General features: G+C 47.0%; 3 protein-coding genes and 1 pseudogene across 4 annotated transcripts in view; 1 reads left to right on the top strand and 3 right to left on the bottom strand.

Moving 5' to 3' along the window:
- The first annotated feature begins 23,681 nt into the window (after positions 1–23,681).
- On the top strand, positions 23,682–24,948 carry LOC119299486 (annotated as a pseudogene).
- A 553-nt stretch (positions 24,949–25,501) lies between these two features.
- Positions 25,502–29,096, bottom strand: LOC119301237 (chlorophyll a-b binding protein 7, chloroplastic-like). The gene is made up of 5 exons (XM_037578170.1): positions 28,768–29,096; positions 28,485–28,631; positions 26,966–27,098; positions 26,434–26,526; positions 25,502–26,082 (listed from the first exon to the last, which is right to left on the bottom strand). Exons 1-5 carry the CDS (start codon positions 29,028–29,030, stop codon positions 25,786–25,788), a joined length of 933 nt encoding a protein of 310 aa, XP_037434067.1. The 5' UTR covers positions 29,031–29,096; the 3' UTR covers positions 25,502–25,785.
- Positions 29,097–30,693: 1,597 nt separating this feature from the next.
- LOC119301236 lies at positions 30,694–32,607 on the bottom strand. The gene has a single exon (XM_037578169.1). It carries the CDS (start codon positions 32,479–32,481, stop codon positions 31,003–31,005), a length of 1,479 nt encoding a protein of 492 aa, XP_037434066.1. The 5' UTR covers positions 32,482–32,607; the 3' UTR covers positions 30,694–31,002.
- Positions 32,608–60,749: 28,142 nt separating this feature from the next.
- Positions 60,750–61,663, bottom strand: part of LOC119301235 — a 6,115-nt gene continuing 5,201 nt past the window's right edge. For both annotated transcript variants that reach the window (XR_005146985.1, XM_037578168.1), the window contains one exon: positions 60,750–61,208. The gene's annotated coding sequence lies outside the window, so the exon portion shown is untranslated. The remainder of the gene's footprint in view (positions 61,209–61,663) is intronic.

Genomic DNA, 61,663 nt, shown 5'->3' with positions numbered 1-61,663 from the left:
CTCGCCTAAGTCTGAAAAAATCCTGTCGAGTGGAGAGTAATCCTCCCACTCGGGGGCTTAGCTGCAGTCCAGTACTCGCCTAAGTTTTCTCACTTGGAGACTTAGCTGCAGTCCGGTGCTCGCCTAAGTTTGAAAAAATCCTGTCGAGTGGAGAGAAATCCTCCCACTCGGGGGCTTAGCTGCAGTCCAGTACTCGCCTAAGTCTTCTCACTCGGAGACTTAGCTACAGTCTGGCACTCGCCTAAGTTTGAAAAAATCCTACCGAGTGGAGAGCAATCCTCCCACTCGGGGGCTTAGCTGCAGTCCAGTACTCGCCTAAGTATGAAATACATCTCAACCCTCAAGGACGACGAGGTGCAGGTCGACTGCCACCTTCTCCTGGAGAGCTTCGCCACAAATACAATGTGCGCTCCATCCCGCTCTGCAGTAATGAGGTGCGGGTCGACTGCCACCTTCTCCTGGAGAGCTTTGCCACAAATACAATATGCGCTCCGTCCCGCTCTGCAGTAACGAGGTGCGGGTCGACTGCCACCTTCTCTTGAGGAGCTTCGCCACAAATACAATGCGCACTCCATCGCCAACCCGCAAGGACAACAAGGCATGGGTCGACTGCTTCCTTCCTCTTCGGAGCTGCGCTACAAATACAAAAGTTGTCTCGTATAAAGAACGGGTTCACTCGGCAGGGGATTCATGAAGATATTCAACAATAAACCAAGTTCAGATAAATCCTAAAGGTTCCGGACCACAGATCGAAGTGCTCGAACATTCAGCCCGAACGAGTTTAACGGTTACAAAAACCACTTGGCATTCCGAGGCAAATTCAAGGTGAGGCATAAAAGTTTGTTCACTCCGCGGGAGGAGGACTAGCAGGCTCGACGAACTCGTCTAAGTCGACGCCGTCGGCGATCCGAGTGGCTGCAGCGATGAAAGTCTCCATAAAAGATCAGAAGTCATGCTTCTGGGTATTGGCGACCTTGATTGCTGCCAGCTTATCTTGTCGCACCTCCTTGCAATGGACGCGAACCAAAGACAGAGCCACATCAGCACCACACCTGGCAGAAGACTTCTTCCACTCCTGCACTCGGCCAAGGATTTCGTTAAGTCGAGTCATCAGGGACTCAAGATCATTTTGGAGCATGGCCTATGGCCAAAGTGCCGGGTCGATCCGTGACATGGCGACCTTCAGTCGAGCCAAGTAGCCCACGACACCGTCGATGCGGGATTCCAGTCGGAGCAGATTCATGGAAGTTTCATCTTTCACGGGAGAATTGATTGGATCCAAACCTGGTTCGATCCGCCCAGTCTCCTCCTCGAAGTCCTGGCAAAACTCTGCATTCACGACCCAAGAATAAGTCAATTTTCATACGCTGAGTCGACAAAAAAAAATCAATCGGAACAAAATGTGCACCTTCAAGCTTGATGAACAACTTCTTGGCAAGGCTCCTCAGATAGCTCTCCAAATCGTCCCTCCTGCGAGCGATGCCTTCCATCTTCTCGCCCAGGTTGAGGTTCTCCTTCTTCCAGCGCGAGCACTCCTTGTTGGCTTCGTTCAGAGCAGATTTCAGCTTGGTATTCTCTTCTTCCAACTCGCCGACCGAAGCCAGTTTCTGTTCAGCCAGAGCGGTCCTGTCGTCAGCCTCCTTTCGAGCAGCAACCAAATCCTGATCCTTCTTCGCCAGAGCTTCTCTCAGTTTTTCTGCAAAGAAATGATGATTGATTCAGAAATAGCAGAAGGGTACTCAAGCCTAAGACAGACCAGTCGACAAACTCGTCTTACCAGTGGCACCGTCCTTGACCTTTTGCAGCTCTGTCTTGGCCAGCTCCAAGTCAAGGTTCAGTTGAATCTGCTGTTTTTCCAAGTCAGCAAAGCAAGCTCCAAGATCACAAGATTTCTGAAATCAAAGGGGAGAAGTTATTTTACAGCGAAAAACGACAAAGACAATAAGTACTAAGACTACGGTCGACTGCCCGTAGTCCACCATAGTCTCGGGGACTACACCCAGTGGGTGCACTTTGCGTGCCCCCACCGGTTCTGATCCCACTCGACCGGCCCGCCGGAGTCGAGTGCAGGGAGTAAAAAAAGGGGGAGAGAAAGTAGAACTCAGACCACAGTCGACTGCCAGCAGTCGACCGCAGTCTCGGGGACTACACCCAGTGGGTGCACTTGGCGTGCCCCCACCGGTTCTGATCCCACTCGACCAGATCGAGTGGAAGAGACAAACTACCAGTTCGGTTTACACTCGACAAAATGCAAAGACTACAGACGACTGCCAGCAGTCCACCGTAGTCTCGGGGACTACACCCAGTGGGTGCACTCAGCGTGCCCACACTAGTTCAAAAATTCAATCGACGCACCTAGTGGGTGTACAGATGCAAAGATTTTCGGAAAGAGTCTTTAGATAGCATACCCTAACAGAACAACCGGCGACCAACTAACCTGAAAGTTGCTCTGGAGAGCCGAGCTGGCATCATAGGCGGCTTGGCTGGCGTCCCGCACCGTCTTCATCTTCTCCATCATAATGCCCGACTGGTGTATGGCTTCCCTAGCAGCATTCACCTCGTCCTCTGGGACATGATGGGTCGCAAAAACTGAAGGCGGGTCGACAGGGGCCTGAGCAGTCGACGAGGAAGGCAAGGCACTCGACAATGGCACGACGAAGGTAACAGAACCCCGATTGGCATCGCCAGCGTCCTGAACGACTGGCTCCGCCCTCGGCGTTGATTGTGGCACCTCGCTCGCAGGAGCTTGCCTATTTTTCCTCATCAAAGGCCTCTCGGGCTCTTCATCATCATCATCAGGGAGGTCAATAATGTTAGGGGTTGTTCAAAGTTCAATCGACAAAATCACATCACCCAACGGTACACATTGCAGTTGAATCGACCAAAATAAAGATAGTATGGCAGAAATCATACCCAGATTAGAAGTGACCGCATCCTCCATCACCTCATCATCGTCCATGTAAGCTGAGGTCCCGGAAGTAGCAGCGCTGACAGTTCCAAAGTTCGTCCGGTTAAAACAAGAAAAACAAACAGCACAGAGCGTCGAGTAAATATGAAGGGGACACTCACGCGGAAGCGATGGGGATGCCAATCTTAATCTTCGGTAACGCCTTCCGAAGCTTCGGTTCTGCGACTTTGGGATGCTTTGATGCTTTTTCAGTCGGAGTTGGCGAAGAGGTCCGAGGACGCTTTGAAGACTGGCCAGCTTGAGCAATCGCCTTTTCACGGGCGCTCGATCATTCCTGGTCAAGTTTGGACCGCCTCTCCCTGCGAGGAGGCGACTCGACTTCTTCTTCGTCACTTGGATCGTCGCTTTCTTCGTCTCCTCTACCGTCAGACTCCCATTCGCCACTGTCGTCGCCGCTCGCTTCTCCTTCTGGGTCCTGCTCTTGCTCTCCGTTGGGCATTGAATACATTTCAATAATGGCCTGAAAGAAGGCAGGAAGGACAAAGTCAGTCGACTCAGTGTAGGCAGCTGCGCGAGTGAATTCAGATTACAAACAAAACTCAGAATTGGACCTTCTTTGGTACATGAGACTAGTCGAGTGGAGGAACTCTCTTGGCTCCCCTGGGGTTGTCCTTGTTTCCGGTCATGCCCGACAGCCACTTCTCCAGTGTGTCGTCATCAACCTCCTCCGGATGAATCCGAGTGGAGTCTTCAAGACCCGAATAAATCCACATCGGGTGGTCTCGGGCTTGAAGAGGCTGGATGCGCCGCTGAAGGAAGACCTCCAAGAGATCCATACCAGTGACCCCATCACGGATAAGCTGGACCACTCGCTCTACCAGCACCCTCACCTGCGCCTTCTCCTCCGGGAGCACCTTCAAAGGGGAGGGTTTGCTCACTCGGTCCATGGTGAAAGGAGGGAGGCCAGTCGACTGCCCTGGCGTCGACTGGTCTTTGCAGTAAAACTAGGTCGACTGCCATCCGCGAACTGAGTCGGGAAGAATCATGGCCGAAAAGGAGCTTTTCCCTCTCATCTGGACACCAAGACCCCCACACATCTGAATCACCCGAGTCCTCTCGTCACTCGGATTAGCTTTTTTCACCGTCTGAGAGCGACAAGTGAAAATGTGCTTGAAAAGGCCCCAGTGAGGCCGACAACCCAAGAAATTCTCACACAAAGAAACAAAAGCGGCGAGATAAACGATTGTGTTGGGAGTGAAGTGGTGGAGTTGTGCCCCAAAGAAGTTCAGAAATCCCCGAAAGAAAGGGTGAGGAGGCAAGGAAAATCCATGGTCGACGTGGGTGACAAGGAGAACGCGCTCACCCTCCCGAGGTTGCGGCTCGGATTCCTTCCCCGGGTGCCGCGCCGATTCATAGGGGATCAGCCCTCCTTCGGCTAGGTCGTCGAGGTCTTCTTGGGTGATCGTTGAGCGGATCCAGTCGCCCTGGATCCAGCCCTTCGGCAGGCCAGTTCGCTAGGAGGATCCGCCCCGACTGGTCGCCTTCCCCTTCGACTTGGCCGTCGCCTTCTTCGCCCGCTCTAGAGTCGTCATCTTCTCCTTCCCCATCGTCGCCGGCGAAACGCGTACGGAACGGTGGCGCTGGGGCGAGAGCGAGCGTGGCGAGGGAGCGTGAAGAGGAGAAGAGATAATGGGGACGCACTATTCAAAGAGACCCCGGTCCTACGCCTTATATGAGGCTGCTCCCGAGTGACTGAGTGGTAGGCCCGGGCAGCCCTGTCAAATCCCGTAACGACCGCGCGCGTGATACGTGGCGAAAAAGGTGGCGCGGGGATCGAGGCGGCTCCGCTCTATCCCATCCGATTACTGCGGCTTCCCCCGTCCCGCGCGCTTCCCAAAATTCGGATCCCACGAAATCTGCAGGCAGCAGAACAACTTGTTAGACCGAAGATCTCCTCCGCGCTGTCACTCGGAGCCTTTTAAGTAAATAAACTCACTCGACAAAAAGCTAAGAATGGATCAAGGTGACTGAAAAGGAAGTTGCTGTCATCACTCAGGATTCATTGATCCGAAACCAGATATGCTGATGGCATGAAAAATGAGTCGGGAAAATTCTCAACTCCTTCCCCACTCAAACCTCGATCCATTCGGGGGCTAATGACGAAGCTATGTACCTAGGGTAGGGTCATGGATCTGTCCAAACTGCCCTACCCAAGGACATCTCTAGAATAAATCACCTTTCAATCGACTTGGAGGTGTTCCACTCGATAGACTCGAAGACACTCGACCAAGAAGCGATCACTCGACCAAGACCAAACCACTCAACGGCCAGGAGACCTAAAGGCACTCCGCATGCTAACGGTCGGTTATTAAGTAGCCTTTATGGTCATCATAGCACTTTATTAGGGGCGTTACCAGTAACGCCCGACCTTAATGTATTTAAAACCCTGCATAACTGAGGGTCGGAGGGGTCCGGCGAACTCTATATAAGCCACCCCCCTCCTCAGTGTAAAGGGTTCACACCCCTGTAAACCATACACGCATAATCTAGTCGACCACCTCCGGGCTCCGAGACGTAGTGCTATTACTTCCTCCGAGAAGGGCCTGAACTCGTAAACCTCGTGTGCTTACAACTTCTCCATAGCTAAGATCTTGCCTCTCCATATTTACCCCCCTACATTACTATCAGACTTAGAACCACGACAGTCAGGCATTGAGTCTTACCCAATTTCACACCTTGTAACACAGGCAAGAACCCTTTCTTTGCTTGATCCATTTTGAACTTCTTCAAAACTTTGTCAAGGTATGTGCTTTGTGAAAGTCCAATTAAGCGTCTTGATCTATCTCTATAGATCTTGATGCCCAATATGTAAGCAGCTTCACCGAGGTCTTTCATTGGAAAACTCTTATTCAAGTATTCCTTTATGCTATCTAGAAATTCTATATCATTTCCAATCAACAATATGTCATCCACATATAATATTAGAAATGCTACAGAGCTCCCACTCACTTTCTTGTAAATACAGGCTTCTCCAAAAGTCTGTATAAAACCAAATGCTTTGATCACACTATCAAAGCATTTATTCCAACTCCGAGAGGCTTGCACCAGTCCATAAATGCATCGCTGGAGCTTGCACACTTTGTTAGCTCCCTTTGGATCGACAAAACTTTCTGGTTGCATCATATACAACTCTTCTTCCAGAAATCCATTCAGGAATGCAATTTTGACATCCATTTGCCAAATTTCATAATCATAAAATGTGGCAATTGCTAACATGATTCGGACAGACTTAAGCATCGCTACGGGTGAGAAGGTCTCATCGTAGTCAATCCCTTGAACTTGTCGAAAACCTTCTGCAACAAGTCGAGCTTTATAGACAGTAACATTACCGTCAACGTCAGTCTTCTTCTTGAAGATCCATTTATTCTCAATTGCTTGCCGATCAACGGGCAAGTCAACCAAAGTCCACACTTTGTTCTCATACATGGATCCCATCTCATATTTCATGGCTTCAAGCCATTTTGCGGAATCTGGGCTCACCATCGCTTCTTCATAGTTCGTAGGTTCGTCATGGTCTAGTAACATAACTTCCAGAATAGGATTACCATACCACTCTGGCGCGGATCTTACTCTGGTTGATCTACGAGGTTTAATAACAACTTGATCTAAAGTTTCATGATCATCATCATTAACTTCCTCACTAATTGGTGTAGGTGTTGCAGAAACCGGTTTCTGTGATGAACTACTTTCCAATAAGGGAGCAGGTACAATTACCTCATCAAGTTCTACTTTCCTCCCACTCACTTCTTTCGAGACAAACTCCTTCTCTAGAAAAACTCCGAATTTAGCAACAGAAGTCTTGCCTTCGGATCTGTGATAGAAGGTGTACCCAACAGTCTCCTTTGGGTATCCTATGAAGACACATTTCTCCGATTTGGGTTCGAGCTTATCAGGTTGAAGCTTTTTCACATAAGCATCGCAGCCCCAAACTTTTAAAAATGACAACTTTGGTTTCTTACCAAACCACAGTTCATAAGGCGTCGTCTCAACGGATTTCGATGGTGCCCTATTTAAGGTGAATGCAGCCGTCTCTAAAGCATAACCCCAAAACGATAGCGGTAAATCAGTAAGAGACATCATAGAGCGCACCATATCTAGTAAAGTACGATTACGACGTTCAGACACACCATTATGCTGTGGTGTTCCGGGTGGCGTGAGTTGCGAAACTATTCCGCATTGTTTAAAATGAAGACCAAACTCATAACTCAAATATTCTCCTCCACGATCAGATCATAGAAACTTTATTTTCTTGTTACGATGATTTTCAACTTCACTCTAAAATTATTTGAACTTTTCAAATGTTTCAGACTTATGTTTCATTAAGTAGATATACCCATATCTGCTTAAATCATCTATGAAGGTGAGAAAATAACGATATCCGCCACGAGCCTCAACATTCATCGGACCGCATACATCTGTATGTATGATCTCTAACAAATCTGTTGCTCTCTCCATAATTCTGAGAACGGCATTTTAGTCATCTTGCCCATGAGGCACGGTTCGCAAGTACCAAGTGATTCATAATCAAGTGGTTCCAAAAGTCCATCAGTATGGAGTTTCTTCATGCGCTTTACTCCGATATGACCTAAACGGCAGTGCCACAAATAAGTTGCACTATCATTATCAACTCTGCATCTTTTGGTTTCAATATTATGAATATGTGTATCACCACTATCGAGATTTAGCAAAAATAGACCACTCTTCAAGGGTGCATGACCATAAAAGATATTACTCATATAAATAGAACAACCATTATTCTCTGATTTAAATGAATAACCGTCTCGCATCAAACAAGATCCAGATATAATGTTCATGCTCAATGCTGGCACCAAATAACAATTATTTAGGTCTAATACTAATCCCGAAGGTAGATGTAGAGGTAGCGTGCCGACCGCGATCACATCGACTTTGGAACCATTTCCCACGCGCATCGTCACCTCGTCCTTAGCCAATCTTCGCTTAATTCGTAGCCCCTGTTTCGAGTTGCAAATATTAGCAACAGAATCAGTATCAAATACCCAGGTGCTACTGCGAGCATTAGTAAGATACACATCAATAACATGTATATCACATATACCTTTGTTCACCTTGCCATCCTTCTTATCCGCCAAATACTTGGGGCAGTTCCGCTTCCAGTGACCAGTCTGCTTATAGTAGAAGCACTCAGTCTCAGGCTTAGGTCCAGACTTGGGTTTCTTCTCTTAAGCAGCAACTTGCTTGCTGTTCTTCTTGAAGTTCCCCTTCTTCTTCCCTTTGCCCTTTTTTCTTGAAACTGGTGGTCTTATTGACCATCAACACTTGATGCTCCTTCTTGATTTCTACCTCCGCTGCCTTTAGCATTGCGAAGAGCTCGGGAATTGTCTTATCCATCCCTTGCATATTATAGTTCATCACGAAGCTCTGGTAGCTTGGTGGCAGTGATTGGAGAATTTTGTCAATGACGCTATCATCCGGAAGATTAACTCCCAGTTGAATCAAGTGATTGCAGTACCCAGACATCTTGAGTATATTCTCACTGACAGAACTATTCTCCTCCATCTTGCAGCTGTAGAACTTATTGGAGACTTCATATCTTTCAATCCGGGCATTCTTTTGAAATATTGAGCGTGAGGACATCTGGAAAATGAGAGTCCCACCTCTCCTCCCACCGGCGCCCTAGGTTCTCCGGCAATCTCCCTCTCCAGCTAGTAAATCTTGGTCCTTCTCCATGCATCATCTCCGGCGTCCTCTAATCTCTCTCCCTATACCCATTTTCCATGGGTCATCATGGGGGATCAACTCTGGATCTGGATTTTTCTAAAGGAATGGCTTTTGCGGAGGAAGTCTTTAGATCTTGTGGGAAATGCATTCATCCCGTGGATGACACAGGCCATTTTATTATGGTCGTGTCTTTTAGCAGGCACAATTTTCGTCTTAATGATGATTTAGTGGCGGCGGCTTTGGAATCTGCAATTGGAGGATCCGCAATTGATTTGTCGGTTCAGCTCATTAAAGACAAGGTATTCTCATTTATTGTCTCTTACAAACGTGTTGGCCTTCTTATTCTTCAATTGAGATCTTTTGCGTGCCCGCAATTCAAATGTTTCTTCCATCTTTGGGGCAATGGTGGCCCTAATTGGAAACGTGAGTTTCTTATTTGGAAGAAAGAATATGATGCTGAGTGGATCTTAATCAGTCCCTCTAAGAGGCGTGCTTCTCTCGGTTTGATCGCGATGCACAAACCACCTTCTAAGTCTGCTTTGCGTTCGGGTTCTGGATCTTCAAAGAATATTTCGTTTGCAACGTTTCAACAATACAATGTGTGCAAGGGGTATAGTTATCCCGCCTCGCCTGGTATGGTTGATGATGTCGTTCATGCTGGATATTCTGTTCTTCCTCGTGAACGAGTAATTTTGCCTCCGCCGCCGGCGACTGAACTCTGATGGACGGTGGCCGAGGCACCCATCACTTTTGGAACAGTTAACGTCCGAGAGATTTCTTCAGCAGGGTTTTCTGTGGGAGCACAAACCACTCTCGACGTCAATCTGCATGTGCATGGGGATGAGCTGGTTGGACCAGCTCCATTTCCGGCCCAAGATGCTTCCCCGGCCCAAGCCGTTTCAACAGACCTGGTGATTCCCATGGCCCAGGTTGTTTCCCCGGAGGTATCAAACCTGGATTTTTCTGATATATCTCCATCTGGTTTTGGCAACGAGGCGAATATTGATTTGCAACCAATAGACTTATTTGGAGATTCTGCTGATTTAAATGAATTTATTGATGACATGGTTTTTAATGTGTGGAAATGTCATAATTGCTTATCCATGGTTCATTTAACCAAAGCGTGCACCAGCAGGGTTCGTCGTCGTAGATACTTTCGATTGGGGCACCAGGCAAAGGGCTGTTCGGATTCTACTCCTTCTCCAGCTTACAAGTGGGTCCCATGGATCAAATCTAGCGATTCCAGCCGGTCAGCGGGTTTTTCTATGGTGGACGCCTTGATTCCCTCCATAGCTAGTCCTGCTCGATCTCTGCCCAGTCCCGTCGAGCCTGCCACCCCAACTATTCCACCTCTGCCCGCAGAGCCACCGCCCATAATGCCACAACCTCCCTCCTCGCCGTCTGCATCGCCTCCTCCACCTCCCTCCTCGCCGTCTGTACCTTCTTCGCGCCTGCGGTGTCTCCAGATCGGCAGCATGAGGACTATGCCATCGCCATCATTGAGCCAGCTCCTCTGCCTGAAGAAGTCGCCATCTTTCGAAACATGGTCAGTAACTTTGTTGTCAACGATCTGGGAAGAGCTGTTCTGGATGCCCAACCTTGGATACAAGGAGTTAGGCTTTTTCGTTTTCGTAGTGCTCTGGCTCGTCAAGCTCTTGTGGATCATCCACCTTTCAACCTGGGCAATGATAAATTTGTTCGGTTTATCCTACATGATGAGGGCGTAAATTACAAAGCAATGTAGGGTTTTCGTCGTGGATGGGTTATGTTGCTGGGTGTTCCTCTGGATTATAGGCGCACACAGTACCTTGCGGATGTAATTAGCACGTTTGGTCGATTTCATCATTGGCATCAAGATGATCCCATGCTTGTCCGATCGTTGGCTTATGTGTCTTTTCCTGCGCCGACTTTGGTTCCTCGCTCTGTGAGTTACAGAAAATATGCAGACTTTGGTGGTGCTAGGGTCTCTTGGTCTGCACCCGTCTATATCCTGTCAGCGGATTTTGCAGACATCTTACCAGCAGATGAAGACCCCATGCCCTTCAATGGCAATCCGCACCCCCTCCCTGGCAATTTACAGTTTGACAACCACAATTGGGTTATGCCAGAATTTCTAGAGCTGGGTTGGAACGATGTGCCACACCCTGTCAATGAGCAGCAAATCAATGATGTGCACCCGGTTCATGAAGCTGTGCAGCATGAGGAAGTTCAGGAAATTCAGTCCCAGGAGTCCATTGTTCTGCAACCTTCGGATGATTCAGTTAACAATGTTGACAATGCGGCTGAGGTGGCTATCTTCCAGCCCCCAATGGGACCACAACAACCTCCTCTTATGATTGGGCAAGTTCTCACTTTCTATGGACCAGTTTTGCCACCTGTGATGCAGTGGCAGCGCTCATTTGAGAAGATGTGGTCGTTTATTTGGTCTTCAAACATTCCTCAGTTTGTTTTCAAGTCTGGCATAGGTACTATGCTCAACAAGCAGTCCTGTGAAGCCCTCTACAGTGGCCCAGCCTCTACTCTTAAGCTTCTGCATGCACCTGACTCCTCGATCAGCTCTGCTCTGGATGTGCCAACTGCTTCTGTTAAAAGTCCAGTTGCTCGAGCTCTCTACTTTGACGATCTGGATAACCTAGTTTTTGAAACCTTTGAATTCTCTATTGTGCCTGAGGTATCTCTGAAGTGAGCAAGGAAGCCTCAAGCCTCAAGAATTATTGTTGATACTGAGGTTCGGTGCAGTGCACGACTGAGCGCTATCCGTGATGGCTACCACAAAGTAACTAGTGGAATTTCTACAAAGAATTCTCACACTTTGAAGAAGCGCAAGACCAGCAGCTCCTAGTCTAAGAATAATCCTACTGTGCCACCACCAAGTGCTATTGTAGATTTTCAACGTATTGGAGCCCGTCTTCGCATTGCACCTGAGAAGATCTCTACGGATAAGCTTGTGGCTGATCCTGCCAAGTCCAGCAGCAGCGGGGGTTCTGATGATTAGTTGCTTCTTGCAGGGTTCTGGTTTAGGGCGTACCATAATCGCCATTTATCTTTCTTTCTTTGTTGAGAACTATGTGATGCTTATCTGCTTTGTGGGTCGGTGTAGGTCATTGCGTGGCCTATTTACTATGCTTTCACTTTTGGTTTGTAATGAATCAGACAAGATTTAAGGAGTGGAAAGTGCTATGTTGGAATGTGCGTGGCCTCAATTCTGAAGCGCGTCAGCTTGCAGTTAGGCAGAAGATCAATGAAAGTGGTTATTCTGTTGTCTGCCTTCAGGAAACTAAGTGCATGCAAATGGATTAGCGTTTCATTAGGAAGTTCTGCCCATGGCATTTTGATAATTTTGTTTATGTACCTTCGGCTGGTGCGTCTGCTGGGATGGTGGTTGTTTGGAATTCATCTTTTTTATAGGTTCTTTAATTGAGTCCAAATCCTATGGGATAATTGTGGAGTTTAAATCCAAACATACCTCAGAAACATGGTCTCTAGTCTCTGTTTATGGCCCGTGTCAAGGCCTAGCCCGTGATGAACTTGTTTAGTGGTTATATAATCTTAATATTCAGTTTGGTGAGAATTGGCTGCTTTTGGGTGATTTCAACTTCATGCGATCACTTGAAAACCGCAATCTTCCGGGAGGTGATGTCAACGATATCTTCTTGTTTAATGAGATAATTGGTCATTTGGGTCTGGTTGAGCTGCCAATCAAGGGGTGCCAATATACTTGGTCGAATATGCAAACTTCACCGCTTCTAGAGCAGATTGATTGGTTTTTTATGACGGTTGCTTGGACATCGGATCACCCCAACACGATGGTTTTTCCACTTGCACGCATTGCCTCCGACCATGTTCCGTGTGTGGTATCGATCGCCACTTCTATCCCCAAGGCTAAGGTTTTCCGCTTTGAGAATTATTGGGTTGATTTGCCCGGGTTTGCTCACTGTGTTGCTGAGGTTTGGAATAGGCTAGTGATTAAAACATCGATTGCATTAACAATTTCGACTAAGTTTAAGTCCCTCCGATATGCTCTCAAGAAATGGCATTTAAACCTGTCCACAGTCAAAGCTTTAATTGCTGATTGTAATAAAGTGATTATTTTTCTGGATAATCTAGAGGAAATCAGGCCTTTGAGTTGGCCGGAGTTCAACTTTCGTAGAATTGTTAAATTGCATCTTGAGGACATCTTACACTGGCAATTTATCTATTGGAAGCAGCTTTGCACGATCAGAAACATCAAAGTTGGTGAAGAGAATTCAAAAAAAATTCATGCCATGGCTACGGAAAGATTCCGTAGGAATACTATCTCCTCGATCAAGTCTGTGGAGGGTGATGTGGTAACGGATCATCAACAGTTGGCGGGAATGTTGTGGGCTGATTTTAATCAGCGAATGGGCCAATCAAAAGGCATTCAAATGGGTTTTGATCTAGACACATTAATTACCCGAATTGATGGTCTAGAGGAGTTGTCTTTACCGTTCACTGATTCTGAGGTGGATGCGGTAATTAAGAATATGCCTACTGATCGCCCTCCGGGGCCAGACGGGTTTACAGGGCTTTTTTTTTAAGAAATGTTGGTCTGTTTTAAAGGAGGACTTTATGAAACTTGTGCAAGAATTCTATGAGGGAAAATGCAATTTGGAGTGTCTCAACACATCTCTTATCACCCTCATTCCGAAGAAGCTAAGCCCTGAATACGTTGGTGATTTCAGGCCCATATCTTTGACTAATACTTGCTTAAAGTTCTTAACCAAGCTCTTGGCAAATCGTCTTCAGGGTGTGATCTTGAAATGTATCCACCGCAACCAATATGGTTTTCTACGGTGTCGATCCATACAAGACTGTCTGGCGTGGTGTTTCGAGTACATCCACCAATGCAAAGCTTCCAAGAGGCCTATCATTCTTCTTAAACTTGATTTCACAAAGGCATTTGACACCATTGAACATGAACTGATTCTTAGGATTTTGAAATGTAAGGGATTTGATGATCGTTGGACAAGTTGGATTGACAGCATTCTGTCCACGGGCTCCTCTTCGGTTCTTTTGAATGGAGTGCCTGGTAATCATTTTGTCTGTCGTTCAGGTGTACGCCAAGGAGATCCGCTTTCTCCCTTACTCTTTGTGATCACGGTGGACTTACTCCAATCGATTGTAAATGAGATGTGCTCAAGGAATATTCTCACCTTGCCAATCCCAACCACCTCGATGGACTATCCGATCGTACAGTATGCTGACGATACTCTCATCGTTCTTACAGCTATTGACAGTCAGCTCATTGCTTTCAAAGAAATGCTTGAAGTCTTTGCCAAATCAACCGGATTAAGGGTGAATTTCAGTAAGTCCTCTTTGTACCCATCAATTTGAATGATGACGAGGGCAGGCGTGTTGCTTCCTTGCTTGGTTGTGATGTTGGTTCCATGCCATTCACTTACCTGGGCCTGCCCATGGGTACTTCTAGGCCAACAATTTATGATCTGTTGCCTTTGGTGGATCGTATTGAGAGACGATTATCTGCGTCCTCTTGCCTTTTGAATCAAGGAAGCTGACTCCAACTTTTGCAATCCGTCCTTAGTTCTATGTCAATATATTTCTTATGCACCCTTTCGCTACCACAGGGTATCTTGAAGCAGATTGAGTGGATTATGCGGCAATGCTTGTGGAGAGGGAACACGAATACGCCCCGGCCATCATTGGTGGCTTGGGACTTGGTATGTCGTCCTAAATCATTTGGTGGTCTGGGAGTCATGGACTTGAGCATTCAAAATGATGCCTTGCTCATCAAGCATCTTTTTAAGTTCTTCAATAAGAGGGACGTACCATGGGTATCTCTTATTTGGGACACTTATTACGCGTCTGCGCCCCCTCAAGTCACTCAAAGTTGCGGTTATTTCTGGTGGAGAGACGTATTCAAGTTATATGATAAGTTTTGCAAGTTGGTAGTTCCACTAGTTCGAATGGGGGATATTGTGATCTTCTGGCTTGACCGTTGGCAACTTGGCAACAATACGGTTAGCTTGCAACGTCAGTTCCCGAGGCTCCACTCCTTTGTGATCGATGACACTCTCACAGTCAAGGATATTATGGAGCTATCAAACCTAACTGACAATCTCCATCTGCCACTATCTGCTGAGGCCTTTGAGGAGTTTAATCAACTACAGGTGTTGCTTCCTTTGGTTAATCTTCATGATGGGGAAAATGATGTCTGGAAATGGCCTTCCAAGTCTGGTGATTACCTGTCCAGGATTTATTACTTGTCATGCTTTTCGGACACAGTGGTTGATCCCATATTCACGTGCATCTAGAAATGTTCTTGTACTTGAAGTTTAAGGTTTTTGGGTGGCTCCTTTTGATGGATCGCCTCAACACTAGAGACATGATGCAGCGGCGGCATTGGATTATCCAGGATGACACTTGTGTTCTATGTAACTTGGCATCACATGAGGACAGAGCACATCTCTTCTTTGCTTGTAATTTTAGCCAGCGTATCTGGAATTACCTGGGTATTTCATGGAGTCCTCAACCCAACCAGACCACTTATGACATGGCTTCTGATGCTAGGAGGGATTTTGGTCATCCTTTTTTCTCTGGCATAGTATTCACTGCCACTTGGAATATTTGGACACAAAGAAATGGGAAGATCTTCAGGAATGAATCACCTTCTTTCAGGGCATGGAGGAGAAATTTTTTGCATGACATTTCTCTTTTAGCTCATAGAATCAAATGTAAATATAGGAATAGATTAATCTCTTGGATAGCTGCCCTACCTTAATCCTTTCTTTTGTAAGTATTACTCTCCCCTCCTCTCTCTTAACTTCGTAACTTTGTATTTCTTTGGTTCTATGGTTTAATAAAAAACTGTGAGGCTGTTGCCTTGCAGTACATAGTCAAAAAAACTTCAACTCCTGGAACATCTCATATACTCCATGACGTTCAAAACGTCGTTGAAGTCCCGGTTCTAAGCCGTAAAGCATGGCACACTGAACTATCGAGTAGTCATCAACACATGTCTGCCAGGCATTTACAATGTCTGCAGTTGCTGGTGCAGGTGGTACACCTAGCGGTGCTTCCAGGACGTAATTCTTCTGAGCAGCAATGAGGATAATACTCAAGTTACGGACCCAGTCCGTGTAATTGCTACCATCATCTTTCAACTTTGCTTTCTCAAGGAACGCATTAAAATTCAATGGAACAACAGCACGGGCCATCTATCTACAATCAACATAGACAAGCAAGATACTATCAGGTACTAAGTTCATGATAAATTTAAGTTCAATTAATCATATTATTTAAGAACTCCCACTTAGATAGACATCCCTCTAATCCTCTAAGTGATTACGTGATCCATATCAACTAAACCATGTCCGATCATCACGTGAGATGGAGTAGTATCAACGGTGAACATCACTATGTTGATCATATCTACTATATGATTCATGCTCGACCTTTCGGTCTCCGTGTTCCAAGGTCATATCTGTTATATGCTAGGCTCGTCAAGTTTAACCTGAGTATTCCGCGTGTGCAACTATTTTGCACCCGTTGTATTTGAACGTAGAGCCTATCACACCCGATCATCACGTGGTGTCTCAGCACGAAGAACTTTCGCAACGGTGCATACTCAGGGAGAACACTTATACTTTGATAATTTAGTGAGGGATCATCTTATAATGCTATCGTCAATCAAAGCAAGATAAGATGCATAAAAGATAAACATCACATGCAATCAATATAAGTGATATGATATGGCCATCATCATCTTGTGCTTGTGATCTCCATCTCCGAAGCACCGTCATGATCACCATCGTCACCGGCGCGACACCTTGATCTCCATCGTAGCATCGTTGTCGTCTCGCCAATCTTATGCTTCCACGACTATCGCTACCGCTTAGTGATGAAGTAAAGCATTACAGGGCGATTGCATTGCATACAATAAAGCGACAACCATATGGCTCCTGCCAGTTGCCGATAACTCGGTTACGAAACATGATCATCTCATACAATAAAATTTAGCATCATGTCTTGACCATATCACATCACATCATGCCCTGCAAAAACAAGTTAGACGTCCTCTACTTTGTTGTTGCAAATTTTACGTGGCTGCTACGGGCTTAGCAAGAACCGTTCTTACCTATGCATCAAAACCACAACGATAGTTTGTCAAGTTGGTGCTGTTTTAACCTTCGCAAGGACCGAGCGTAGCCACACTCGGTTCAACTAAAGTTGGAGAAACTGACAACCGCCAGCCACCTGTGTGCAAAGCACGTTGGTAGTAACAGTCTCGCGTAAGCGTACACGTAATGTCGGTCCGGGCCGCTTCATCCAACAATACCGCCGAACCAAAGTATGACATGCTAGTAAGCAGTATGACTTATATCGCCCACAACTCACTTGTGTTCTACTCGTGCATATGACATCTACGCATAAAACCTGGCTCGGATGCCACTGTTGGGGAACGTAGTAATTTCAAAAAAATTCCTACGCACATGCAAGATCATGGTGATGCATAGCAACGAGAGGGGAGAGTGTTGTCCACATACCCTCGTAGACCGAAAGCGGAAGCGTTAGCACAACGCGGTTGATGTAGTCGTACGTCTTCACGATCCGACCGATCAAGTACCGAACGTACGGCACCTCCGAGTTCAGCACACGTTCAGCCTGATGACGTCCCTCGAACTCCGATCCGGCCGAGTGTTGAGGGAGAGTTTTGTCAGCACGATGGCGTGGTGACGATGATGATGTTCTACCGACGCAGGGCTTCGCCTAAGCACCACTACAGTATTATCAAGGTGGACTATAGTGGAGGTGGGCACCGCACACGGCTAAAAGATCAAACGATCTATTGTTGTGTCTATGGGGTGCCCCCTGCCCCTGTATATAAAGGAGCAAGGGGGGTGCGGCCGGCCTAGAGAGGGGCACGCCAGGAGGAGTCCTACTCCTACCGGGAGTAGGACTCCCCCCTTTTTCCTTGTTGGACTAGGAGAGAGAGGGGAAAGAGGTGGAGGAGAAGAAGGAAAGGGGGCGCCGACCCCCTCTCCTTGTCCTATTCGGACTAGGGGGAGGGGCGCGGCCCATGCCCTAGCCACCTCTCCTCTCTTTCCACCAAGGCCCACTAAGGCCCATTAAGTTCCCGGGGGGTTCCGGTAACCTCCCGGTACTCCGGTAAAATCCCGATTTCACCCGGAACACTTCCGATATCCAAAGATAGGCATCCAATGTATCAATCTTCATGTCTCGACCATTTAGAGACTCCTCGTCATGTCCGTGATCACATCCGGGACTCCGAACAACCTTCGGTACATCAAAACATATAAACTCATAATATAACTGTCATCGAAACGTTAAGCGTGCGGACCCTACGGGTTCGAGAACTATGTAGACATGACCGAGACATGTCTCCGGTCAATAACCAATAGTGGAACCTGGATGTTCATATTGGCTCCCACATATTCTATGAAGATCTTTATCGGTCAGACCGCATAACAACATACGTTGTTCCCTTTGTCATCGGTATGTTACTTGCCCGAGATTCGATCGTCGATATCTCAATACCTAGTTCAATCTCGTTACCGGCAAGTCTCTTTACTCGTTCCGTAATACATCATCCCTCAACTAACTCATTAGTTGCAATGCTTGAAAGGCTTAAGTGATGTGCATTACCGAGAGGGCCTAGAGATACCTCTTCGACAATCGGAGTGACAAATCCTAATCTCGAAATACGCCAACCCAACAAGTACCTTCGGAGACACCTATAGAGCACCTTTATAATCACCCAGTTACGTTGTGACGTTTGGTAGCACACAAAGTGTTCCTTCGGTAAACAGGAGTTGCATAATCTCGTATTCATAGGAACATGTATAAGTCATGAAGAAAGCAATAGCAACATACTAAACGATCGGGTGCTAAGCTAATGGAATGGGTCAAGTCAATCACATCATTCTCCTAATGGTGTGATCCCGTTAATCAAATGACAACCCATGTCAATGGTTAGGAAACTTAACCATCTTTGATAAACGAGCTAGTCAAGTAGAGGCATACTAGTGACACTCTGTTTGTCTATGTATTCACACATGTATTATGTTTCCGGTTAATACAATTCTAGCATGAATAATAAACATTTATCATGATATAAGGAAATAAATAATAACTTTATTATTGCCTCTAGGGCATATTTCCTTCAATGACCTCATCAATGAAGCAATGAGGGTGTGCGGCGCCTCTATATCGGGTCGTATCGCAACGTAGCTCTGATGGAGTCCGTCTGCGGTTTTCAGCCCGCGCATGACTAAGTTTATCACGTCCGAATAGGTGGCCGTCATCGTGCATCGAGGCACGTCCTCACGATCCGTAGATTGATCTGGTATGTCCTGTTTTATTGTTCAGGTTTTGCCGGAGGTCATATGTATGGCCGTGGGCTAATTTACCTCTGCATGTGCGATGAGGCGGGGCGGGCTGATGTTCGGCATGAGTTACCATTTTGTCCCGACCACGTGGTGGTCGGTCAGTCGCATTGTACGATGGTGGTATGTATTCCGGCGCCTCCTCGTCGAACTAAGGTAGCAATTTGCGCTTTGGGTAGCTTTTGGTTGGGCGCTTTAGGCCGTATTCTTCGGCTGCCAGGACATCAGGTCATTTATCATTGAGCGGATCCTGGTTAGCTTGAAGCTACTGGTGCTTCTTTTTCAGGCTCATTGCAGTGGCTATTAGGAGGCGCTTGAAGCGCTCCTACTCAAGAGGTTCCTCAGGCATGATGAAATCGTCGGTGCCGAGGCTCACCTCATCCTCGGAGAGTGGAAGATAGCTTCCGTCCTCTAAGTCTTCGTGTGTCGCCTGTTTGCCAGGGCTGACATGCTCATGTTCCCGTTCATCTTGTTCATTAGCTGTATCAACGGGGTCTTGGTTGTCTTTGGTACCTTCTGGAGTGTTATCTTCTCCTATGTCGGTGTTGCTGTTTTTACTGCGGCGTGACTTAGAGCGGCGCCGCTGACGCCGGCGCTTGGACTGTATTTCGGAAGGTTTATCCTTAGCTGGATCTTCCTTGTCATAACCGCTGTTCTCCTTTGGTGCATCCACCATGTATACATCATATGAGGAAATGGCCGTCCAGCTTCCGGTGAACGGCGGGTTCTGGGCCTCTTCTTCTTCGGCATCGTCGTCCATACCGTCGATGTCCTCGGATTTGTAATCAAGTGTGTCGGTTAAATCCTCGACCGTGGCTATGAAGTGGGTGGCGGGTGGGGAGCGAAATTCTCCATCGTCAACCCCTAGTTCGAACCGTATATAGTTCGGCTGTGAGTCCTACGCCAAGGACAAGTTCTTTAATGAGCTTAGCATATCGCCCAAAGGTGAGTGCTGGAAGATGTCTGTGGCGCTGAATTTGAAGACCGATAAATGATCAAGTTTGGCATCCGCGGGCTCACATGGTTCGGAACTTACGGCCGGAGACGAGTCCGGAGTTCCGATGACAAAGACGTCGTGAGAGGTTAAGTCTGTGTGTGGCTCCTGCACCGTGGAATCTGTGGCCTCCGTGGTGGGGTTGATCCTCCCGTCCTTGGATGGCGCAGTATGCTCCGGCTCTAAGGCCAGAGCGGTTACAGGAGCGATCTCCTGGATGCGGTCTGATGACAGATTTAGGTCATGATCATCGGGGTGACTGGGAGTGGTAGCCGCGGTCTCGAATCTGACGAAGATCAAATCTCCACGGATGTTCGCAACGTAGTTCAAGCTCCCAAATCTGACCTGATGACCAGGGGCGTAGTTTTCGACCTGCTCCAGATGGCCAAGCGAGTTGGCCCGCAGAGCGAAACTGCCGAACACGAAGATATGTTCGGGGAGGAAGACTCCCCCTTGGGTAGCATCGTTGTAGATGGTTGAAGGAGCCATCAAACCTCTTGATGACGGCACAGTGGAACTCTCAATGAAAGCACCAATGTCGGTGTCAAAACCGGTGGATCTCGGGTAGGGGGGCCCGAACTGTGCGTCTAAGGTCGATGGTAACAGGAGACAGGGGACACAATGTTTTACCCAGGTTTGGGCCCTCTCTATGGAGGTAATACCCTACGTCCTACTTGATTGATCTTGATGAATATGAGTGTTACAAGAGTTGATCTACCACGGGATTGTAATGGCTAAACCCTAGAGGCCTAGTTTGTATGGTTGTGATGATGAGTCTCCCTCTCCGTACTAAGTCCTCCGGTTTATATAGACACTGAGAGGATCTAGGGTTACACACGGTCGGTTACAAAGAAAGGAATCTACATATTCGGTCGCCAAGCTTGCCTTCCACGCCAAGTAGAGTCTTGTCCAGACACGGGTGCAATCTTCGGTCTTCGTATCTTCACAGCCCATCAGTCTGGCCCATGGCCAACAGGCTGGACGCCCGAGGACCCCTTAGTCCAGGACTCCCTCACCGACCACAAACCAGATTATCTCATAATCCTTGTCGCATGGCCATGCTTATCCTGGTCGGATCACACTAGGGGCCCAAAGTATATCTCTCCTGATCAGAGGGACAAATCCCATCTTGCTCGACCATGTCTCGCAGCATGGGTCTGGAAAAGCCCGAAACCTACCTTTGTAACTACCCAGTCATGGAGTAGCGTTTGGTTGGCCCAAAGCAAGTCTGTCACCATCCCGAGTACATGGGCCAGCTCAGGTCTTAGGACATAGAACGTATGTTGTACTAGAGACTCACATATGACATATCGCTGCGTCTCATAGTTGGGTCTATCCGACTCAGACCTTATCTTGATTCGGATCCGACTACGTCGAATCCGACCAGATCCTTCCAAGTCCATATTATCCGGTTAGCATCCAATGCCCCATGGCTAGTGAGACCAAGCCATCGACCGTGTCATATGCTAGTCTAGTCGGCTGCGCATCCACACAACCCTTTCGACCAGGGACCTTTTAGGACAGTCATTAGTAATCTTTCTTCTCTTTAATCGCCTTCTGGACATCATCATTCCACCACCAGGTATCCTTATCTTCGCTTCTCCTTCCCCTGGACACTCCAAACTCCTCCAAGGCCACCATACAAATGCAATTCGCCATCTTCATCCACACATTGCCCGCATCCCCTCTTTCCTCCCAAGGGCCCTCCTTAATGACCCTCTCCTTGAACACATGAGCTACCTCCCCCTTGAGATTCCACCACTTCGTTCTAAAGCGGAAGTCAGCAACCACCAGCTTATGCTGGGTCACAACACTCTCTCCAGGTATCACCTTACAGTCGAGGCACGCACGCCTATCTTCTCCTCTCGAGAGGATGAAATCAATCTGGCTAGAGTGTTGGCCACTACTAAAAGTCACTAGATGTGATTCTCTCTTTCTAAAGAGGGTCTTAGCTACAATCATGTTGTAGGCTAGAGAAAAGCTTAAGACATCTTCTCCTTCTTGATTCCTAATGCCATAGCCAAAGCCCCCATGTCCCCCTTCAAAACCTGTGTTAGATGTACCCACGTGGCCATTGAGGTATCCTCCTATGAAGAGCTTCTCACCAATCGGTACATTCCTAACCATGTCTTCCAGGCCTTCCCAGAACTCCCTCTTCGTGTTCTCATTGTGGCCTACTTGCGGGGCATACACGCTGATAACATTGAGAACCAAGTAACTACTAGCTTGGCCAGGATAATACGGTCCCCACGTCTCTTGACGTCTACCACTCCATACTTGAGGCTCTTGTTGATCAAGATGCCTACGTCATTTCTATTTGCAGCCGTCCGCGTGTACCACAGCTTGAAGCCGGTATTCTCCACCTCCTTCGCCTTCTGTCCTCTCCATTTGGTTTCTTGGACGCAAAGGATATCAACACCTCTCCTCACCGCTGCATCAACTAGCTCCCGAAGCTTCCCTATCAGAGACCCTATGTTCCAGCTACCTAAGCGAATCCTCCTAGGCTCGGCTAGCTTCTTTATCCTTTGCACTCGTCGAGTCAAATGCGAAGACCCTTGCTCATTTTCCACTACATCCGGGTGCCGATGTAGCGTGCCACTAAGGATGCAACGACCCGATCCTCGCTCACTTGCCACCGTATCCGGATCAAGATATGACGCGCCACTTGGGGGGTGACGGCCCGGCCCTTGCCCATTTTCCACCACACCCGGGTTCCAATGTGGCGCGTGCTGAGAGGGTTACGCCCCAACGAAAATCTTTTGGGTTTCATCTCCATAAGAGTGGCTGAGTTTTTATGTTGGCTCGCCAAGCCTATCACAACCCTCCTCCTTTACCGGGCTTGGGACCGGCTATGTTGAGACAACATAGGCAGAGTTGATTGGAAATTTCTCTCGCAAAACTAAGAGGTGCGATGGCGGCGGCAGTTATGATGAGTAATGGAACCCGACTCCTAGTTGGGAGGCGTATGAAAAAAAAGTAATTAACTGGTTTTTATAAGAAGAAACACAGTTAAGTGCTGACACATGTACAATGGGATATCTTCTAGGGCGTGTTTGGTTGCCCGCACCGAGCCCAACCAAGCCCACGCGGGAAGGGAGAGGCCTGTTTGGTTGCCTGGTTTTCCTATTGGGCCTACATCGCATGCTTCTCAAAGCAGCCCAGAGCCTGGCTCGCTGGAAACCCTCAGATCGGTAGTTTCTCGTGAGCCAGGCTGAGTGCGGCGCGAGGTCGCTGGGCGGGAGCGAGGCGCGGGCGAGGGGGATGGAGGGAGATGGAAATCTGGCGCGACGTCCTGGCGCCAAATTAGCCTCACCTCCCTTTCACTAGCTCACCCATAGCCACTGTCCCCCTTTCTTCTCCACTGCCTCACCACCGGCGGCGGCTGCGATTTCAGATCTGCGCTATAGGCGGCGTCGGCGGAAGAGGCGACGGCGTTTGCGACTGATCTGGTGCTCCCCTTGCTATTGGCCACCGTCTGGTCGACCTACTCTGTGCCATGGCTCCCCCTACGCCGTCCTCGTCTCCGATGCCGGTAAGCAGCACCCCCTCCCCCTTTGTTAGCTCAGTGGTTAGGCCTTTAAGCTAGGTGTAGGATCGATTTCCCACTAAACAGACCGTCGATGTCGACTAGGTTATGGACGCACGGATGAGGCTGATAATCCAGACAACAGCACTGATTAGTGTGATTCAGGCATGGGTCATGTTCATGCACCAGAGAGTTGTCCGTCGTGCTGGGAGACCGTTGATCCGCTATGGTCCATTGTTTCCCCGGGAACAGGAGAGGATCCAAAATATGAACTACATCTACAACTGTAATGACGTCGAGGCTCTGTGGATGCTTAGAATGAAAAGAGCACCATTTTCCAGGCTTGTTGAGACCTTCAGGAGCAGGGGCCTGTTACAAGATAGCATCAACACCAGTGTCGAAGAGCAAGTGGCCACGTTCCTCCATGTTGTTGGCCATAACCAGAGGTTCAGGGTCATTCACAACACGTTCAGGAGGTCAATGGAGACCATCTCTAGGTAATTCAAGCAGGTGCTTTTTGTTGTTGGGGAGCTTAGAGGAGAGATGATCAGGAGACCATCTGGCCAGACTCCACCAAAGATTCGCGGAAGCCCAAGATGGTATCCATACTTCAAGGTGAGCATTGACAATATACACTTTTCATGGCTTGATATGCTTGTATTGTGCAAGTTCAGCACTAACACAGGCTAGTGATGCCATTTTCAGGACTGCATTGGGGCAATAGATGGTACTCATGTCATTGCCAGAGTTCCTAGGTCACAGTCTGCAGCATACAGGGGGAGGAAGCACTACACAAGCCAGAATGTGCTTGCTGCTGTTGACTTTGATCTGAGGTTCACATATGTGCTGGCTGGCTGGGAGGGTCAGCGCATGATGCAAACATTCTCACTGACAGCATGAGTTGACCTGATGGGATCAACATCCCCGACGGCAAGTTCTACCTTGGAGATGCTGGCTATGCATGTCGGCCAGGTATTCTTCCACCCTTCAGGAAAACAAGGTACCATCTCAACGAGTTCTCTGGTAGGAACTTTCCTAGGACTGCACAGCGGCTGCTTAATTTCAGACACTCCAGCCTTAGAGTAACTGTTGAGAGGGCATTTGGAGCTCTGAAGAATAGGTTTAAGATCCTGGATCAGAAGCCATTCCATCCATACTCCACTCAAGTTAAGCTAGTTCTTGCTTGTTGCATTCTGCATAACTGGATCCTCCAGTGGGGCTTTGATGAACACGTGCCTGAGGAGGAAGAGGTCAAGCCTGACGATGTTGTTAGCTCTGGCCATGGTGTGGAGGCGTTTGACAATGACGGTTGTAAGAACAAAAGGTTGGAGTGGGAGAGGCAATGTGGCTTAACAGAAGTCAGTGCAGGATTTGAAGAAGAGGAAGAAGAAACAGCAGCAGCAGAAGCATAGAAGAAGAGGAAGAAGAAGCAGCGGCAGCAACAACAGAAGCAGAAGAGGAAGATGAAGCAGCAACACCGATGAACTATCCCCTATTTAGCCAATGACTCTTAATAATTTGATCTGTCATTTGATTGTAGTTAGGATAAATTGTCATTTGTTTAACTAGCTGGCACTATATTCAGATTGTGTGTGGTAAGGTCACCACTAGATAGAAGTGGTGACAACACTTTATGCAGGTTGCAACCAAACACCATGTCATATGTGCACCTAATGCAATGCGGGCAACCAAACGCTGGGTCAAAAATGTTTGTCTCGTGCAACTAGGAGCATGCAGGCAACCAAACTATGTGCATCTAAGTTTTTTTGGCCTGCATCCCCTCAAACCGGCTCAATAGAGCCAGGATCGCCGGGCCAGGCTAAATCGGCAATGTAACCAAACACGCCCCTACTGCATCTGCATCCAAACACGCCCCTACTGCATCTGCATGTCAAAACTTTCCGTCAAAGTATCTGCTCTTCACCTGCTTTTAGTTACCACAAGGCCCACAACTCCCATTTTCAGTAATTTTGGGGCACCCACAATTTCTGCTGAACAAGACCATAACTCCACAACTGTACAACGATGTTATAGCCATGTGTACGCAGTAACCTACTCCCTCCGTCCTATAATATAAGAGCGTTTTTTATACTAGTGTAGTATAAAAGACGCTCTTATATTATGGGACGGAGGAGTATTTGCTAACTATATTAATTTCCTAGTAACTACAAACTGATCAATATAAACGCCATACATAAGCAGTTAAAATGACTCAAAGGAAGGGGGATAAAATGTTGTTGCGGAGTGGATCCGACAAGTGCTCGACGAGGTTCTGCACAGGGCCCTTGCCGGTTACAGCCGCCTGGGCGTAGAATCCGATCCATGCAACCATTGCCAGACGACCATTCTTGATCTCCTTCACCTTGAGTTCTTCAAACGCAACAGGGTCTTTGGACAGCCCCAAGGGGTCGAACAGTGCTCCACCTGGGTAGTTTATGTCCCCAGGAAGATATATTCCCAAGGGTTCTAGCGCCTCGATCCCACAATATCTCGCATATTCTGGCCCAACCTGGCAAATATGACATGGAGATATTTGTCTAATGTGGTATGCAACCATTAAAAGTAAGAAATGACAAGGGAATGATGTACCAATGAATAATCTTGTGGGTTTAAAGAATTACTCCCTCCGTAAAGAAATATGAGAGCGTTTAGATCACTAAAGTAGTATATGTGGAGAGTGATCTAAACGCTCTTATATTTCTTTACAGAGGGAGTATATGTGGAGAGTTGTCTACAATTCTGAAGTGTTTGCACAAAACTTACAAAGAAAACACACAAAGACATGAATGTTTAGACTGCTCTACATCAATTACTCGAAAAGTATAGGACCGAAACATGATATACATAGCATTTTTATTACCATCAAAAGGGCTTGACAGATAGCAATGACGATGATGCCTTGACCACCAGCAATTCGGAACCCAGGAATCCCAAGGTAATCAAGAGTATCACCCTGTGAAACCAACTCGTTAGCTAAAGCCATAAATTTACATAATTTGTAATACAATTTGCCCATTTCACAGCGTCTATGTACGTAGCAGATAGGTGGCAGGTACATCTCATGTCTATTCTATCTCAGGCAAAGAAAAAGGCTGAGCTAAACCATGTGGAGGCTCCTAACTTTGTGTGGCACCGGCATTGACAACAGGCCTTGCTACGACACCTTCCGGCTGCGGGACTTGTACAAAAATGAAGATACTCTATGCCTCCATTAGAGTTAGCTAAGAACTACGTTTTCAGATGCTGAACAACAAGATACACCGTGGTTGTAGCATGACAGGAACTATGATCTTGAGAGCTCTTCAGATAGACATATCTTCTTCAGGTCTGTAGCAGGAACAGTCATATTGTGTGCTAAATGAACTCAAACATGGTTGATATTGATATTTCACCTGAAGTTTTGCATAACCAACTTTCCACCACACAGGCTCCACAAAATGCACTATCCCAAATAGATCTAACAGCTCAGGAACAACAACACCAAGAGCAGCAAGCATGGCCCATCGACAATGTAAAATCTCAAAGCTGCAATGAAGATTGTTGGTGAGATAAGATACTGGTAGTTCAGCTTCACAAAAAGAAACATGTTACCATTGAAATATACACAACAGTTTAACCGGAAAGAGGAGACTTGAATGTCACTCAAGCAAACCTATTATCATTCATCGCAGATAAGCCATGCAGAGGCCGGGGGTAATCCTCCTTTTCTAAAAATAAAATAAAATCGCAGATAAGCCTACTATGCAGCTTCTGTGGTGAGGACCTCCATTTTAGTCTACAAGGAATATGAGCAAGCTGGAGCACAAAGCTACATTTTTAGTATTCCATCTGAAATGACAGAGTTACTCCCGCAGGAAAAACTTTCAATGATCTCCTCATGCATTTTCTGTAGTGTAGAATACATCAGAAATATACAACATAAATATTTTTTAGTTACTCCAAAGAGGCTTCTAAGCTTAGGGCATAATATTTGCTGCGAGAAGCGCGGAAGATATTGCCAGGTAACCCGTATGTAAGGAGGCGCAAGATTGTCTGACATAATTTTGTTTCTTTCCTTTGCATCTCTGTCGCTTCTATTTTTTCTGCCACTGCCCTTGGTCAGTGTTTGATACTTCTTTATGTTTTTATTAAGGTAAAGAACAGGGCATGATCAAAGCAAGTACTACCTCCATTCCTAAATATAAGACGTCGCGGCAGTTTAAATATAAGACGGCGGGGCAGTTTAATACTTTAATTTAAACTGCCGCGCTGTCTTATATTTAGGAATGGAGGTAGTATATGATTTCTTTTTTCAGTTTAAGCCATTGTTTCCACTCGCTGGCCAGGCCTAAACATCAAGATTAGAACTGGCATTTTGCCCATCTTACATGTTTTACTTTCATCTGATCACCGTTACGCCAAATTCTGTAGGGCCAAAGCATATCGTCGCCATTCGATTCAACACGGAGCAATCTCCCACGAAGCTAGGAAAATGAAAGGCTTGCAGCAAGATAATTATCTGAATACACAAAACTAGTGATAGGCCTAAAGAAAGCTGAAATACAGGTTACCTGGCATATCATCAAGACGGTAAAGTAAAACGGGGCATATTACCATAAACAAAGTAAAAACATATTATCAACTGCCAAAGTAAAATGGGGCACATGATCAAATCCCCAGTTTATGAGCAGTAGTGTTCGGAGATTTGATCATACGCCCCCTAAGTGCCTAACAACTACCGGAAGAGCAGGCACAATTAGTTGATCTGCAAAATATAATCAGGCACTAAGCAGTAACTATTCATCAAACACTAGTGCTCATAAACTATAAAGTGATTCAGCTGTAACTTGCAAGGCGTATAAAAATGCAACGTAGTTGTACCGTGATTGAAAAGTATTAAGAAGAACAACCAGTGGGCAGTGGGTGACATACTTGAAGTAGTTGGCGAAAGCAACGGGGTCCCGGCCCAGACCTGCTATATCGAACCCGTAATCGCCGGGGAACTCTCCGGCCAGGTGCTCCGGGTAGTCGTACCGGAGAGGACCGAGCCACCGCGGTCGAGCTCCCCCGTACCAAAAGCTTCAAACATAAGTTCCCCAAGCAAACCGGGAGGTCAGTGCAGTTCATTCGCACAAACTAACGGAGAATTGACGAGAACATACATAAGCATACAATATCCACGGCTTGGCTTTTGTAAGGAGGCGATAGTGCCTACCTGGAGCTGCGAGCCTCGCGGGCGGCGGCGCGGAGGGCGTCTGCCTCGGCGGCGGCGAAGGCCTTCCTGGACTCGAGGCGGCGCCGGAGGCTGGCGCCGAGGGGGCTGTTGGCGATGGCCTTGACGGCGGTGAAGGGGACGGCGGAGAACACCAGCACGCCCGCCAGCTCCTGCCACGACGCACGCACACGTATGCTTTTCCGCCGCCGGCAGAGGACACCGGAGGACGGCGGCGCTGGGGAGCGGAGAAGGAGGGGAGGCATCGTGCGGGCGGCCCTGCCTGTCGGCGTCGACCAGGCAGTGGAATGAAATGCTCGAGGAAGGAACCGTGGACGTGGCACGCTGCAGGTCACGAGCTACTGAGATTTTCGAAGGCAGGGGAGGGACAACACCAGCCACCTCCCTGGCCATTGGATCCGGCCTGAGGGCACCATTCAGAACCGTCTGATCGTTGCAGCAGGAAATCCTTTAAAAACAGCATACGTTTGCAGCATGATCACATCTTCTTTTTCTCACGTTATTGTGCCACACATGTTGCAGTATTTCAAACACAACAGTGCAACAAATCACCGACTGGAACGCCGCAAAAAACATGACACTGCAGCATATCGTCCGTCGTAATCGCATCAGAACACACACGAGCATGTAAGGTCAAACTCAAATGACCATGCTGACCATGAGCTGGAGATCCTCTGCTTCGCTTCAATCTTTTAGGGTAATAAGGTCAAACTCAAATGAATTTCCGCTTCCAGACACCGGACATTTATCGAAGGTTTTATCGAAGGTGGATGTAATGAAAAAACAAAGGATGGGATGAAATCTAGCATCACACCAACAAATCAACCAATGCATAAAGCGGTTGATTTGTTTATCACCAAGCAAATTATACAGTCTGATTCATGGAAACTAGGATTTTGTCAGAGAAAATACATTGACTGAGGTATTTCACATATTGTAATAAAATAGTTATAGTGCCTGCATCCTAGCAAGGAAAAACATAATATAAAACCATTAAGACAATACTCCCTCTGGAAATCAAAAAAGTCTTAAATTAAGTTACAGAGGTAGTATGAAATTAACTGGAAGAATGTGTTTTTCTGTGCGTTTGCTCAGCTGAACTGATAGCCGAAAGGAACGGTGCAGTGCACATCTGTGAATCCTCATAAAAAGGTGTAGCAATTCTAACATCGTGTGACACAGGGAACAAACTTCGTTGCTTTGTTTTACATGATATAAAAAGCATCCGCAGGTGACTATTCCTTTTTGTATCACAGTAACTCAATTACAGTTGCGGGCAGTTCAGACTTGGCAACCCAAACAGTCAGCCATGTCTTATTTTTTATGTTTTACTTCAAACAGCAAGGCTATAACTGAACTTGATACAAGGATTGAATTTAAACTTTGCAAGAACTGTGTTGTGCTGGAAAAGTAAATTAGTATCTACAACCTAACTCTAAGCTCAAGTTTCAACAACACAATTTTTCACGCAAAAGCTACAATAAAAGGCATGCTGCAACATACAGTAGAAAGAAAGAAACAAGGCACTACCTGCCATGCAAGGTTGATCAAGTGCCATACTGACACCTCTTCTACTGCTTCTTTGACTGATGCAACAACGAAAGATAACTTAACTGGCTGGATTAAACCACTCCTTGTGCATCTGCTTCTTCCATGAATTCCTAGTCTGTTGATAATTTCTGATGAATCATTGTCACTGCTCCATTTTTTGAAAGGGGTATCGGAATCTTCCGTTTGTTGGCCCAGGTAAGATGGCTGAACTTTAACTGGCTAGATTTTCATTTTTGATATAACTGAGTGCTCCTTGTGGATATGAAAAGTGATGAACAGAATTTAAATGTACCATGGTCTATTTTGTAGAGACCAATTTAAGCAAACTTCAATGTATTAACAAAAATGGAAGGTGCAAATACCATGCAAGGGCATGGGCTGAATGGTCACATTCAATAGTTTGTTCTTTTAACAGGAAATGTCAAGTTATTAAAAAACTAACAGTATGAAGCAATAAGTCCATAACATGCTAGGGAACCATTCAAATCATGATGGCATAAAGGCACATGAACAACAGCCACCAATTACCCCCACCATTGCAGAAACTACTAGAAATAACTCCTACAAAGCAGCAAATGACTAACGAGCTTACCATACCTACATCATATGTGTGGTGTATGATATCTACTTTCCTCGGAAATTTGTAATCAGATTTCGGCTATCCATCTACTGAGTACTGACAACCACCTGTTGTATCTGATCAGCAACAATCCTTGCCACAACCTCTGGCGAAAACCTCTCGACCATGTCTTCCCTTGCCTTCCTCCCTTTTCTCCTTGCCTCCTCTTGATCACCAAAGACGCGCCTCATCAAAGCTCTCAGATGATCAACTGATGGCTCAGCGCAGAAATGGCCCTTGAATGGCCCTTCTGTGACCTCAGTCAGCCTGTCCACGTCCAGTGGGTATCCATTCTCTTGAGTCAGGTACTCCGTTGGGCCTGACCAATTCGTCACAATCACTGGCAGTTCCATGGCCATGGCTTCGACCACCGGCCTGCCCCACCCCTCGCCACGGGAAGGTAGCACAAACGCATCTGCAGCCTTGTACAACCTTGGAAGGTCGGACTGTGGGACATGCTCATCAACCACCCGGACTTCTGCCCATCCTAGCACTGGCTCCTCAATGCTGGAGTTGTTCACAAATCTGTGGATTTTTCCTCCAAAATCTGTGTCAGAGTGGTAGGCATTGGTCAGTAGGTAGAGTACAACATCATCAGCTCCAGAGAACTCCTGCAGAAAGGCTGTCAGAAGCACATCCCAGCCCTTCCTCTGCTCCCATTTGAACACGCTAAGAAACACAAAACCTTTGCCTTTGGAGCTATCAGTATTCCGTGTAGAATCATCAGGCGCCATGACAGAGAAACTAATCGGAAGAGGAAAGGCGACGTGCTTGGCCGGATCAAAGAATGTGACATCGACGGCCTGCACTACCTTGACGACCTTGGAGGGATCGACCCCGCTCTTCACGAATGTGGAGACGTGGAAATCTGTCGGTACCCAGACAGCATCCATCTGGTTACAGCGTCTGACATGCTCCGGCGTGACACGGTCAGTCTCGAACATAGTCCGGCCAATGACGAACGCCGGCTCGTCGTACCCGGTAGGTGGGCAAGGCAGAGACTCGTACATCGGCGGGTACCACGCGCCAGGCTCGCTGTGGCACACAACGACGGCCCGAGAGAGCTCACACCGCGCAGTGGCGAGCCTGTACGCCAAGTTCTTGGACTGCTCGGGCAAGCCCTCCCAGAACTCCGGCGACTCGAGGTCGCCGTGATGCGCGATTGAGAGCGTGAAGTTCGCACCGACGCCGGCAGCGGCATTCTCGTCAAGCGAGGCGACGTAGGACCAGGCCTCGGAGCAGTAGCCGCCGCCGGAGGCGAAAGGGGCCATCCATAGAACACATGGTGGGCGTCCCGCGTCAGCCGAGGTATCGGCCGCGGAGACTGGCTCCGGTGGGCTGAGAAGGGAAGACCTCGATCTGAGGAGCAGGTGGATGAGGCGTGGCAGTGGGTTGCTTGAGTTGGCGAAGAGCACGGCGAGGACGAGGGCGAGGAGGGACGGCGCCGTGAGGAGGAGAAGGAGGTGGCGCTTGGCTCTGGGTTTGGGTGCTGGAGGGAGAGCCTGCGCCGGAGGTGAGCCTGGCATGGTAGCCGAGACGGCGGTAGGGCACGAGGCCGGCTCCGTCGTGGCTGACCGACGGAGAGCTCAGTCGTCGGCGAGGCAGATCGGCAGGCAGGGAGTACGGATGTGGGTAGCTCAGTGAGAGCATCTCTAACCCTTCCCTCGAATTTTTATTTAACACGAATTATTTCCTTAAAAAGTTATTTGAGGGGAATTTCCGGATTTTTTAGGGATTAAGGGCATCTCCACCTGTTGGCCTCCCGGGAGGGGCAAAAAATCGTCCCCGGGACGCACCGGCGCTAAACCGCGCACTGGGGGCGTGATGCCCCCCAGTCGCGGCCCCCCGCGGGTTTTTTAAATGTTCAAATTCGGCGCAAACACAACGCAAACACGGGCGAGTTCGTTCAAATTTAAACATATTTTACAAAAAAAAGAAAAAAAAACTACCGCGGGCTACCCCCGCCGTCTCCCTCGCCGCCCGCCTCGCCGCCCGTCCACGCGGTTCTACATGACGAGGAGGCTGTAGAACCGCGTGTAGTCACCGTCGTCGTCGTCGTCGTCGCCCCCGCCTACGCCTCCGCCGTCCCTGCTGCATCCTTCCCCCGGTTGGCGCGGCGGGTTGGACGGTCCGCGGGCGTCGTCGTCGTCGCTATCGAGGACGATGACACCGTCCCCGTCCTCGCGCCCACGTTTGCGGGCGGCGATCTCCTCCAGGGCCCGGCGCTGCCGGACCATCTCCTCGCGCACGTAGTCGTCGCGCGACCACCGCATGGTGTCCTCGTCGGAGAAGCTGCGCCGGGCTATCTCCTCGTACTCCGGGGGGAGGCTGGACTCCATCTTGGGCTCGACGAGGGCGCCGGAGCTACGGGTACGCGCGCTGACAGGCGTGTCCTCGGGCTCCGGCTTGACGGGGCGGAGGTGGAGGCAGGGAGAGCCGCCGGAGCTGCGGGTACGCGCGCTGACAGGTGTGTCCTGGGGCTCCGGCTTAACGGGGCGGAGGCAGGGAGAGCCGCCGGACGAGGAGGAGGACGCCCCGGTCTCCATGCGCCTCGGCGTCCAGGAGCTTCCCCGGCGGCGTGAGAAGGACGGGGGAGCGGGATACTCGAGGCGCGGCGTGTTGCCGCCCTCGATGTACTCGAGGACGGCCACCAACGTGCGGCCGGGCACGCCCCACCACCGGCGCCGGCCATCAGAGTTGAGCCTGCCGGAGGGCACGATGCCGTTGATGGCCTCGAGCTGCTCGGCGTGACGGCGGCGGAAGTAGGGCTCCTAGAGCGGGTTGTCAGGGACGTACCGTGGCCCCTCCCTCGCCGCCCGCGGCAGGGACGCGCGGATGCGTGCGATCTCCGCACGCCGCGTCGCCCCGGTGGGTGGTGGTGGCACCGGCACGCCACCGGCGCTGATCCTCCAAGCCCCGGGCACCCGCATGTCTGGCGGGACCGGGTACTCGACCTCGAGAAGGAGATGAGCCTCGTCCTCGTGCAGATGACGGCGCCCGAATCCGTTCACCGCCGCGCCGTCGCCTGGGAAACGCTCGGCCATGCTTTCTCAATTGGTGACGGCGAGAGGAGGAAGGGGGGAGAAATGAGCGCGTTGTCGGTGGATGATCGGGGTGAGCCTCTCCGGCGCGCTTGCAGTCGGCTTTTATAGGCGGAGGCGCCGCGTGGTAGGCTTGGCCGGCGCGTTACGCGTGGCGTGATTGCGTGGCGGCCGAGGGACGCGCCGCCCAGCCTTCACTGCGCCCGCCCGTGAGGCATCAATGGAGGCTGACCGGCGCGGCAGCGCGCGGCAGCTTTGGCATTGATTCGCCGCAGGAAAAGAGGCGATGAGGACGATGAAGGGGCAAGAAGAGGGTAGAGTCGCTGACGCGGCGGGCCCGCGGCTCTTTGCACCAAAAACGATTCGCCCGGCGCCCCCGAGCGACCCCCAGCGCGCCGGGTTCGGGTTGGGTCCGCCGGCGCCAATTTCGGCCCGAGCCGGCGAAAACTGGACTCTTGAGGGCGCGATTGGGCCGATTTTTTGGCGCCGGCGAACGAAAAGACGCCTGGGGGCCTTCTTGGGGACGCGGCTGGAGATGCCCTAAGCATCATCTACTAGCAGATCTCTTATAATCTTATAAAGTTTATTACTTCCATAAATATATTTTTCCCCTAAAACCTTTCTTTAGACGCGGTCATTCTCATAAAAAATAAGGTTAAGTTGCGCTGCTTCCAGCCCGCCCTCAGCTTTTTAACCAAACCCCGTCGGCCGTCCACTGACCAATGATCGTTGGAATGGAAAACCCTACCCCGCCACACCCCTGGCCACCCTCGCCAGCACCGCAGATCCATCGCCGGCCATGAAATTGACGACGCAAAGACCGAAATGGTGGTGCTATCAAGACTCTCTATCGCCAGAAGTGGGTCCCATAGTGTGTAGGAGTCATGTAAGGTGGGCACCTCAAGAAGGCGCCTACACCCTATGGAGCCCACGGGTGTGAAGTCTTGGCGGTCCATTTCCGTCATGAAACTTCTAGACATATTTTTGTTTGATTTTTCTTTTGACATTTTTTGTGGTGATTTCCTGAAATACAAAAACAGGAACTCGCACTAAGTATAAATTAATATGTTCGTTCAATAAAAATTTATGTTTATAGTGTATGTAACTGATAATAATGTACCATGAACCAGAATTATATATATATTCGAGACATATCATGACTCACGACACAATATAGTTCAAATCTAAGATTTACCCTTTTGAAGATGGAGAGATACACTCTGTGCCCACCCGGTATTATGGTGTCCAACATAGTCTCACTAGACATAGTGACTAAGGTGTTACTTAACGGGGGTATCAGAATACGAAAAATGAGAAAAGAGTACAAATCAGTAACGAAAATAACTAGGCATAATGATCAAGGTATTGATCACGGGAATACCGTAAAAATCTCCCCTAGAGTTGTTGTTGGGGAACGTAGTAATTTCAAAAAAATTCCTACGCACACGCAAGACCATGGTGATGCATAGCAACGAGAGGGGAGAGTGTTGTCTACGTACCCTCGTAGACCGTTCGCGGAAGCGTTATATCAACGCGGTTGATGTAGTCGTACGTCTTCACGTCCGACCGATCCAAGTACCGAAAGCACGACACCTCCGAGTTCTGCACACGTTCGGCTCGGTGACGTCCTTGCCTTCTCGATCCAGCAAGAGGGGCGAAGTAGTAGATGAGTTCCGGCAGCACGACGGCGTGGTGACGGTGTTGGTGAAGAACAATCTCCGCAGGGCTTCACCTAAGCACTACGAAAACTATGACGGAGGATAAACTAGAGGGGACGGGGTTGCCGGCACACGGCTTGGTGTTTCTTGATGTGTCTTTGGTGCTAGCCCTACCCCTCTATTTATATGTTGAGCCCTGGGGTCGAAACTTGGAGTAAAAGCCTCCTCAAAGTCGGTTTCACCCGAAAGGCAAGAGTCCTTCTCGGACTCCAGGGCTAGACGCTGGTTTTGCTAGCCTCTGGTCTCCGCAAAACTTTCTTTTGCACTTTCCAAAAGCCTCGTGAGCTTTCCCCTTTGGCCCAGATAAAGTGTTCTCGTGCCCAAATATTTTGGGAAACATCCGGAACCCCTTCCGGTGACTTCCGGAACCCTTTCGGAGATCAAACACTACTATCCCATATATCAAACTTTATCTCCGGACCATTCCGGAGTTCCTCGTCATGTCCGTGATCTCATCCCGGACTCCGAACAACATTCGGTCATCAACATACATAACTCATATAGTATTATATCGTCAACGAACGTTAAGCGTGCGGACCCTACGGGTTCGAGAACTATGTAGACATGACCGAGACACCTCTCTGGTCAATAACCAATAGCGGGACCTGGATGCCCATATTGGCTCCTACATATTCTACGAAGATCTTTATCGGTCAGACCGCATAACAACATACGTTGTTCCCTTTGTCATCGGTATGTTGCTTGCCCGAGATTCGATCATCGGTATCTCAATACCTAGTTCAATCTCATTACCGGCAAGTCTCTTTACTCGTTCCGTAATACATCATCCCGCAACTAACTCATTAGTTGCAATGCTTGCAAGGCTTATAGTGATGTGCATTACCGAGTGGGCCCAGAGATACCTCTCCGACAATTGGAGTGACAAATCCTAATCTCGAAATACGCCAACCCAACAAGTACCTTTGGAGACACCTGTAGAGCACCTTTATAATCACCCAGTTACGTTGTGACGTTTGATGGCACACAAAGTGTTCCTCCGGTAAACGGGAGTTGCATAATCTCATAGTCATAGGAACATGTATAAGTCATGAAGAAAGCAATAGCAACAAACTAAACGATCAAGTGCTAAGCTAACGGAATGGGTCAAGTAAATCACATCATTCTCCTAATGATGTGATCCCATTAATCAAATGACAACTCATGTCTATGGTTAGGAAACTTAACCATCTTTGATCAACGAGCTAGTCAAGTAGAGGTATACTAGTGACACTATGTTTGTCTATGTATTCACACATGTATTATGTTTCCGGTTAATACAATTCTAGCATGAATAATAAACATTTATCATGAAATAAGGAAATAAATAATAACTTTATTATTGCCTCTAGGGCATATTTCCTTCAGTTGTAACATATTACGAGGCAAAGGGAATTGTATACAATAACATAAGGTTCGCTCGGTAATGATCTTCGTTGATATGTGAAAATTATTATGGGTGTCCAGATCCTACTAATAATTATTGATTAGAGTACTAGACATTGTTCCAAACATGTCTACATATTCTCAAACTTGCAAGGTCACATGCTTAACGACTAGCAGTACGAAAAAGTGCTATGAGATTAAGGAATGAGACAAAGGGCTTCTAAAGTGTTACATATCATCCCGGAAGTGTTCACGGAAGTCCCCAAGAATGTAACGGTAATATCCGGGAGCGTCCTAAAAGATCCCGATATGTTCAGAAAGGTGACGAAAGCTTTCTAAACAATACAGAAGGTTCCTAGGGGGGCTCCCCGTTGCCATGGGGGCAAGGCGGCCCATAGGGCCCCAAGGCGGCAGCTACCTTATATTTGGGAGCAAGGCAAGTCGGAAGGGAGTCCTAGTTGGACTAGGATTGTCCGGCGCAAGGAGGACGGACTACAAGCGTTAGTCGACCTAAGCCTCCCAGCCACCTATATATAGGTGGACAGGGGCGCACTAGGATACACATCAAAGCCTCCCACGGCTACCCCCTTTCTTATGTGCCCCTCCTTCTCTAGTTTAGAACTATTCTAGATCGGATCGCTGTTGGGCTAATTCTCCTTCTATTTCGTTCACCGGTTATTCGTGTTGGTTCCACAAAGTGTTACGATATTGCTAGTTCGGTACGCGTGGATACCACAGAAGTGTCATCTCCTTCAACACAAGATCAGTTGGATCATTCCGGAGAAAATTCTCGCGGCTGAGAGTATAACCTAGCTGTGGGAATCGGCGAGCATCACCAACTATTTTTTGTCTTCTGTTGTGATGATTGTTGATGAGAACATCGTTACCTGCAAAACTCCATAGTGATCATGGGCATGTTCATACGCTAAGATTTTGCGGCGTAGCACGTTCCCCTTCATAAACGTACATGGACAACGTTGGCCTACCCCCGCCCGAGGAACCACACACCTCATATTCAAACCTCACTTTTATGCAAACACATAGACGTAGATCACATAGCACACAACTAACCTAGTAATTCAACAATTCATCATTTCAACACAAACTAAAAGAAAGCATAATTCAACACAAGTCAGTATAAGATCCAACAATTCATACATAGGCCAATTCCACCTGGACAGTATCATTCTTCGGTTTCTCATCAACCTCCTTCCCAGCCTTCCCGCAGGCACGTTGTCGGCGTGCCTCTCCCTCCAAACGATGGTCTCTGTCTTGTTCATGATGGTAGGGTCTCCGATGCACTCCGCGGACCCATCCTCTATAGCTCGGGCGGACCGCAAAGCAGACGTCGATGAATAGGACAAAGGAGACCGATGATGCAGACGCAAAAGCAAAGGCGAAGGAGGGCAACAGCGTTCACACGGGAAAAGGAGGGCGATCAATTTGGCTGATCTGGTCAATTTAGAGGGATTTGGGGTGGGTCCGGTCATCAAATCCGACCGGGCAGATGTATCAGGGCGGTCTCAAATTCGTCCCAAATATGGGTTGAGTTTGAGGAATACCAGAATAGCGCAAACATATGAACTGATTTTGTAGGTGTCTAGTTGGATGGTTGTTTTTAGGCCCGATCATATAGGTGGTAAGTGAGAGGTCCTGTTGAAGATGCTCTAAGACCTAACTCGGCAAGCTAAGCAAGCTTTCATACAGTTAAAAAAACTATCTTTCATAGATCAAAACATGCTCTGAGAAAGAAAATGGAACCCTGTTGAAAGAACATGCGGTGCCCCCATGTTTGGTTTTGGTAATTGATCACAATCTCTATGGACTAATGGTTGCCTTGAGTTATATTTGAAGGTTTTGTCCATAGGCTTTTCTTGGAGTACATGTGTTGGTTGCAAGGAGAGTTTGTGTTGACCAAGGTGCTATTAAGGAATTATCCAAAGCTTGGTCATGTGAGAGTTGAGCTTATTGCAAGCATGTCTTGAAGAAGAAGATTGTGTGATCATTCATGTTTACCTTCAAGACATCATCCAAATGAAGAGAGTTGGAAAGATTCAAGGTTGATCAAGACTAAGTCAAGAGTGAATCAAGTTGATCAACTCACAAAGCGTAGAAGATGTACCGAGAGGGATCAAGTGATCCCATGGTTTGGTAAGCATTGTCCATTGTGCTTTGTGTACTAACCCATGGTGTATGTGAGAGTTCTGCGTGGGGTTAGGTACGTGTTCATGGGCTTGCGTCAAGAGGAAGATATCACTCAACCCATGGAGAGGATGACATCAAGTGGTGATCGTCATCAAGATTGTCGTGTGCAAGTTCAAGTGGATCATCGCAAAGAGATCAAGTGCTTGAAGCTTGCCGTCCATTGTGGTGACAATGGACTTGTGAAGATGTGCCGAAGAGTGGCTCACCCATAGTGGACTATGGGGGAGCAATCATCTAGTCTTCATCGAGCCAACGCAATCAAGAAAGGTGGTCCAACTTGAGGGAGTCAAGATCGTCATCATCTAGCTCAAGTGGACCATGTGCAAGGCAAAGGTTTGCCCTTGATAGGTTTTCTTTTTTACCGGTCTCATGGTCGTAGTTTGGAGACTGGGTTATAGGATCGTTTGCCGTACTATCAAGGGGGGCTCTCAAGTTGGTAGCTTGATCGTATTGTTAGTAGAGAGCTCAAACCATTGCATCCTTGCATCATCTTTCTTGGTTCTTGTTTGGTTATCTTCATGAGTCTTAGAGCTTATGGTCATCTTGATGACAAGCTTGAGTTCATCGAAAACGGAGTTCGCATGCATCTTCTATGATGTTTTCGGTGTTGGAGGTTTTACTGGTCTTTTCTGAGGAAGGGTTCTCACCATTTTCTTATGGGCTTTTTCTCATTTTCTTCTTATTGATATTTCTTTGAATATTGTGTTAGCCCTTGTCGCTAGCTTTCCAACAAACTTGGTTTCATCGAATTCGGAGTCCGTTTGCAAAAGTTATGTCAGTTTTGGTGTTCTGAAAAGGCTGCAGCGGTACTACCACGAATTGGAGAGGATGTAATTTTTTACTACCGCTCCAGAGCGGTACTACCGCGGCTCCTACAGCGGTAGTACTGCTCCGGACCAAAAACTCGTCCCAAGTCTTGCGGTGGTAGGCCCGGATGTATTTTTTTAGTACCGCTCGCAAGCAGTAGTACCGCTACCATCTGCGGTAGTACCGTGAGGACGAGCAGTAGTACCGCTCCGGCGGTTCTACTGGCCTTTTGCCTCCTCGTTGTTGTTTTTCAAAGGGGTATTACCGCCCTAGCGGTAGTACCGCTCCTTGGAGCGGTAGTACCGCTCTGTGCGGGCTGTGAGCATAACGGTTGGATTTTTCCCCACCTATAAAAGCAGGCCTTCTTCCCCAATGAACCTTATCCTTTGAGCTCGTGTTCTTCCCCCATTTTTGACCTTCTTCGAGCTTGCTAACTCTCAATCCCTCCATGGATTCTTGCTAGTTTTTGAGGGAAAAGAGAGAGGAGATCTAGATCCACATTTCCACCAATCACTTTCTCCTCTATGTGAGGGGAACCCCTTGGATCTAGATCTTGGAGTTCTTGGTGTTCTCCTTCTTGTTCTTCCTCTCATTTTCCTCCCTAGCATTAGTTGCTTCAGTGGGATTTGAGAGAGAAGGAATTGGGCACTCTGTGTGCCCTTGCCATTGCATTTGGTGCATCGGTTTGAGTTCTCCACGGTGATACATGGAAGTGAAGTTTGAGAAGCTTATTACTCTTGGGTGTTTGGGCACCCTAGAGCTTGTTCCTCTTGGGTGCCTTGGCACCCTAGACGGTTGGTGTTGTTCGGAGTTCAATCATTGTGGTGTAAAGCTCCGGGCAAGCGTCGGGGTCTCCAATTAGGTTGTGGAGATCGCCCAGAGCAATTTGACGGGTACCGGTGACCGCCCCCAAGGGTTGCCAAAGTGTACGGGTTCGGTGACCGCCCCCAAGGGTTGCCATTTGTATGGGTTCGGTGACCGCCCTCAAGGGTCCCTTAGTGGAATCACAGCATCTTGCATTGTGCGAGGGAGTGAGGAGATTACGGTGGCCCTAGTGGCTTCTTGGGGAGCATTGTGCCTCCACACCGCTCCAAACGGAGATTAGCATCCGCAAGGGTGTGAACTTCGGGATACATCGTCGTCTCCGCGTGCCTCGGTTATCTCTTACCCGAGCCCTTTACTTATGCACTTTACTTTGTGATAGCCGTATTGTTTCTTGTCATACATCTTGCTATAACATAGTTGTTTATCTTGCTTAGTATAAGTTGTTGGTGCACATAGGTGAGCCTAGTTGTTGTAGGTTTTGTATTTGAGAAATTAGCCGCTTGGTTTATTCCGCATTTGTTCAAGCCTAAACCATAATTATTTTAAAGCGCCTATTCACCCCCCCTCTAGGCGACATCCACGATCTTTCAATTGGTATCAGAGCCTCGTCTCTCTTTGTTAGGCTTAACCGCCTAGAGAGTAAAGATGTCGACTAGAGGATTAGGATTCTCTGACACTCTTAGTTTTGATGGCACAAATTTTGATGTTTGGGTAATTCGCATGCTTAATCTCTTTAGGGTCATGGACCCAAATTTAGAGCGAATTGTAGATATGGGTTTTTCTCCTCCAAAGGATCCCCAAAGATTATCTTTAGAGGATGAGAGAAACTCTTATCTCAATGCTCAAGCTTCTAATGTGCTTTTCGATGCTTTGAGCAATGTAGTTATATTTCAACTCATGCCGTTCCGGGATGCTCATGAGTTGTGGACAAAGCTTCAAGATAAATATGGTGTGTCCGAGTTTTGTGGGGATGATTGTTCTCCCTCCACATCCGGCCGTATAGTCTTCTCAACTTCTTCTACTTCACCTACATGTGGTTTGACACAAGGTAATGATATGGTGAGTAGTGTTGGTCATTGCAATGATGATAGTATGCTTATTGTGGATGATCCTCCATCACTATCTTATTGCAATGCTTCTTCTTTGGACTTTAACACTTCGAGCACCATACATGTTTCACATGCTTGTGTTGATAGTCCGTGCATATATTGTAGAAATTGTTTGACTAAATCTCATGATGATATGCTTGCTATATCTTGTTGCCATGATAAAAATGCTTGTATTTCCTCGAGTTGTGGTGTGACGCCCGGATAATCAAGCTACAGTAACCTCTGCTAATAACGCCACGTCACCTCCGTTATTGTCGCTAATCTTGCGTTAGTTCGAAACCGATTCAAATTCAAATTCAAAATAGAGGCAAACAATAAAAGTTTTCAAATATTAAAACTAAAATGTTTGGAGTAATCCAAATATTGCATAGGTAATTGTGGCAGAGAAACCAAACTTTGATAAAGTGCTTAAAGGCTCTAAAATAAATAAAACAGTAGCTTAAACATTTAAATAAATGGCTTTCATAATTTATAGAGTATTAAACTATTTTAATTAGGTGTGGACTTTTTGTGGCAGTGGTAAAACTAGTCCCACTGATTTAGGTGCTTTTGTATATATTTTGTAAAACAAAATTAAATGAGCATAATGATAAAACAATAAAGTAAAATTACTAAAATAAAAGGAAAACAACCCCCCCTCTCGACTGGGCCTTGGCCCAGTTAGCCGTGCGGCCCAGCTAGCCAACCGGCCCAACCGCACCCCCTCTCTGGCCTACAAGGCCACCTCTCCCACACCCGTAACCCTAACCCCCGATCCCCCCACTAGCAGCCGCTCACCCCCACCTCGTCCTCCCCCTCCCCCAATCCAGAATTGGATCGGGGCGCTCGACGCCGCCACCGCTCGGAGGCGCCCGAACCCCACGCCCCGCCGCGCCTCCGTCCTTCCCCCCGCGACCATCGCGCCGGAGCCCTTTTCCCCCCTCGTCGGCGCCTCATCATCCCGGCCGTGTCCGGTGCTACTCCCCGTAGCCCCGACAAGCGTGCCCGTGCGCGAGGACCACCGCCTCCGCCCTGCAGCTTCTTCGTCTTCCTCGCGCAACGCCTGCAACACCACTGGCCGCCGCCGTCATTGCCACGCCCTGCCGAAGCTCACCACCGCCTCGCGAGCCATGGCTTCCTCCTCCTCGCCCCATGCTGAGGACGTCATCCCCGCGCTGCGTCCCCCAAGCCTTCTACTCGGCCTCGCACCTGCCGGCCCATCCGGCCGCCGGACCTCGCCGGCAGGGTTCCTCCAGCCTCCCCGAGCCCTCCTCTGCAACGATGTGAGCCTTCGGCTCCCCCTGGCCTCTCCCCTCTCTTCGCCGTGCCTCGTAGACGCCCTGTCGATGAGGCCGTGCCTCTGCCACCACTCGACGCCGACGTGGTGGTCGATTCCGACCGTCCCAGCTCCTGCTAGAAGCTCCAGTGTGTGTGTGGCGAGGCCCTCGTCCGATCCATGACGACCACCGCTAGAATGTTCGCCGGAGGCGAGCGCACGGTCGTCGCCGGTGCGCTCTGCCTCAACGTCGTTACCCTGCTGACGTGGAACTGCGATTAGCGCTTAATTACCATGCTAATCAACCCACTATGTCATTGACCAGTGGGTCATCCCTGCTAATTCCCACTATTTAATAAACCTGTTAACTAAGTAGACAATAACATGTGGACCCCCAGCATCCAAATAACCCTTCACTTAAAACATGCCCCTGACAGTAGGCCCCACTACTTAATTAGATTAACTAAAACCGTTTAAAAACTTTGATTAACAAAAGGGTCCACTAACATATGGGTCCCACTACTAAATAAATCTAGTTAGTAAAATAGTTTAACTAGAAGTCTATGACATGTGTCCCCCACATGTCAGTTGGACCAGTCAAACCAGTCAACAAGTTGACTGTTGACTGTTGGCTAGGCAGTCAGCAGGGCCCACCTGTTAGTCAAATAGTCATATCCCTGTGTACACTTCTGAGTACCTGTAGCATATAGTATTTAATATAATTTCGGATTAAATTAACTATAGAATTTCAAAAAAACAATTTAGACTTTAAAAAAATCATAGAAAATAATCCGTAGCTCGGATGAAAAAACTTTGTACATGAAAGTTGCTCAGAACGACGAGACGAACCCGGATACGCAGCCCGTTCATCCGCCACGCATCCCTAGCATAGCGAACACGTAACTTTCCCCCTCCGGCCCCTTTGCCCGAAAACGCGAAACACCGGAGATATTTTCTCGGATGTTTTCCCCCTTTCGCCGGTACCACCTACTGTCGCGTTAGGGCACACCTAGCACCACGTATTGCCTTGTTACGCTTTGTGATGCTTTGATTTCTCTGTTATTTATTGTGTTCCCCCTCCGTTACTTCTTTCCGGTAGACCCCGAGACTACCGGCGACCCCCAGTTCGACTACGGTGTTGACGACCCCTCTCTCTTGCCAGAGCAATCAGGCAAGCCCCCCCTTGATCACCAGATATCGCCTACTCTTCTCTATACTGCTTGCATTAGAGTAGTGTAGCATGTTACTGCTTTCCATTATTCCTATCCTGATGCATAGCCTGTCCTTGCTACTACTGTTGTTACCATTACCTGCTATCCTACTGCTTAGTATAGGATGCTAGTGTTCCATCAGTGGCCCTACACTCTTGTCCATCTGCCATGCTATACTACTGGGCCGTGATCACTTCGGGAGGTGATCACGGGCATATACTATATACTTTACACAGTTACATTACTTATGATACTGTTCGGAGATGGGGGCTGAAGGGGCAGGTGGCTCCATCCCGGTAGAGGTGGGCCTGGGTTCCCGATGGCCCCCGACAGTTACTTTGAGGCGGAGCGACAGGGCAGGTTGAGACCACCTAGGAGAGAGGTGGGCCTGGCCCTGGTCGGTGTTCGCAGATACTTAACACGTTTAACGAGATCTTGGTATTTGATCTGAGTCTGGCTACTGGCCTATACGCACTAACCATCTACGCGGGGACAGTTATGGGCACTCGACGTCATGGTATCAGCCGGAGCCTTCGTGACGTCAGCGACTGAGTGGCGCGTGTCGGATTGGACCGTAAGCCTGCTCTTGTATTAAGGGGGCTAGTTCTGCTTCCGGCCGCGTTCGCAACGTGCAGGTGTGCAAAGGGCGATGGGCCCAGACCCCTGCGCCATAGGATTTAGACCGGCGTGCTGACCTCTCTATTGTGCCTAGGTAGGGCTGCGACGTGTTGATCTTACGAGGCCGGGCATGACCCAGGAAAGTGTGTCCGGCCAAATGGGATCGAGCGTGTTGGGTTATGTGATGCACCCCTGCAGGGAAGTTAATCTATTCGAATAGCCGTGATCTTCGGTAACAGGACGACTTGGAGTTGTACCTTGACCTTATGACAACTAGAACTGGATACTTAATAAAACACACCCTTCCAAGTGCCAGATACAACCGGTGATCGCTCTCTTACAGGGCGACGAAGGGAGGATCATCGGATAGGATTATGCTATATGATGCTACTTGGAGGACTTCAGTCTACTCTCTTCTACATGCTGCAAGACGGAGGCTGCAAGAAGGGTAGTCTTCGAAAGGACTAGCCATCCCCTCTTATTCCGGCATTCTGCAGTTCAGTCCACATATGATAGCCTTATTCCAGTTGATACCAATGCATACATATGTAGTGTAGCTCCTTGCTTGCGAGTACTTTGGATGAGTACTCACGGTTGCTTTCTCCCTCTTTTCCCCCTATCCCTTCTACCTGGTTGTCGCAACCAGATGCTGGAGCCCAGGAGCCAGACGCCACCGTCGATGACGACTCCTACTACACCGGAGGTGCCTACTACTACATGCTGCCTGCTGACGACGACCAGGAGTAGTTAGGAGGATCCCAGGCAGGAGGCATGCGCCTCTTTTGATTTGTATCCCAGTTTGTGCTAGCCTTCTTAAGGCAATCTTGTTGAACTTATGTCTGTACTCAGATATTGTTGCTTCCGCTGACTCGTCTATGATCGAGCTCTTGTATTCGAGCCTTCGAGGCCCCTGGCTTGTAATATGATGCTTGTATGACTTATTTTATTTGTAGAGTTGTGTTGTGATATCTTCCTGTGAGTCCCTGATCTTGATCGTACATGTTTGCGTGTATGTTTAGTGTACGGTCAAACCGGGGGCGTCACAAGTTGGTATCAGAGCCGACTGCCTGTAGGAATCCTCCTTCCACACTCCTTGGCCGAAATCAAGTCTAGACATTACAAAACTTTTACTAACATGGATGTGTGCCTTACGGGCCCACGTCGCCATTTGGGTGGTATTCGGATCTTTTACTCCTTGTCTATACTTTGGGACACTGATCACTCTTCTATTCGGGTTAAATGATTTTGCTAAAATCTAACTCTATCGTTACCACTTCCTGCCGGAGAACCCTTTCATTACGGATGATCGACTGCTTCGACAGAAGATTTTGACAATACTCTCCGATATTTTCTTAAGACCTTGTGCCTGTTGCTTTTGCAATTCCCTACCACCGAAAAATCCCTATGGATAAATACTTACACCTGTCGTTCTTACTTTTATTCCCAGTTGGTCTTGTTATTACAAGATACCCCGAAATACTCGTCGTTGTTTCGATAATCCTTTGAGCTTAGTGCCTTGTTGTTCTTGTCACCCGAATACCCCTACGGATAATTCTCGCACTTATCGAGTATCCGCTCATCCCCTGGTTGTTCATGTGTTTCACAATGGTCTTCGAAATACTATTCGATCCTCCAAAAATCCTTAGTAGCTTATTGCTCTGCAATACTTGTCTGCTTGCATTATGGATGCTTTCCATATGTCTGGCAATATTCGTTAGTATCCTTAGGCATCATCTTTTTGATCCTATTGATTCAACATGAGTGCGAATGCACACAATCATCAGTTGATCCTTTTAAATTATCTTTCCGGCTCAGTCGTTATTTTAAAACATGAGCTGGATCTCGACCAATCAAATTGCTGTCGATTGTACCCCTAAGGCTATTCAACTTATCCATCCCTAATCAGAGCATTGCTTCTGATCCCTTGTCTTGGAATTGATAATTCCTTTGCATTTGAACTTTGAGTTAGTCAGTTGTTTCCATAAACTAATCTCCTTGTATTCCTTCTTCCTCGGGTTGAGTACCGATGCTCACATCAGACCCCTTGTGGACCACCAGATCCTTTGTTGGATTTTATCCGACAGATTCCTTCATATTCTATAAGCTTGTGAGCCTTTCCTCGGATACATAATGCCTTTGGTAAATTGTATCATCTGCTTTCTCCAGCATGCTCTACTCTCGAGCTTGTGTTATTTATTCCTGAAATTGTGGTATATGGTCCTAAGATGCCTCGATGGGTTGAACCTATGCCTTCCATATTATGTGTGAACTCGAAAGTTTTCATGAGTCATAGTCGTCTGGTATTTTGCCAGATAATTCAACCCTACAACTTCTTCGAAAAAGAGAAGTGAATGAAAGGTTATACACTGAAGAAGTGGGAGTCGACCTTGAACTTGTGTTCATGCCCATGGACATGATGTATATCCTATCATGGAAGCTTCTTGTAATAATAACTATCCCCTTGATATAATATCATTTGGTATCTGTGAATTGATCCTTGCAATCGTGGTTCCGACCATATGTTCTTCTTTGATCCCATTTCTCGGGCAAGTTTAAGCGCTTGTCTTCTGTAGAGCAATACCCCAGTCCAACCTCTACTTTGATCCGTCGTCGAGTATTACCCCCTCTGGTATCTTGAGATTATCACGGAACTGCATAACTTCTTATGAGTTCTTCTTCAAGTATTATTTCTCACTGATTCCAAAATTTTCCCCGGATTCTGAGTTGTTAGACACTCAAGGACACCGATAGTGAATTGAGTCTGTACTCCGATTCAATAACTATAAGTAATTTTCATTGCTTACGAGTTTAATAATCCTTCAAGTCATTCCTAGCCCGGTTGGCTATATCATTATCGTGCTAAATTTTAACCGTGCTACCTAGTCCAGATTCCTGGGTGCACCCTTCTATCATTGTTCAGTTGTCTATGTTTCCCTCGAGCATACATCATTATATCATTTGATCCGACAAATGATATTTCCTTGTTCACCTAATTGTGGAAATCCATCCTTTGGAAATCTCGATGATTTGTTGCTAAGCCTATCAGCCACCTCCTCATCCTCTCCTTGGTTTACTGATGAACTCTTGTTTCAGAGCTCACTTCCATAGATCATTTCTGAGAATCTCACAATGTCATCTCGTCAAATTGTATTGCACCTTTTCTTCTCAGGCATCCTGAGTCTGAGGTATCCTGACACCAATCAAATCTGAATCTCGGTCAGATATGATGGTTGGAACATATTTCCAAGAGTTATAACGTTGGTCTTTATATGATCCGATAAGGTGGTGTCATACCTAGCCCACCTGGCCGGAGGCCCTATAGTTATAGTTCTTCCTTTTAGCAATATTGGCCATTCTTCCATGAGGAAATTGTAAGACTTATTCTATAAGTTGTTCCTGATGGATCCTTTTTGTTTCCAAAGTCTGATCTTCACCTGTTGACCATGTCAATGCTATCTCGAAGCATGTCTATGGTGCTCCAATTTTCAACAGGAACTTTTGAAGCCCAGTGCTAAATGTTTCCCGCTCAATTATCCAAACATCACTGTATGGGTAATGTCATGAAAATTCTCTTCCCTACCTACAGAGTTTTCTACATTATATCCTGACATGGATATCATGCTCTGCTTGTCCTTGGGGAGGATATACCCTTGAAATATGTGTTTAAACACATTTTCCTTTCCATTGTTCTGTTAATCTGATGCTCACATTTCCTTTACATTGGTTTGTTTAGCCTTTCCGATGATCTATATGATCTAAGCAACAATATTCTACTGCTTATGTAAACACATAGGTGCCCAACCGTGTCGGTAAGACCCTGTTACTATTGTTGATGACTTCCCGGTAGCCACCGATGGACGAGAACTTTGCCTGTTGGTCCGCCTCGTTTCAACGAGCAGGAAAATGGTTCTCTTCGTCCCTCGCCCTTGGTACCAACGTTGTTGCCGACATAGTCGACAGGTTACCCTCTGACATGCCTTGCTATCATGACCATGCAAGATGTCACCACTCCTCCTACTTTTAACCCACATGGTGGGCCAATAACCCATAGTTCCATAGGATCGAAACCTGACTCTCTTGTACACCCTGTTTCAAGGTTATCCCTTGCACTTGGTTTCGTGTGTAATTCGTGAGCCACCTTCCGAGTGATCTATTCTGGCATCACACACAAGACTTGGTCCCATTGCTCTGAAACCTTTCACACTCTATTTCACGCAATGAACGATTGCCTATCCGCCCGAAACTTTTCATGATACCTTCTTACTTCGCTCTCGATATTTTCTAAGGTTTCAATTCGAGAGTTACTTTCCGCCACCTTCGCTGATGTTATCTACCAGATAAGCAACACTATAGTGGCCCATTCTTCCGGAATACCCCCTTACCTATTCGTAAGTTCGATGTAGTTCCCGAAGAAAGGACGACAACTTCATCATGATGCACTGGAATAATGACTTGAAGACATCAACGAAAGGGATTAACTTCTTCGAGAAGATCCGTTAGGATTTCGTAACTAGACCTTCCCCCCTTCTCTACCTCTTAAATCTCGGGACGAGATTTCTTGTAGTGGAGGAGAATTGTGACGCCCGGATAATCAAGCTATAGTAACCTCTGCTAATAACGCCACGTCACCTCCGTTATTGTCGTTAATCTCGCGTTAGTTCGAAACCAATTCAAATTCAAATTCAAAATAGAGGCAAACAATAAAAGTTTTCAAATATTAAAACTAAAATGTTTGGAGTAATCCAAATATTGCATAGGTAATTGTGGCAGAGAAACCAAACTTTGATAAAGTGCTTAAATGCTCTAAAATAAATAAAACAGTAGCTTAAACATTTAAATAAATGGCTTTCATAATTTATAGAGTATTAAACTATTTTAATTAGGTGTGGACTTTTTGTGGCAGTGGTAAAACTAGTCCCACTGATTTAGGTGCTTTTGTATATATTTTGTAAAACAAAATTAAATGAGCATAATGATAAAACAATAAAGTAAAATTACTAAAATAAAAGGAAAACAACCCCCCCTCCCGACTGGGCCTTGGCCCAGTTAGCCGTGCGGCCCAGCTAGCCAACCGGCCCAACCGCACCCCCTCTCTGGCCTACAAGGCCACCTCTCCCACACCCGTAACCCTAACCCCCGATCCCCCCACTAGCAGCCGCTCACCCCCACCTCGTCCTCCCCCTCCCCCGATCCAGAATTGGATCGGGGCGCTCGACGCCGCCGCCGCTCGGAGGCGCCCGAACCCCGCGGCCCGCCGCGCCTCCGTCCTCCCCCCCGCGACCATCGCGCCGGAGCCCTTTTCCCCCCTCGTCGGCGCCTCATCATCCCGGCCGCGTCCGGTGCTACTCCCCGTAGCCCCGACAAGTGCGCCCGTGCGCGAGGACCGCCGCCTCCGCCCTGTAGCTTCTTCGTCTTCCTCGCGCAACGCCTGCAACACCACTGGCCGCCGCCATCATCGCCACGCCCCGCCGAAGCTCACCAACGCCTCACGAGCCATGGCTTCCTCCTCCTCGCCCCATGCTGAGGACGTCATCCCCGCGTTGTGTCCCCCAAGCCTTCTACTCGGCCTCGCACCTGACGGCCCATCCGGCCGCCGGACCTCGCCGGCAGGGTTCCTCCAGCCTCCCCGAGCCCTCCTCTGCAACGATGTGAGCCTTCGGCTCCCCCTGGCATCTCCCCTCTCTCCGCCGTGCCTCGTAGACGCCCTGTCGATGAGGCCGTGCCTCTGCCACCACTCGACGTCGTGGTATCAGCCGAAGCCTTTGTGACGTCAGCGACTGAGTGGCGCGCGCCGGATTGGACCGTAAGCCTGCTCTTGTATTAAGGGGGCTAGTTCTGCTTCCGGCCGCGTTCGCAACGTGCAGGTGTGCAAAGGGCGATGGGCCCAGACCCCTACGCCATAGGATTTAGACCGGCGTGCTGACCTCTCTGTTGTGCCTAGGTAGGGCTGTGACGTGTTGATCTTACGAGGCCGGGCATGACCCAGGAAAGTGTGTCCGGCCAAATGGGATCGAGCGTGTTGGGTTATGTGGTGCACCCTTGCAGGGAAGTTAATCTATTCGAATAGTCGTGATCTTCGGTAACAGGACGACTTGGAGTTGTACCTTGACCTTATGACAACTAGAACTGGATACTTAATAAAACACACCCTTCCAAGTGCCAGATACAACCGGTGATCGCTCTCTCACAGGGCGACGAAGGGAGGATCATCGGATTGGATTATGCTATACGATGCTACTTAGAGGACTTCAGTCTACTCTCTTCTACATGCTGCAAGACGGAGGCTGCAAGAAGCGTAGTCTTCGAAAGGACTAGCCATCCCCCTCTTATTCCGGCATTCTGCAGTTCAGTCCACATATGATAGCCTTATTCCAGTTGATACCAATGCATACATATGTAGTGTAGCTCCTTGCTTGCGAGTACTTTGGATGAGTACTCACGGTTGCTTTCTCCCTCTTTTCCCCCTATCCCTTCTACCTGGTTGTCGCAACCAGATGCTGGAGCCCAGGAGCCAGACGCCACCGTCGATGACGACTCCTACTACACCGGAGGTGCCTACTACTACGTGCTGCCCGCTGACGACGACCAGGAGTAGTTAGGAGGATCCCAGGTAGGAGGCCTGCGCCTCTTTCGATCTGTATCCCAGTTTGTGCTAGCCTTCTTAAGGCAATCTTGTTTAACTTATGTCTGTACTCAGATATTGTTGCTTCCGCTGACTCGTCTATGATCAAGCTCTTGTATTCGAGCCTTCGAGGCCCCTGGCTTGTAATATGATGCTTGTATGACTTCTTTTATTTGTAGAGTTGTGTTGTGATATCTTCCCGTGAGTCCCTGATCTTGATCGTACACGTTTGCATGTATGTTTAGTGTACGGTCAAACCGGGGGCGTCACATGTGGTGCTAACAATGTAGAGGAAACCCAACACTCCATGGAACAAGATGTGGTTTTAAATGGTGCTTCAAGGGATCCTACATCATCATCTATTGCTTTTTGCCTTATGGCTAAGGCTTCAAAGGTATCTCCTACTTTGAAACCCAATATGTCTCTTGATGATGATGTTGATGCTAATGATGATAAGGATAATGATGAAGAGAATGATAATGTTGCCTCCTTAAAAATTAAGGGGGAAATGGTTTTTAAAGCTTTAATAAAAATAAAATTGCTCGTTCCAACTTCATGGAAATCATGTCCATTGGCATTGAGGGCAAGAAATATATTGATGAGTTGGAATCTCGTCTTAAGGAGCATGAGGTCACCATTGATAAAATGGAAGGTCATGAGCGTGATTACGCTAATGAGATCGCGGACCTCTCCCAAGCTCTCGAACTTGAACAAACCACCAAGGAATCTCTTGAGGAAACTTTTGCTCTAGAATTATCTAGAGTGAGGGAATCTCATGATAGAGCTCTTGAGGTGGCCAATGATTTTGAAATTAAAAATGAGGAGCTTGAAGTTGCACATGCTAAACTCCTTGAGGACTTTGAGCACCTCGAAAATGGCTCAAGGGTCATTAAGAGTGAGCTCATCAAACTCACCGAGTCTCATGCTCAACTTAAAGCTTCGTATTCAAAAGAGCTTTCCAAGGTGTCCTCTCCTCTTGTTGTTAATGATGATGCTTGTGCTACTAACTCTATCTCTTGTGAAGCATCCATTTTGAAGGAGAATGTTGAGCTAAGGGCTCAACTTGAGTTGCTATCTAGCAATTATGGGATGTTGGAAGAAAATCATGTAAAGCTCACAAGCTCTCATGATGATCTTCTAGTGTCCCATAATGTGCTAAAGTTAGCTCATGAGGCCATTCTTGCTAAGGTAACATCTAGTGAGCCTCATGTGGATACTAGCACTACTTTTATTCAAAATGCTATATTGCCTTGTGCTAGTCCTCGCGATTCATCCATGCATAACATTGGTACATCTTGTGATGAATTGCTTTCCTTGCCTTGTTGCTCTAACGATGAATCTTATACTTCCTCTAGTACTTGTGTTGAGACTAACCATGTAGAGGAAATCAAAGAGCTCAAGGCCCAAGTCACTTCTTTGAAGAAAGACTTGGAAAAGAGTCATGAAGGGAAATCCACACTCAACAATATCTTGAGTGTGCAAAAATCCCCTAATGACAAAGGTGGACTTGGATTCAACTCCAATAAGAAGAAGTCCAAGATGATCAAGAAGAAGGGCCAAGAACAAGTCAAGAATTCGGCCAAGATTATTTGCTTCAAGTGCAAAATTGAAGGGCATCATGTTAGATCTTGCCCATTGAAGAAGAAACCCATTAGTGACAAGCAACAAGGGAAGCGGCCACAAGTTCATTCTCATGCTCAACCTCAAGTTGAAGAAAAGCCTCTTCCCAAGAAGACTCAAGCTTATGCTTCTCAAGTTGAGAAATCAAGTGAGAAGAAAGTGAAGAGTAGACGTTGCTACCTATGTCGCGAGAAAGGTCACCTCGCCTCTTCATGCACTAGTGGTAACTTATCCAACCCAATTATTATTGATGATATCTATTCTCTTGGGAAGGATAATGTTGGCAATGTGTTTGCCAAATTTGTTGGTGCTCAAAGTGGTGTCAAGAAAAGAACCATTTGGGTAGCCAAGCCTATTGTGACTAACCTCTTAGGACCCAACTTGGTTGGGGACCAACAAGCTCAAACTTGATCAATAGGTGATATTGGAGGTCATTGGAGACTTGGCTACATTATGAAGAATTAAGGGGACTTCATCATTCTTATTGTCTCAAGCCAAGTCATTCGAATTATCAAGTTTCTATCTTATATCCAATGTTCCTCCTTGCGGTAACTCATGCTTAAAGTGTCTACATTCATAGTTACTTGCCCCTTTGCATGTTTGGTTTCGTTCTTGCATGTGTTTGTATATGTTGTGCTTCCAACTTGATTATCTTGAGCAATCAAGTATGTGCGTGTTGGTTTGCACATCATGTACATGTGTGTCGTTCGTTGAGCCTTTGTGCATCTTGGTCATATATTAGTTGGCTCTTGTGAGAGATTAATGGAATATCCCATTGTGGGGGAGTGATGTGCTTTGTGCACCTCACAATCCTATAAATGTGTGTACATGAGGAATACCATCTAGTATTGATATTACAAGATTATCTAGTCGCTATGTGGTATGTCTTCTCATGTGAAATTCAAATTCTAAGTAGTCCATTAATTATCTCTTGTTGGATCCTTTAATTGCCTCTTGTCTATCTTTAATTGGTATCACATTATGGGGGAGTAATATGCTATGTGTATATTACTAGCCTAGAAAATGTGTACATTTGAGATATTGTCATCTAGAGCTGATATTGTAAATTATCTTGTTTCTAGGTGGCATGTTAGCTCTACAAGTTGCAATTTCCTTTTTGGTTGGTGTGAAGATGATGTCGAATATCCTTGCTATCTACCACCGGGAATTATTTCCATTTACTTCTTGTCTTTTGACAATTGGTACTCACTTTTGTGGTAGAATTTATTGATCATATTTACATTGGCTTTTACTTTTTATTTGCCTTTTCTCTTGCCAAGGATTGTATCAACTCCCTTTGTCTTCCATACCACTTGTGGATCTTGTTTATTTCTTGATCTTGTCTAGTGTTTTCTAGATATAGTGAAAGTGGCGATCCCACATCATGCATTTTGTATTCAAATGCAATTTCTCTATAATGCACTAGTGTTGGGGGAGCTATCCTATTTTCTATAAAACACTCATCTTGTGATCCTTTTCAAGTGTGTGTCGGTGGAAGGCAAGTCGTTTCTTTTGGGTACTTTGTGCTATCATGAAACTTTGTAGAGAGCTTGGTTTGTTTGGAACCATCCTCTCTTTTGGGGGTTTGATATCTTTTATTTAGTGTGTATCATTGGATATCTCATTCCTCGATGTATCTATTATGGATATCCTCCAAGTGATGAGTTATTCATTTGGTATCTTTTCTTCACTTGTTTTTTTTTCTTTGTCATTTGGTATCAGTTCTTGAAAGTCTTGAGCATGCATATTAACTTCATGTAGTTTCTTTGGCATGCTTTCTTTCTTTGACCCAATATATAGGGAACTCCACCAAGTCTCAAATTGGATGAGATGTGCATGAAGCTCATTTTCATATCTATATGCACATATTTATGTGGAGTTTGTCCTATGTATTGTTGGTTCTCTAACTCTTTGGTCCCAATGAGTTTGGGTACCATTTTGTTTGTGTTGTTGTTCTAGGAACAATTGGAGATGCATTGGATGCTCGGCTCACTCACAAGGAAGGTGGTGTCACCATGTGCTTATTGGACTCAAGCTAGGATGATCAATGAACTATCTACTACCTTCAATTGGTTTCTTCTACATCCTTCCAATGATATCTCGGTAACAAGTATCTATTCATGCATTCCTTTCTTGCATTCAACCTTGTGTAGGTTGCATCTTGGCATGATATTCATTCCATCTTGTGATACCTTGTTTCCTTTCTCAAAGCATCTCAACAATGATCTCATGTTGCTAGTTGTGATGTCTTTGATGGGTGTGTGGTAGGAATTCATTTATATACTATAAGACCATATCTAGCCATGTGCTATGCTTCCAAGCAAATATCTTACTGGTATATGTATGACTTCCTCTTGGATATCTTGTTCCTTCGTGTTGTAACTATTTCGGGTGTACATCCTTCTTTGTAGATATATATCATCATGATCTCGTCTACCTAGAACCATATACACTTGAGAGAAATTACATCTCTAGATGATATCCTTTCTTTCACGTCCACCTTGTCTTTCTTATGTTATTTCTTTGGTGACTCCGTGAAAGCTTTTGCCTTGAGTGCATATCGTATCTCGTTGCATCTTGATGCACTCTTGTGTGGTGAAGATTATTTTCCTCATGCTTATCTCTACAAGGCTTTTTCATCTTAATTGGTATCCCTCGTCTTGATGAGGCTTTCATCTTCTATCTTCACCACGGGTTATCACAAGCATAGGTTCTTTATATGCTTATTAGTTAGCTTGTGAACCCATTTGCTAGTTGTATGTGGAAATGATAGGCCTTGCACCGTGTGCCTCATTCTTTCAATAATTTATTGATGCTTAATGCTACATTAGTCTTCTCAAGTGCATTGCCTTGACTCACACACATCATTTTGGTTGAGCCCATTCTTAAGTTGCCTCTTTTACTTGTTGCTCAACCATATGTTTGTTGTAAGTACTAGGCTTTGTTTCCTATATGCTCACTTGCACTTGTTGTAAGTTTCTGTTGATTTTGGGGGAGCTATGATCCTATTTTGTGCACTTTGTATCCAAATACAAAAATTCTTATGCGTGCACAAATCATGGGGAGCTACTCTAGTTTCCTTAGAACACTTCTTTGCTCTTATCATAATATCCTTTATTCATGTGGCTCATAGGATCATTGGCCTAGTTGGTTCAATTGGTATCTTTTGATAGCTTGCTTCAATAGATATCTTTTGATTGTTTGATTGCTTGTTTCTCTCTTTGTTATGTCTTTGTGGCATATCTTCCTTTTGCAATCTTTGGGCCTCAATATAGTTTGTCTTCCTCCAAGTATTTACCGTTGGATGTGTGTATTGCATTCCACTCTCTTGTTGAGAAATACACAATTTATGGAGGACCACAATCTATATTGGCCCTCTAAGCTTTTCGCCCATTTTGGCAATCGATGCCAATGGGGGAGAAGTTTCAGAGAGTTTTGTGGAGAAGCTTTGGTTTATGTTTCCTTAGCTTTTGCATCTCATTCGCATGCATTATTGGTTGTTGCAGTGCATGGTGATGCATAATTCCTTGTATAAACTCTCTTTCAAGTGATTGTCATCAATTACCAAAATGGGGGAGATTGAAAGAACATGCGGTGCCCCCATGTTTGGTTTTGGTAATTGATGACAATCTCTATGGACTAATGGTTGCCTTGAGTTATATTTGAAGGTTTTGTCCATAGGCTTTTCTTGGAGTACATGTGTTGGTTTCAAGGAGAGTTTGTGTTGACCAAGGTGCTATTAAGGAATTATCCAAAGCTTGGTCATGTGAGAGTTGAGCTTATTGTAAGCATGTCTTAAAGAAGAAGATTGTGTGATCATTCATGTTTACCTTCAAGACATCATCCAAATGAAGAGAGTTGGAAAGATTCAAGGTTGATCAAGACTAAGTCAAGAGTGAATAAGTTGATCAACTCACAAAGCGTAGAAGATGTACCGAGAGGGATCAAGTGATCCCATGGTTTGGTAAGCATTGTCCATTGTGCTTTGTGTACTAACCCATGGTCTATGTGAGAGTTCTACGTGGGGTTAGGTACGTGTTCATGGGCTTGCGTCAAGAGGAAGATATCACTCAACCCATGGAGAGGATGACATCAAGTGGTGATCGTCATCAAGATTGCCGTGTGCAAGTTCAAGTGGATCATCGCGAAGAGATCAAGTGCTTGAAGCTTGCCGTCCATTGTGGTGACAATGGACTTGTGAAGATGTGCCGAAGAGTGGCTCACCCATAGTGGACTATGGGGGAGCAATCATCTAGTCTTCATCGAGCCAACGCAATCAAGAAAGGTGGTCCAACTTGAGGGAGTCAAGATCGTCATCATCTAGCTCAAGTGTACCATGTGCAAGGCAAAGGTTTGCCCTTGATAGGTTTTCTATTTTACCGGTCTCATGGTGGTAGTTTGGAGACCGGGTTATAGGATCGTTTGCCATACTATCAAGGGGGGCTCTCAAGTTGGTAGCTTGATCGTATTGTTAGTAGAGAGCTCAAACCATTGCATCCTTGCATCATCTTTCTTGGTTCTTGTTTGATTCTCTTCGTGAGTCTTAGAGCTTATGGTCATCTTGATGACAAGCTTGAGTTCATCGAAAACGGAGTTCGCATGCATCTTCTATGATGTTTTCGGTGTTGGAGGTTTTACCAGTCTTTTCCGAGGAAGGGTTCTCACCATTTTCTTATGGGCTTTTTCTCATTTGCTTCTTATTGATATTTCTTTGAATATTGTGTTAGCCCTTGTCGCTAGCTTTCCAACAAACTTGGTTTCATCGAATTCGGAGTCCGTTTGCAAAAGTTGTGGCACTTTTGGTGTTCTGAAAAGGCTGGAGCGGTACTACCGCGGCTGTAGTACCGCTCTGGACCAAAAACTCGTCCCAAGTCTTGCGGTGGTAGGCCCGGATGTATTTTTTTAGTACCGCTCGCAAGCAGTAGTACCGCTACCATCTACGGTAGTACTGTGAGGTCGAGCGGTAGTACCGTGAAGACGAGCGGTAGTACCGCTCCGGCGGTTCTACTGGCCTTTTGCCTCCTCGCTGTTGTTTTTCAAAGGGGTATTACCGCCCTAGCGGTAGTACCGCTCCTTGGAGTGGTAGTACCGCTCTGTGCGGGCTGTGAGCATAACGGTTGGATTTTTCCCCACCTATAAAAGCAGGCCTTCTTCCCCCAATGAACTTTATCCTTTGAGCTCGTGTTCTTCCCCCATTGTTGACCTTCTTCGAGCTTGCTAACTCTCAATCCCTCCATGGATTCTTGCTAGTTTTTGAGGGAAAAGAGAGAGGAGATCTAGATCCACATTTCCACCAATCACTTTCTCCTCTATGTGAGGGGAACCCCTTGGATCTAGATCTTGGAGTTCTTGGTGTTCTCCTTCTTATTCTTCCTCTCATTTTTCTCCCTAGCATTAGTTGCTTCGGTGGGATTTGAGAGAGAAGGAATTGGGCACTCTGTGTGCCCTTGCCATTGCATTTGATGCATCGGTTTGAGTTCTCCACGGTGATACGTGGAAGTGAAGTTTGAGAAGCTTATTACTCTTGGGTGTTTGAGCACCCTAGAGCTTGTTCCTCTTGGGTGCCTTGGCACCCTAGACGGTTGGTGTTGTTCGGAGTTCAATCATTGTGGTGTAAAGCTCCGGGCAAGCGTCGGGGTCTCCAATTAGGTTGTGGAGATCGCCCCGAGCAATTTGACGGGTACCGATGACCGCCCCCAAGGGTTGCCAAAGTGTACGGATTCGGTGACCGCCCCCAAGAGTTGCCATTTGTACGGGTTCGGTGACCGCCCTCAAGGGTCCCTTAGTAGAATCACAGCATCTTGCATTGTGCGAGGGCGTGAGGAGATTACGGTGGCCCTAGTGGCTTCTTGGGGAGCATTGTGCCTCCACACCGCTCCAAACGGAGATTAGCATCCGCAAGGGTGTGAACTTCGGGATACATCGTCGTCTCCGCGTGCCTCGGTTATCTCTTACCCAAGCCCTTTACTTATGCACTTTACTTTGTGATAGCCGTATTGTTTCTTGTCATACATCTTGCTATCACATAGTTGTTTATCTTGCTTAGTATAAGTTGTTGGTGCACATAGGTGAGCCTGGTTGTTGTAAGTTTTGTGTTTGACAAATTAACCGCTTGGTTTATTCCGCATGTGTTCAAGCCTAAACCATAATTATTTTAAAGCGCCTATTCAAACCCCCCCCCCCCCTCTAGGGGACATCCACGATCTTTCACCTGTAAAAGTGATTAATTATCCCTATGAAGCTGTGTGTTTAAAATAATTGCCTCCAAAGTTGGGCACTGATTATTGAAAGACACGACCTAGCTAGCAAACATTTGCCCTCTTAAGAGCATCTTCAACATGTGCACAAAAACTGCTCCACGCACTAAAATTCGCATTTTTTGGGCGCTAGACTGCTCTAGCAAAAGCTGTAAAATAGTGCACGTGCAAAAAAAAAGTTTAGGCACGTGCTAAAAAATGCCATCAGAAGCTGTAAATTTGGGGCACCGGATTACGCGCGCTTCATAATTTGCACTGGTGTTTTTTTTTGCGCACGTTTTTGGACATCTGGTAAACCAATGTTGACTCCGGCGCGCTAAAAGTGCTACAGTAGCGCGCTAAAACTATTTTAGCGTGCGAAACTTTTGTTTGTGCCCCTGTTGGAGATGCTCTAACACCAGTTTTTTTCCCAAGTAACAAGAAAACTTTTCGAAAAGCCAAGCACTAAATAGATGGTTCAACAAATCGGGAATGAATTGGTTCACACCCTCAGGCCTTGTTTGATACTCTCTTTATAAAGAAATATAAGAGCGTATATTTCTTTAGTAATGTAATTTTTTTTAGGGATTGGTAAGGATTACCCTGGTCAAACTTAAATCCCCTCCGCGAACCAACCTGTGGTTGATTGGTTAGAGGGACAGTTGGTATCCCCAGCCCTATCAGGGTTCAAGTCTTATAATACGTCGGCTCAGTGTCTTCAAGGTGCTCATAGAGATAGGATGTCCATGTCCGCGTTTATAGAGGTGATTGTATGCGCGTATTTATGAGGGTTTGCGCCTCTACTGTGTTAAAAAAACTCAAACCCCTCCTATCCATAAAAGCCCGTTTGGTTCTAGTGCAATTGGCTGATTTTATCCCCACTTTTCCCTAGAATTCCCCAAACTCTAATGTATTGGCCGATTTTATCCCCACTTTTCCCTAGAATTCCCCTAACTCTAATGTATTTTTCTGAATACTCAATACACTACCCCTCCCTAGTGGATTGGGGATAAATGAGGATTTGATGGGATTGGGTGGAGTAGGGGTTTCACCCAATCCCTGTGGGTATTATCCCTAATAATCCCCTCAAAAACTCTAGTGCCAACAAAGGGCCGCCCTCTCATTCCATCATTAGATTAATCTGTTGGGAATCAAGTCAAGGGCCGCCCTCTTATTCCGAAAGAATTACTGTAACAAACATACATTCAGCAGACCAGCCAGTTCCACATGACACGACACAGCGCACATGCTCATTCTACTCCACTACGCTATGAGTGAAAGTAGTATCATGCGCGTATGAGCAAGTCAGATCATGAACTGGCGCAGAATTCGATCATATATTTAGTTACAGAAACATGCCCCCCAAAAATTGTAATAGTGCTATCTTTTGCTATTGCCATCGTACGTCCAAGACAGAGCGGGTTTCGTGTCGACTTCCGGTCCCACTTGGGCGAGATTCCCAGTTCGTGACATGGAAAGCCGGCAATCTTCATCCAGAACGATGTATGAATATAAACCTAAAAGAACCACAGTGCCACTATGATTGATCTCCTAGTTAAAATAGATGTCCACCTCCGGCGACCTGCAAAATTCCTCAGCCGTCCTGAAAAACAAACGGCAGGAAAGGTTGAACAGCCTGAGCAACAAAGTATCGCTCTAATGATATGCAAATTTCCAGGACAAGAGCTGAAGTATGCAAACGAATGCACTTTTATTTCTCTTTTAAGAGCATACAATGGTTATTATGTTTTGTCTACAGACAATTTGGGTATGTTTAATTGTGGCCAACATATACCCTACCAATTTTTCAGTCATGCCCAAAAAATTGGTCTTTGTTTGGAACTTTGGATGGATGCCAAACTTTAAACATGCCAATGCTCCTTTTGCCTCTAGTGCATTTGTTCTTGCCAGCATAAGCCAACCCATGGGCAAACAAAATTTTGATATGTCAAACTTGGGCTCAAAGACTCAAACCAAACGCACCCTCCACCATTTCGTTTGTGGAATATGCAACTAGGTAATACTGAATGAAACATCAATCGTTAGAGAATAGTATGT

This window comes from Triticum dicoccoides, chromosome 5A (genome assembly GCF_002162155.2).
Source record: "Triticum dicoccoides isolate Atlit2015 ecotype Zavitan chromosome 5A, WEW_v2.0, whole genome shotgun sequence".
In the NCBI taxonomy this organism is placed as follows: Eukaryota; Viridiplantae; Streptophyta; class Magnoliopsida; order Poales; family Poaceae; genus Triticum; species Triticum dicoccoides.
The sequence above is the reverse complement of the archived record's forward strand: the minus strand, read 5'-3'. Positions and strand labels throughout refer to the sequence as shown.

What these genes read in the sequence shown, in the direction of transcription:
- LOC119301236 (XM_037578169.1), bottom strand. Translation starts at nt 32,481, where the DNA reads ATGCCAGGCTCACCTCCGGCGCAGGCTCTCCCTCCAGCACCCAAACCC.
- LOC119301237 (XM_037578170.1), bottom strand. Translation starts at nt 29,030, where the DNA reads ATGCCTCCCCTCCTTCTCCGCTCCCCAGCGCCGCCGTCCTCCGGTGTC. An exon ending in CGCGAGGCTCGCAGCTCCAG is followed by an intron (nt 28,632 to 28,767) that starts GTAGGCACTATC and finishes TTATGTTTGAAG; the next exon opens with CTTTTGGTACGGGGGAGCTC. An exon ending in TTGGTTATGCAAAACTTCAG is followed by an intron (nt 26,527 to 26,965) that starts GTGAAATATCAA and finishes TTGGTTTCACAG; the next exon opens with GGTGATACTCTTGATTACCT.